Source organism: Procambarus clarkii, chromosome 4, assembly GCF_040958095.1.
Source record: "Procambarus clarkii isolate CNS0578487 chromosome 4, FALCON_Pclarkii_2.0, whole genome shotgun sequence".
Taxonomy (NCBI): domain Eukaryota; kingdom Metazoa; phylum Arthropoda; class Malacostraca; order Decapoda; family Cambaridae; genus Procambarus; species Procambarus clarkii.
Window position 1 is genome coordinate 26,165,491 of NC_091153.1, and position 72,089 is coordinate 26,237,579.

The 72,089-nt window shown below is 42.6% G+C and overlaps 1 protein-coding gene across 1 annotated transcript; it reads left to right on the top strand.

The window, feature by feature from the left end:
• The first annotated feature begins 34,873 nt into the window (after nucleotides 1–34,873).
• On the top strand, nucleotides 34,874–37,003 carry LOC138370877 (putative uncharacterized protein ENSP00000383309). The gene has a single exon (XM_069335503.1). It carries the CDS (start codon nucleotides 34,874–34,876, stop codon nucleotides 37,001–37,003), a length of 2,130 nt encoding a protein of 709 aa, XP_069191604.1.
• Nucleotides 37,004–72,089: the final 35,086 nt, after the last annotated feature.

Below are 72,089 nucleotides of genomic sequence, written 5' to 3' on the forward strand. Positions count from 1 at the left end.
AATGCATTCCATCTGTTAACCACTCTGACACAGAAAAAGTTCTTTCTAACGTCACTTTGGCTCATTTGGGTACTCAGTTTCCACCTGAGTCCCCTTGTTCGCGTACCGCCAGTGTTGAATTGTTTATCCTTGTCTACCCTGTAAATTCCGCTGAGGATTTTGTAGGTAGTGATCATGTCTCCCCTCTCTCTTTTGTCTTCCAGTGTCGTAAGGTGCATTTCCCACAGTCTTTCTTCGTAACTCATGCCTCTTAGTTCTGGGACCAATCTAGTGGCATACCTCTGAACTTTTTCCAGCTTCATCTTGTGTTTGACAATGTACGGGCTCCACGCTGGAGCCACATACTCCAGGATTGGTCTTACGTATTAGGTGTACAAGATTGTAAACGATTCCTTACACAGGTTCCTGAAGGCTGTTCTGATATTAGCCAGCCTTGCATATGCCGCAGACGTAATTCTTTTTATGTGGGCTTCAGGAGACAGGTTTGGTGTGATATCAATTCCTAGATCTTTCTCTCTTTCCGTTACATTAAGTACTTCTTCTCCAATTCTGTATCTTGTGTCTGGCCCCCTGTTTCCGCCGCCTAGTTTCATTACTTCGCATTTACTCTGGTTAAACTTTAACAGCCATTTGTTAGACCATTCATTCATCTGTCTAGGTCGTCCTGTAGCCTCCTACTATCATCCTGTTTCAATCCTCCTCATGTGTGTGTGTGTGTGTGCTCACCTATTTGTGCTTACGGGGGTTGAGCTCTGGCTCTTTGGTCCCGCCTCTCTACTCTCAATCAACTGGTGTAGAGGTTCCTGAGTCTATTGGTCTCGATCATATCTACACTTGAAACTGTGTATGGTGTCAGCCTCCACCACATTACTGCCTAATGCATTCCATTTGTCAACTACTTTGACACTAAAAAAAAATTCTAATATCTCGGTGGCTCATTTGGGCACTCAGTTTCCACCTGTGTCCCCTAGTGCGTGTGCCCCTTGTGTTAAATAGCCCGTCTTTATCTACCCTGTCATTTCCTCTGAGAATCTTGTACGTGGTGATCATATCCCCGTAATTCTTCTGTCTTCTAGCGACGTGAGGTTTAATTCCTGTAGTCTCTCCTTGTAGCTCATACCTCTCAGCCCGGGTACTTGTCTGGTGGCAAACCTTTGAACTTTTTCCGGTTTGGTCTTATGCTTGACTAGATATGGACTCCATGCTGGGGCTGCATACTCCAGGCTTGGTCTGACATAGGTGATATAAAAAGTTCTGAACGATTCCTTGCACAAGTGTCTAAAGGCCGTTCTTATGTTAGCCAACCTGGCATATGCTGCTGATGTTATCTCTTGATATGGGCTTCAGGGGACAGGTCTGGCGTGATTTCAACCCCCAGGTCTTTCTCTCTCTGACACATATGGAATTTCATCTCCCAAATGATACCTTGTAACTGGCCTCCTGCTCCGTACACCTAGTTTCTTTACATTACATTTGCTTGGGTTAAACTCTAACAATCATTTGTTCGACCATTCCTTTAGTTTGTCTAGGTCTTCTTGAAGTTTCAAGCAGTCCTCCTCTGTCTTAATCCTTCTCATAATTTTGGCATCGTAAGCAAACATAGAGAGGAATGAGTCTATACCCCCCGGGAGATCGTTCACGTATATCAGAAACAGGATAGGACCGAGTACAGAGCCCTGTGGGACTCCACTGGTGACTTCACGCCAATCTGAGGTCTCACCCCTCACTGTAACTCTTTGCTTCCTATTGCTTAGTTATTCCTTTATCCACTGGAGCACCTTACCAGCTACACCTGCCTGTCTCTCCAGCTTATGTACCAGCCTCTTATGCGGTACTGTGTCAAAGGCTTCCTTGAGGTTATCTTGAGATAATTTCGGGGCTTTAGTGTCCCCGCGGCCCGGGCCTCGATCAGGCCTCCACCCCCAGGAAGCAGCCCGTGACAGCTGACTAACACCCAGGTACCTGTTTTACTGCTAGGTAACAGGGGCATAGGGTGAATGAAACTCTGCCCATTGTTTCTCGCCGGCGCCCGGGATCGAACCCGGGACCACAGGATCACAAGTCCAACGTGCTGTCCACTCGGCCGACCGGCTTTCCGACAGTCCAAAAAAATGCAGTCTGCCCAGCCTTCTCTTTCTTGCTTAATCTTTAACACCTGATCGTAAAATTCTATCAAGCCAGTAAGGCAAGATTTACCCTCCCTGAACCCATGTTTGCGATTTGTCACGAAGTCTCTTCTCTCCAGATGTGTTACTAGATTTTTTCTCACGATCGTCTCCATCACTTTGCATGGTATACAAGTTAAGGACACTGGCCTGTAGTTCAGTGCCTCTTGTCTGTCACCCTTTTTGTATATTGGGACCACATTCGCCGCCTTCCATATTTCTGGTAGGTCTCCCGTCTCCAGTGACCTACTATACACTATGGAGAGTGGCAAGCAGAGTGCCTCTGCACACTCTTTCAATACCCATGGTGAGATCCCGTCTGGACCAACAGCCTTTCTCACATCTAGATCTAGATCCAGCAGGTGTCTCTTGACCTCGTCTCTCATAATTTCGAACCCTTCCAATGCCGCCTGGTTTACTGCCCCCTCTCCTAGCACAGTGACCTCATCATGTTCTATTGTGAAGACCTCCTGGAACCTCTTGTTGAGTTCCTCACACACCTCTATGTCATTCTCTGTATACCTGTCCTTGCCTCTTCTAAGTTTCATTACCTGTTCTTTCACTATTGTCTTCCTCTTGATGTGACTGTGAAGTAGGTTTGGATTGGTCTTGGCTTTGCTTGCTATATCATTTTCATAATTTTTCTCTGCTTCCCTTCTCACATTAACATACTCATTTCTGGTTCTCTGGTATCTCTAATGTGTGTGTGCACGCGCGGCAGCATGTACGTATGTGCATGGGTGCGTGTTATTCCGTGCACACACTTACCTCGCTTTGCCTACAAGAAACAGAAGCTAACTCTTGGGCCCCGCCTCACTGCTATAGCACCGAATGCATTTATACTTCCTTAGTTTCTAGTACTAACAAGTATATATATAGAAGTTCAAGCAGTAACAGATTATTCAGACGAAGAGTCACAATAACGGGGCTGAAGATATGAAGACCAACCCACACATCAGAAGATGAAGAGACGACGACGTTTCGGTCCGTCCTGGACCATTATCAAGTCGACCAAAGCGTCGTTGTCTCTTCATCTTCTGGTATGTGGTTTGGTCATCGTAAGATAGCTCTAAGCTTGTTATTTAAGATCTTATCTCCTAGCCCTTCTCTTGCTTCGTTAAAGCTTCTCCTGACACTTTTTTTAACAAGACATTTTTTCTCAATACTACCCTCCGTTTCCCGTTTCTGAGGTCTTCTTTAACCAGTCTAATAATCTTCACAAGTGCGTCAGCCGTTATCCCTCTTGTATATTGGTGTTTTATTAGGAACACCATGTTGTAAATGTGTGTTTTTGTTTTTTGCTTATTCAGAGACGCAATTCTACTACTGTGTCCTGTCTTAGTGACTGCCAGGGGAACATTATCCAGGCTCGTCAGGCGCGACTTGGTCCCTGTGAACCATGAATATAAGCTAAGGATTCTCAATATTAAAAAACGTCATAATTGGTAAGACGTGTGATGAGGATTATACAAGACTGTGCTTGTAGTAGTTATGTCCCACGTTGTATGTAAGTTTTACCTGTTTCTGTTTACGATGCTTGATCTCTTCTCGTCTTGTGCATGCATATATATATATATATATATATATATATATATATATATATATATATATATATATATATATATATATATATATATATATATATTATTATATTTTGGTAGCAGTCTTTCCTGTAGACATATATTATTAAATATGACCGAAAAAGTAAGATTAATAATTCTAACACGAATTTTCTCAATCTTTCGTACATTTCTTTTCACTGTTGGTGGTAATTCAAAAATCAATTCTCCAAAATTCATTTTTATTTCTAGTCTGACGCAACACTTGAGTGCGTTTCGTAAAACTTATTACATTTTCGAAGACTAGTTTAAACATGCACAACTGAATAGAACTTACACATCTCCGATTTGTTTATATCTACATTTGAGTGAGGTGGATGGGGTGAGGTGGTATTTAATAAGGTATTAATTTCATCAACACAAGACAGAACACGAAACAATGGGTATTGAATAGAAGTGATAGTAGAAAGCCTATTGGTCCATATTTCTTGATGCTTCTATATTGGAGCGGAGTCTTGAGGTGGGTAGAATATAGTTGTGCATTAATTGGCTGTTGATTGCTGGTGTTGACTTCTTGATGTGTAGTGCCTCGCAAACGTCAAGCCGCCTGCTATCGCTGTATCTATCGATGATTTCTGTGTTGTTTACTAGGATTTCTCTGGCGATGGTTTGGTTGTGGGAAGAGATTATATGTTCCTTAATGGGGCCCTGTTGCTTATGCATCGTTAAACGCCTAGAAAGAGATGTTGTTGTCTTGCCTATATACTGGTTATTTTGGAGCTTACAGTCCCCAAGAGGGCATTTGAAGGCATAGACGACGTTGGTCTCTTTTAAAGCGTTCTGTTTTGTGTCTGGAGAGTTTCTCATGAGTACGCTGGCCGTTTTTCTGGTTTTATACCTGGTTTTCAGAAACCCACACCCACGTACAGACTAGCGAAGCGACTCAACGGCCTGCTGACTCCTTATGTCCCTTGCACCTTCAGCCTGAAGTCGCCAAAGGAATTTGTTGACTTACTGCGGGGCACACGGGCCACAGGAATAAGAGCCTCGTTGGACGTAGAATCGCTGTTCACCAACGTACCAGTGGACGAGACAATCGGGATGATAGCCGACAGAGTGTATCGTGATCCAGCCTGTACTCCTCTTGACATACCAGAAAATATCCTAAGGAAACTACTCCAAGCTTGTACTAAAGAGGCACCCTTCTTGAGCCCGGATGGGCACATGTATAAGCAAGTAGATGGGGTCGCCATGGGTTCTCCCCTAGGTGTCCTGTTTGCAAACTTCTACATGGGTACCATCGAGCAAAAAGTCGTAGTCGACATGAACTTGATACCGGCCATATACTGCAGGTATGTTGACGACATTTTTACACAGGTCCAATTGGCTTTCTACAATCACTTCTATTCAATACTCATTGTTTCGTGTTCTGTCTTGTGTTGATGAAATTAATACCTTATTAAATACCACCTCACCCCATCCACCTCACTCAAATGTAGATATAAACAAATCAGAGATGTGTAAGTTCTATTCAGTTGTGTATGTTTAAACTAAAGTCTTTGAAAATGTAATAAGTTTTACGAAACGCGCTCAAGTGTCGCGTCAGACTAGAAATAAAAATGAATTTTGGAGAATTGATTTTTGAATTACCACCAACAGTGAAAAGAAATGTACGAAAGATTGAGAAAATTCGTGTTAGAATTATTAATCTTACTTTTTCGGTCATATTTAATAATATATATATATATACATATATATATATATATATATATATATATATATATATATATATATATATATATATATATATATATATATATATATATATATATATATATATATATATATATATATATATATATATATATATATATATATATATATGACAATGTCAGACCACGGAGGAAAAAAAGAAACAGGAAATTTCCTTAAGTACTTTCGTATATTAAATACATCTTCAGAAGGTCATTTTACAGATCAAGTGATGGGTATAAATAGGCAGGAGAGAGTGGTGAAGTAAGGTGAGGTACAATACTTGGACAACGCAGAAGGCCCATTGGCCCATCAGATGCACCCAATTGGCCCATCCGATGTAGCCCAATGGCCCATCAGATGCACCCAATTGGCCCATCCGATGTAGCCCAATGGCCCATCTGATACAGCAGACATACAAGCATAATGCATAGGTAATTATAACATAAAGAGGTAAATATATACAATAAATTAGTGAGACAAATGTTTTTCAATGATTCTACTTAAATCGCCCTTTAACTGATCTATTAGGAATGGATCTAAGTTATATAGACCACTGCTAATATTCAAATTACTTTCTTTGGTGATCTGTATCAAAGCGGATTCTATTATGTTTCTGTTATAGGTGCTTTTACAATTTGTTATTGAAGACGCACTCTCCCAATCAATTTGGTGAGCTTTTTCTGACAAATGCACAAACAAAGCATTAGATAATTGGCCATGTCTTACAGAGTATTTATGTTGCGATATTCTACATTTTAAATCTTTAGATGTTTGCCCGACATAGAACTTATTACATTCCTTACAAGGTATTTTATAAATGACGCAATTATCACTACGAGGGCTGTTCCTTACTAATAGCTTACCAATAGCAAAGCTTATCAATAGTAAGCTTAATAGCTTACCTAAGCAAACATTAGTTGTGGGAGATTCCCAGATAAGGTATTTGGATAGAACGTTTTGTGCTAGAGATAGGGGGAACAGGTTAAGGGTTTGCTATCCCGGAGCTGGCATTGGTGATATTATAAACAACATGAATGATATTATGGCTGGTAATGGGAACAATCCCATTATTTGCATTAGCGTGGGAGGAAATGATGTTGGTCGAGTCAGGAGTGAGGAACTGATTCAGAGGTATAAAACAGCCATAGAGTTAGTTAGGAGCAAGGGAGGAATCCCGATCATATGTGGCATTCTTCCAAGAAAGGGAGTGGGAAATGAATGGATATCGAGGGCACTTGGTGTCAATTGCCGGCTGGAAAGATATTGCAAATCAAATGCAATATCTTTCATAGACAACTGGGAACACTTCTATGGAAGAAATGAAATGTATGCCCGTGATGGGGTGCATCTATCGAGAGCTGGTGTTGTTGCTGTTGCGAACTCGCTAGAAGAAGTGGTTAGAGGTGTTTGTTTGGGTTTAAACTGTTAGTAGATAGAGGTATGGGAATTGATTTGGAGGAAGGAGGTAATAAAAGTATGTGTTTGTGGGAGAAAGGAATTGGCAAAACGATCAGGGAAAGAGAAGGTCCGCAAAATAACAATTCACTTAGGGTATATTACACTAACAGTAGAAGTCTAAGAAATAAAATTAACGAATTAAATGCTCTTGTCTGCACAGAAAAAATAGATATTATTGCACTTACCGAAACGTGGATGAATGTAGAAAATAGAGAACTATTAGCTGAATATCAAATATATGGATTTAAACTATTTCACACAGATAGATATATTAGACGAGGAGGTGGAGTAGCCATATATGTTAGGGACAATTTGAAATGTAGTCTCAAAGAGGGAATCAAAACAGAGCCACACACAGAAACTATTTGGATTGAATTAAACGAAAAAGCTAATAATATTATAATAGGAGTAATATATAGGCCACCAAATTTAGACAGAATGGAAGCAAAGCATCTATGGGATGAAATATCTAGAGCATCTAGATCTAACAGTATTTATGTCATGGGTGACTTTAATTTTAGCGGAATAAACTGGTTGAACAAAACAGGGAATAGTGAAGCAGAAGATTTTCTAGAATTAATTGACGATTGCTTTCTTACGCAACACATTAAGGAACCAACACGGGAAAATAATATTTTAGATTTAGTGTTAACTAACAGGGAAACGCAAATTAATGACATCGAAATAGGGAGTGAGCTAGGGAGCAGTGATCACAAAGAAATCAGATTTAGCATAGAATGGAATAGACCAGTAGGAGAAAATTCTGTTAAAGTGCCAGATTTTCGAAAAGCTGATTTTAATAGCCTAAGAAATTTTTTGGGTCAAATTGATTGGAAAGGCTTGGGTATGGGGTGTGGGCCGGTCTTGGAGCGAGACATGAACCCAGCGATAGGTGACTTAAATGGGGATTTCGATGTGGATTCAATATATAACTTATTTAAGAATATTCTAAACAAAGCACAGGAACGTAGTATACCATACAAATTGAATAGATCGTATACTAATGACCCAAAGTGGATAACAAAGAATTTGAAGAACCTTATAGGTAAAAAGAGAGCTTGGTACAAAAGGATTAAAAATGGGGAGGTCACTTTAGAACAGGAATTCGTACAACTGGTTAGAAATGTTAAAAAAGAGATAAGGAAAGCAAAAAGAAACTATGAAGTTCGCATAGCAGGGCAAGCAAAGACAAATCCTAAAGGGTTTTTTCAGTTATATCGTACTAAGACTAGGGAAAGGATAGGTCCATTAAAAACTGAGACAGGTCAAATAACAGATAGTGATGAAGAGATGAGTAGTATTTTTAATAAATATTTTGTATCTGTATTTACTAAAGAGGAACTTAACAATATGCCTTCAGCCGAACAAGTCTATGTGGGTGGGGACGAGGACAGGTTGACGAGTTTAGCAGTTACCAGGGAGGATGTTCTTAAACAAATAGTAAAACTCAAACCAAACAAATCCCCAGGGCCGGATGAAGTGTTTGCTAGGGTGCTTAAAGAATGCAAAGAGGAGCTTTGTGACCCACTGTCAACCATATTTAATAAATCAATAGAGTCAGGCAGAGTGCCAGAGTTTTGGAAAGTTGCTAATGTGATACCAGTTTTTAAGAAAGGAGATAGATCACTTGCGTCTAACTATCGACCAATTAGCCTAACGTCTATTGTGGGAAAGTTACTCGAATCTATAATAGCAAATAAAATTCGTCTTCATCTTGAAAAACATAAATTAATAATTGAGTCGCAACATGGTTTTATAAATGGCCGTTCATGTTTAACAAATTTGTTATCTTTTTATTCTAGCATTGTTGAGGCAGTTGATAGTGGTAAGGATTGCGATGTTGTATACCTTGACTTTAGCAAAGCTTTTGATACAGTGCCACATGAAAGACTGATTAAAAAAATAGAGTCTCATGGTATTGGGGGTGCTATATTAAGCTGGATTAGGGCATGGCTATACCAAAGGAAACAGAGAGTTAGTATAAATGGAATCAAGTCAGAGTGGGAAAATGTTGTAAGTGGAGTGCCTCAAGGCTCTGTCCTGGGACCTCTGTTGTTTATAATATATATAAATGATTTAGATTCAGGTTTGAGTAGCAACATTTGCAAATTTGCCGATGATACGAAAATCGGTAGGGAAATTAATTCGGAGGAGGACTCACTATCACTTCAAGTTGATCTAGATAGGGTTTTGAAATGGTCAAAGGATTGGCAGATGCAGTTTAATGCTGATAAATGTAAAGTTCTGAGGTTAGGTAATGATGATAGAGTTACAAGATACGAGCTAGATGGTGTTGTGATTGCGAAGTCGGATTGCGAAAGGGATCTGGGAGTTATGATTAGTAGGAATTTAAAACAAAAGGATCAATGCATAAATGTTCGTAATAAGGCAAATCGGACACTTGGATTTATTAATCGCAGCGTTAGTAACAAGACACCTGGTGTGGTTCTCAAGCTATATCTTGCTCTAGTTAGGCCCCATTTAGATTATGCAGTTCAGTTTTGGTCGCCATATTATAGAATGGATATAAATTCACTTGAACGTGTCCAGCGTAGGATGACTAAGTTAATTCCCCAAATTAGAAATCTTTCATATGAAGAAAGATTAACAAGGCTTAAGTTGCATTCACTGGAAAGGCGAAGAGTTAGGGGTGACATGATAGAGGTTTACAAGTGGATGAATGGACATAACCTGGGGGATATTAATAGGGTATTAAAAGTATCAACACAGGACAGAACACGAAACAATGGATATAAATTGGATAAGTTTAGATTTAGGAAAGACTTGGGTAAATACTGGTTCAGTAACAGGGTTGTTGATTTGTGGAACCAATTGCCGCGTAACATTGTGGAGGTGGGGTCCCTCGATTGTTTCAAGCACGGGTTGGACAAGTATATGAGTGGGATTGGGTGGTTATAGAATAGGAGCTGCCTCGTATGGGCCAATAGGCCTTCTGCAGTTACCTTTGTTCTTATGTTCTTATGTTCTTAACAGTGTTTTCGTAGCTAAACATTACATCTATATTAAAAAGTTTCAAGGCCTTGACAATATTCTCAAACCCAGAGAAATATGGTAAACATAACACATTCTTTGGGCGAATCCTTTCACTGCATACATTATTATAATATGTACGACGAGCTTTGTTACGACAAACTTCCAAAAAATTCAGTGGGTAACAAAGCTTAAGACCAATCGAATCAATATTCTTAAATTCTTCGTCTAAGAATTCTGGACTCACAACTCGAAGAGCTCTTAAATACATTGAAGAAAAAATTGACTTTTTTACATTGTATTTATGCCCTGAAAAATAATGAACATAAGATAAATTGTTCGTAGGTTTTCTGTAAACACTAATCTTTAATGAAGAGTTTTCCCTATGAATAAGCACATCTAAGAATGGCAAACATTTATCAATTTCAGTCTCCATAGTAAATTTTATGGAGGTGACTTGGTCATTAAGTTTGGCTACAAATTCGTCTGTGTTTACATCTGAAGGCCAAATACACAAGATATCATCAACATATCTAAACCAAGGAATGATTCCAGGAGTTATTTTTGAAACAAATTTCTTTTCAAAGAATTCCATGTACAGGTTTGAGAGCAATGGCGATAGAGGATTCCCCATTGCCATTCCAAAAGTCTGTAAATAATACTCATTATTAAAGGTAAATTTACATTCTTTAATGCACAACTTAACAAGACTGACAATAATATCAGCAGAAAGAGGTAAGACTTTTGGAATGGCAATGGGGAATCCTCTATCGCCATTGCTCTCAAACCTGTACATGGAATTCTTTGAAAAGAAATTTGTTTCAAAAATAACTCCTGGAATCATTCCTTGGTTTAGATATGTTGATGATATCTTGTGTATTTGGCCTTCAGATGTAAACACAGACGAATTTGTAGCCAAACTTAATGACCAAGTCACCTCCATAAAATTTACTATGGAGACTGAAATTGATAAATGTTTGCCATTCTTAGATGTGCTTATTCATAGGGAAAACTCTTCATTAAAGTTTAGTGTTTACAGAAAACCTACGAACAATTTATCTTATGTTCATTATTTTTCAGGGCATAAATACAATGTAAAAAAGTCAATTTTTTCTTCAATGTATTTAAGAGCTCTTCGAGTTGTGAGTCCAGAATTCTTAGACGAAGAATTTAAGAATATTGATTCGATTGGTCTTAAGCTTTGTTACCCACTGAATTTTTTGGAAGTTTGTCGTAACAAAGCTCGTCGTACATATTATAATAATGTATGCAGTGAAAGGATTCGCCCAAAGAATGTGTTATGTTTACCATATTTCTCTGGGTTTGAGAATATTGTCAAGGCCTTGAAACTTTTTAATATAGATGTAATGTTTAGCTACGAAAACACTGTTGGTAAGCTATTAGTAAGGAACAGCCCTCGTAGTGATAATTGCGTCATTTATAAAATACCTTGTAAGGAATGTAATAAGTTCTATGTCGGGCAAACATCTAAAGATTTAAAATGTAGAATATCGCAACATAAATACTCTGTAAGACATGGCCAATTATCTAATGCTTTGTTTGTGCATTTGTCAGAAAAAGCTCACCAAATTGATTGGGAGAGTGCGTCTTCAATAACAAATTGTAAAAGCACCTATAACAGAAACATAATAGAATCCGCTTTGATACAGATCACCAAAGAAAGTAATTTGAATATTAGCAGTGGTCTATATAACTTAGATCCATTCCTAATAGATCAGTTAAAGGGCGATTTAAGTAGAATCATTGAAAAACATTTGTCTCACTAATTTATTGTATATATTTACCTCTTTATGTTATAATTACCTATGCATTATGCTTGTATGTCTGCTGTATCAGATGGGCCATTGGGCTACATCGGATGGGCCAATTGGGTGCATCTGATGGGCCAATGGGCCTTCTGCGTTGTCCAAGTATTGTACCTCACCTTACTTCACCACTCTCTCCTGCCTATTTATACCCATCACTCGATCTGTAAAATGACCTTCTGAAGATGTATTTAATATACGAAAGTACTTAAGGAAATTTCCTGTTTCTTTTTTTCCTCCGTGGTCTGACATTGTCACATTCTTAATCACGTGTTTATTTTCGTGATATACACACATATATATATATATATATATATATATATATATATATATATATATATATATATATATATATATATATATATATATATATATATATATATATATATATGTCGTACCTAATAGCCAGAACGCACTTCTCAGCCAACTATGCATAGCCCAATTTGCCTAATAAGCCAAGTTTTCATGAATTAATGTTTTTTCGACTACCTAACCTACCTAACCTAACCTAACCTAACTTTTTTTGCTACCTAACCTAACCTAACTGATAGAGATAGGTTAGGTTAGGTTAGGTTGGGTTGGTTAGGTTCGGTCATATATCTACGTTAATTTTAACTCCAATAAAAAAAAATTGACCTCATACATAATGAAATGGGTAGCTTTATCATTTCATAAGAAAAAAATTAGAAAAAATATATTAATTCAGGAAAACTTGGCTTATTAGCCAAATCGGGCCTTGCATAGTAGGCTGAGAAGTGCATTCTGGCTATTAGGTACGACATATATATATATATATATATATATATATATATATATATATATATATATATATATATATATATATATATATATATATATATATATATATATATATATATATATATATATATATATATATATATATATGTCGTACCTAGTAGCCAGAACGCACTTCTCAGCCTACTATGCAAGGCCCGATTTGCCTAATAAACCAAGTTTTCATGAATTAATGTTTTTTCAACTACCTAACCTACCTAACCTAACTTTTTCTGCTACCTAACCTAACCTAACATATAAAGATAAGTTAGGTTAGGTTAGATAGGGTTGGTTAGGTTCGGTCATATATCTACGTTAATTTTATCTCCAATAAAAAAATTGACCTCATGCATAATGAAATGGGTAGCTTTATCATTTCATAAGAAAAAAATTAGAGAAAATATATTAATTCAAGAAAACTTGGCTTATTAGGCAAATCGGGCCTTGCATAGTAGGCTGAGAAGTGCGTTCTGGCTACTAGGTACGATATATATATATATATATATATATATATATATATATATATATATATATATATATATATATATATATATATATATATATATATATATATATATATATATATATATATATATATATATATATATATATATATATATATATATATACCTTTTTTACCTTCCTGTCTACAGTGTATTCCCAAAAAAATGTGTTAATACATTACACGAGAGAAACCACATCCTAGTAGTTGACAAAGAATAAGTTGAGAGTGCGCCTGGTCCTCAGAATCATGAAAAAAACGTTGTTCAATCATGTTAATAAAGATCTTAACATGTATGACGTGGAGAAACATTTGTCACAATTAAATATCCATTCTTCGACTTTGCCAAAAAAATAGTGAAGAGGAGTTTTGAGTTCTAAAGTCCCTTATGTGTGGGACCCATCACTGAAGGATAAAACAAAGGGCTGAGAGTGGAAAACATCTTACCCATGTATAGCAAATTGTAACTTCAGAAGACGCTGTTCCTCTGCACTTACCGATATGTATTTGCCCTGGAGCTTCAATCCAACAGCCATTCCGAAAGCACCCGACCTCTTATCTTCCCTGTTCATCCCATCTCCTCCTTGCCCCCTTTCGTCCCATCCCCTCTTTACCCTTCCCCTCTCTTCCTCTTCTCTCGGAAAATATATCACGAACACTATGAGAAAATATATGGACGACCCAGTGTACGCGGTGTATATGGACGTCCGATCTGTATGATATACTCGAGTATATCAATGTGCATGAACTTATCATAATGTAAATACATAATATGACTGCAAATAAATTTCATCAATCATAACAATACACCATATCAAAACATCCTTTAACATTGGAAACAAGGAAAAACTATATCTGAAAAGCTATTGAACGAGTCTTTGAAAAGGCCCCATTTGCTAATAGGTTCTCCTTTGAAGACTATTCACCATTTGTCGAGTGCATTATTGTTTTTATCTAGTGCGCTTTTCTGCGCCAGTGCACAAGCGGTCTTTCAAAACGCATCCTTTGACAGTCGCCAGGGAAATGCGTCTGAAGGCAGCGGCTATTGTTTCCCTCACGAGCAAAGAAACGTCTTAGATACGCACATATGAACGTGCTACCAAACATTGTTAATATTTTCAACACACTGCAACGGAAGCTTGAGAGAGTTTTTCTGTTCACACTGAGGGATCAAATATGCCCAAATTTACACACAATCGTAAAGGTTCTCCCAACTGTCGTAAATCTTGTAAATACGACGCAAACGGAATTCCAAAATGATCGTAAATAAGAAACTCGACATTACTGTAAACAACTGTGGCACTTTACTGCCGCGGGACCATATAAACACAAGTGTGTCTCCTGCAAGCCACACCCTCATGCACCTGTTTGCCACACCCATATGCACCTGTGTGCCACACCCACATGCACCTGTGTGCCACACCCACAAGCACCTCTGTGCCACATCCACATGCACCTGTGTGCCACACCCACATGTATCTGTGTGCCACACCCACATGCACCTGTATGCCACACCCACATGCACCTGCTTGCTGCTACGTACCTCTATAAGATACGTAATTGAATAAATTAATTTTTACTTATATACGCATTGCGTATAATATGATTATATATTTTATTACCTGTATGTGAGTTAGGTGTTTATATATTTCATTACTGGTATGAGTTATATATTATATGTTGGAATAGGCCCAACTTTACCCACCGTGGGAACGGTTATATTTTCTTTGTTTGCTCACGGCTGATTTCGCGGGAAAGTGGTTTATTAATGACCAACAGTAGGAAGCACTGTTGGGGAATCTGTAATTGTTTGAACATTAGGGGGCAACGCCCCGTGAGAGTTAGTCCTGGTTGCTGGTGGGCGCTGCCAACATTTCCCTCTGTTGTTTTATTTTAATTACTGCAGGTACTAATAATTACATTATCTCTGTTATGCATGATAATCTGAGCATTAATTAAGTTAGTTTAAGATTACTCTTCTCACATTATATTGCTCCACGTAAGTTAAATTAATACTCTTTAAGTTTGGCAATTTTCGCGGGGCGGAAGTAATGTTTTTGACTTCCGCCGCTGAAGTAGTCAGTAGCTATCACGGACCAGGAGAGATAACATCTTTGGAGATAAGTCTGTTAACATTTGTGTTTTGCCATTATATATTATATTAGAGGAGAGACAGTACTTTTGATTTTGCTTTATAAGTGGTCTTGTCCATCTGTAATTTATATAATATTGAGAATAATATTGTTAATATACTATTAAATTTTTATATGTATATTTCTTCAGTCCTAAGGGAAAAATACTTTAATTCTTTGCCTGTACCAATCATGTGTTTACACTAGTGACCTGCTCTAGAGAACAGCATTTTGTAGTTTGCCCTAGACTATTAATTCTTGCTGTTGTTCAGGTTCTCGAGCCGTGACGTACGATTGGTAACGCGTGCCACACCCACATGTACCTGTGTGCTACACCCACAGGCACCTGCCTGCCACACCCACATGCACCTGTGTGCTACACCCACAGGCACCTGCCTGCCACACCCACATGCACCTGTGTGCTACACCCACAGGCACCTGCCTGCCACACCCACATGCACCTGTGTGCTACACCCACATGCACCTGCTATTGTGGCTAAGTCGGTTAAGGAAGAGATCTGGAAACCACCAGAACGCGAGTTCAAGTAGCTCCATTGCCTCAAAATGATATATATATATATATATATATATATATATATATATATATATATATATATATATATATATATATATATATATATATATATGTGTGTGTGTGTGTGTGTGTGTGTGTGTGTGTGTGTGTGTGTGTGTGTGTGTGTGTGTGTGTGTGTGTGTGTGTGTGTGTGTGTGTGTGTGTGTGTGTGTGTGTGTGTGTGTGTGTGTGTGTGTGTGTGTGTGTGTGTGTGTGTGTGTGTGTGTGTGTGTGTGTGTGTGTGTGTGAGTGTGTGTGTGTGTGTGTGTACTCACCTAGTTGTGTCTGCATAATCGAGCATTGAATCTTGGATCCCGCCTTTCGAGCATCAGTTGTTTACAGCAATGACTCCTGTCCCATTTCCCTATCATACCTGGTTTTAAAATCATGAATAGTATTTGCTTCCACAACCTGTTCCTGAAGTGCATTCCATTTTCCCACTACTCTCACGCTAAAAGAAAACTTCCTAACATCTCTGTGACTCATCTGAGTTTCAAGCTTCCATCCATGTCCCCTCGTTCTGTTACTATTCCGTGTGAACATTTCGTCTATGTCCACTCTGTCAATCCCTCTAAGTATCTTATACGTTCCTATCATGTGCCCCCTCTCCCTACTTCTTTCTAGTGTCGTAAGGCACAGTTTCCTCAGGCGCTCCTCATACCCCATCCCTCGTAGCTCTGGGACGAGTCTCGTTGCAAACCTCTGAACCTTTTCCAGTTTCATTATATTCTTCTTCAGATGGGGACTCCATGATGAGGCGGCATACTCTAAGACTGGCCTCACGTAGGCAGTGTAAAGCGCCCTAAATGCCTCCTTACTTGTGTGAGTGTGTGTGTGTGTGTGTGTGTGTATGTGTGTGTGTGTGTGTGTGTGTGTGTGTGTGTGTGTGTGTGTGTGTGTGTGTGTGTGTGTGTGTGTGTGTGTGTGTGTGTGTGTGTGTGTGTGTGCGGAAAATCCACAGAGAAATGGGAAAGAGAGATGAACGTTCCGGCCGTTCTGGGCCTTTGTCAACACCTGACTGCACTATATATATTAACCCGACTAACTATATATATATATATATATATATCTGGAAGGAAGTAATTTTCTGATCTCTGGCACTCTTTTGGTAATCTTGGGAATAGTATTTCATAAAATCACCTCATTCTTTGGGGCAACACTTGCGAAACACAAATGCAAACAAGCTTGAATGGTTAACAGGCATACATGCAACCGAAAGCTCATCAAGGTTACCATCAGAGCGCCGTCGGGATGGTGGGGTAAATAGCTTCGGCTCCCATCATCTTTTGAACGGTCGTGATGGTCTAGTGGTGAAGATGTCCTGTAAGCCAGATGCATAGTGCTCCTGGCAGTATGAGTTCGAGTCACTTCTGGGGTGTGAGTTTTCGGTTTCATGTATGCCTGGGGACCATTCAGGCTTGTTTGCATATATATATATATATATATATATATATATATATATATATATATATATATATATATATATATATATATATATATATATATATATTGGTAGCAGTCTTTCCTGTAGACATATATTATTAAATATGACCGAAAAAGTAAGATTAATAATTCTAACACGAATTTTCTCAATCTTTCGTACATTACGCTTCACTGTTGGAGGTAAATCAAAAATCAATTCTCCAAAATTCATTTTTATTTCTAGTCTGACGCGACACGGGCGCGTTTCGTAAAACTTATTACATTTTCAAAGACTTTAGTTCACAAATACACAACTGAATAGAACTTACGTATCTCCGATTTTATATCTACATTTGAGTGAGGTGGAAGGGGTGATGTGGCATTAACACAAGACAGAACAAAATGTGGTATTAATAGGGTATTAATTTCATCAACACAAGACAGAACAAGAGTATTAATAGGGTATTAATTTCATCAACACAAGACAGAACACGAAGCAATGGATATTGAATAGAAGTGTTTGTAGAAAGCCTATTGGTCCATATTTCTTGATGCTTCTATATTGGAGCGGAGTCTTGAGGTGGGTAGAATATAGTTGTGCAATAATTGGCTGTTGATTGCTGGTGTTGACTTCTTGATGTGTAGTGCCTCGCAAACGTCAAGCCGCCTGCTATCGCTGTATCTATCGATGATTTCTGTGTTGTTTACTAGGATTTCTCTGGCGATGGTTTGGTTGTTGGAAGAGATTATATGTTCCTTAATGGAGCCCTGTTGCTTATGCATCGTTAAACGCCTAGAAAGAGATGTTGTTGTCTTGCCTATATACTGGGTTTTTTGGAGCTTACAGTCCCCAAGTGGGCATTTGAAGGCATAGACGACGTTAGTCTCTTTTAAAGCGTTCTGTTTTGTGTCTGGAGAGTTTCTCATGAGTAGGCTGGCCGTTTTTTCTGGTTTTATAGTAAATCGTCAGTTGTATCCTCAGATTTTTGTCTGTAGGGATAACGTTTCTATTAACAATATCTTTCAGGACCCTTTCCTCCGTTTTATGAGCTGTGGAAAAGAAGTTCCTGTAAAATAGTCTAATAGGGGGTATAGGTGTTGTGTTAGTTGTCTCTTCAGAGGTTGCATGGCTTTTCACTTTCCTTCTTATGATGTCTTCGACGAAACCATTGGAGAAGCCGTTATTGACTAGGACCTGCCTTACCCTACAGAGTTCTTCGTCGACTTGCTTCCATTCTGAGCTGTGGCTGAGAGCACGGTCGACATATGCGTTAACAACACTCCTCTTGTACCTGTCTGGGCAGTCGCTGTTGGCATTTAGGCACATTCCTATGTTTGTTTCCTTAGTGTAGACTGCAGTGTGGAAACCTCCGCCCTTTTCCATGACTGTTACATCTAGAAAGGGCAGCTTCGCATCCTTTTCCATCTCGTAAGTGAAACGCAGCACGGAACTCTGCTCAAATGCCTCCTTCAGCTCCTGCAGATGTCTGACATCAGGTACCTGTGTAAAAATGTCGTCAACATACCTGCAGTATATGGCCGGTTTCAAGCTCATGTCGATTAAGACTTTTTGCTCGAAGGTACCCATGTAGAAGTTTGCAAACAGGACACCTAGGGGAGAACCCATGGCGACCCCATCTACTTGCTTATACATGTGCATATCCGGGCTCAAGAAGGGTGCCTCTTTAGTACAAGCTTGGAGTAGTTTCCTCAGAATATTTTCTGGTATGTCAAGAGGAGTACAGGCTGGATCACGATACACTCTGTCGGCTATCATTCCGATTGTCTCGTCCACAGGTACGTTGGTAAACAGCGATTCTACGTCCAACGAGGCTCTTATCCCTGTGGCCCGTGTGCCCCGCAGTAAGTCAACAAATTCCTTTGGAGACTTCATGCTGAAGGCGCAAGGAACATAAGGAGTCAGCAGGCCGTTGAGTCGCTTCGCCAGTCTGTATGTGGGTGTGGGTATCTGGCTAATGATTGGCCGAAGTGGGTTTCCAGGCTTGTGCGTCTTGACATTTCCATACGCATATCCAGGTTTATACGCCAAGAAATCCGGACTCCACCTGCCAAAGATCAAACAATATATATATATATGTATGTATATATATATATATGCAAATATATATATATAATATATATAATATATATATATATATATATATATATATATATATATATATATATATATATATATATATATAATATATATATTATATATATATATATATATATATATATATATATATATATTATATGTATTATATATATATATATATATATATATATATATATATATATATATATATATATATATGTATATATATATATGTATATATATATACATATATATATGCATTATTATTTTTGTATCAACCCATGTATATCTTGTAACCATCAAATGCATAATAAAGCACAAAAAATAAAAAAGGAAGGGGGTGGTAGAAGAAAAGCACACAGAAACTGTATTGGAGGGGATCTAAACATTCCCTCTAATGCGTTATGTGTGGTTTCCTCCGAGGCTAAGGGTCCCCCTTCTTCCAGCTAGAGGTGGTACTCCCTTCCATATGTACATATATATATATATATATATATATATATATATATATATATATATATATATATATATATATATATATATATATATATATATATATATATATATAAATATATATATATATATATATATATATATATATATATATAATATATATATATATATATATATATATATATATATATATATATATATATATATATATATATATATATATATATATAGACATATGTCGTACCTAGTAGCCAGAACGCACTTCTCAGCCTACTATGCAAGGCCCGATTTGCCTAATAAGCCTAGTTTTCATGAATTAATTGATTTTCGACTACCTAACCTACCTAACCTAGCCTAACCTAACTTTTTCGGCTACCTAACCTAACCTAACCTATAAAGATAGGTTAGGTTAGGTTAGGTAGGGTTGGTTAGGTTCGGGCATATATCTACGTTAATTTTAACTCCAATAAAAAAAAATTGACCTTATACATAATGAAATGGGTAGCTTTATCATTTCATAAGAAAAAAATTTGAGAAAATATATTAATTCTTGAAAACTTGGCTTATTAGGCAAATCGGGCCTAGCATAGTAGGCTGAGAAGTGCGTTCTGGCTACTAGGTACGACATATATATATATATATATATATATATATATATATATATATATATATATATATATATATATATATATATATATATATATATATATATATACATGCCAAGAAATCCGGACTCCACCTGCCAAAGATTATTGGGGAATACAAGCCTGGGTATGAGTATGAAAATGTCATGACACACACACATGGAAAGCCACTTCGGCCAATCATCAGCCAGATACCCACACCCACGTACAGACTGGCAAAGCGACTCAACGGCTTGCTGACCCCTTTTGTCCCTTGCGCCTTCAGCCTGAAGTCTCTAAAGGAATTTGTTGACTTACTGCGGGGAACACAGGCCGCAGGGATAAGAGCCTCGTTGGACGTAGAATCACTGTTTACCAACGTACCTGTGGATGAAACAATCAGGATGATAGCGGACAGAGTGTATCGTGATCCAGCCTGTACTCCTCTTGACATACCAGAAAACATTCTAAGGAAACTACTCCAAGCTTCTACTAAAGAGGCACCCTTCTTGAGCCCGGATGTGCACATGTATAAGCAAGTAGGTGGGGTCGCAATGGGTTCTCCCCTAGGTGTTCTATTTGCGAACTTCTACATGGGTACCATCGAACAGAAGGTCTTAGTCGACATGAACTTGAAACCGGCCATATACTCCAGGTATGTTGACGACATTTTTACATAGGTACCTGATGTCAGACATCTGCAGGAGCTGAAAAGAGGCATTTGAGCGGAATTCTGTGTTGCGTTTCACTTACGAGATGGAGAATGATGTGAAGCTGCCCTTTCTAGATGTAAAAGTCATGGAAAGGAGCGGAGGTTTCCAGACTGCAGTCTACACTAAGGAAACAAACAGGAATGTGCCTCAATGCCAATAGTGACTGCCCAGACAGGTACAAGAGGAGTGTTGTTAACACTTATGTCGACCGTGCTCTGTGCCACAGCTCAGGATGGAAGCAAGTCGATGAAAAATTCTGTAGGGTAAGGCAGGTCCTAGTCAACAACGCCTTTTCCAATGGTTTCGTTGAAGACATCATAAGAAGGAAGGTAAGAGGCACCCTTCTTGAGCCCGGATGTGCACATGTATAAGCAAGTAGGTGGGGTCGCAATGGGTCTCCCCTAGGTGTTCTATTTGCGATGCCATGCAACCATGCCATGCAACCTCTGAAGAGACAACTAACACAACACCTTTACCCCTATTAGACTGTTTTACAGGAACTTCTTTTCCACAGCTCATAAAACGGAGGAAAGGGTCCTGAAAGATATTGTTGATAGGAACGTTGTTGATAAGATACAATTGACGATTTACAATAAAACTAAAAAAACGGCCAGCCTACTCATGAGAAACTCTCCAGACACAAAGCAGAACGCTTTAAAAGAGACCAATGTTGTCTATGCCTTCAAATGCCCACTTGGGGACTGTAAGCCTCAAAGAACTCAGTATATAGGCAAGACAACATCTCTTTCCAGGCGATTAACGATGCATAAGCAACAGGGCTCCATTAAGGAACATATAATCTCTTCCCACAAACGGACCATCACCAGAGAAATCTTAAAAACAACACAGAAATCGTCAATAGATACAGCGATACCAAGCGGCTTGACATCTGCGAGGCACTACACATCAAGAAGTCAACACCAGCAATCAACAGCCAATTAATGCACAACTATATTCTACCCACTTCAAGACTCCGCTCCAATATAGAAGCATCAAGAAATATGGGCCAATAGGCCCTTTGCAGTTACTTCCATCCTTCCCTTTAATTTACCCAATTTATACCCATTATTTCGTGTTCTGTCTTGTGTTGAAAGTTTGCTCTATCTTGTGTTGAAAGTTTTGTTCACCTCATCCAAAACTGTTGTAACATATCACCTCACCAAAATGCAGGTATATAAGATGAAAGCTGTTTAAATGATAGCATAGTAGAACTCTGTTTAGTGTTTGCAGGTTTTAGTTGTGTGTGTGTAAACTAAAGTCTTTGAATATGTAATAAGTTTTTACGAAATGCGTTCAAGTGTTGCGTCAGACTAGAAATAAAAATGAACTTTGGAGAATTGATTTTTCAATTACCATCGACTGTGAAAAGAAACATAAGAAATATTGAGAAAATTCGTGTTAGAATTATTGATCTAACTTTTTCAGTTATATATATATATATATATATATATATATATATATATATATATATATATATATATATATATATATATATATATATATATATATATATATATATATATATATATATATATATATAAATATATATGCGAACAAGCCTTAATGGTCCCCAGGACTATATGCGACTGAAAACTCACACCCCAGAAGTGACTCGAACCCATACTCCTAGGAGTAACGCAACTGGTAACTACAGCACGCCTTAATCCGCTTGACCATCACGACCGGACATAAGGAAGTATATATATATATATATATATATATATATATATATATATATATATATATATATATATATATATATATATATATATATATATATATATATATATATATATATATATATATATATATATATATATATATATATAGAAGTGTCGTACCTAGTAGCCAGAACGCACTTCTCAGCCTACTATGCATGGCCCGATTTGCCTAATAAGCCAATTTTTCATGAATTGTTTCTCGACTACCTAACCTACCTAACCTAACCTAACCTAACTTTTTCGGCTACCTAACCTAACCTAACCTATAAAGATAGGTTAAGTTAGGTTAGGTTAGGTAGGGTTGGTTAGGTTCGGGCATATATCTACGTTAATTTTAACTCCAATAAAAAAAATTGACCTCATACATAATGAAATGGGTAGCTTTATCATTTCATAAGAAAAAAATTAGAGAAAATGTATTAATTCAGGAAAACTTGGCTTATTAGGCAAATTGGGCCATGCATAGTAGGCTGAGAAGTGCGTTCTGGCTACTAGGTACGACAGAAGTATATATATATATATATATATATATATATATATATATATATATATATATATATATATATATATATATATATATATATATATATATATATATATATATATATAATCCTAGCAGTACCCGGCCTCGCTTAAATGCGTTGCTGAGCCACGGCAACCTTCCCTGTCCCACCATTCCCCCCCCCCCTCACCCGTCTCCTCGGCCTCCCCACCATTCCCCACTCCACCATCCCCTCTTCCTTCCCATTATGCCCCACTTCCCTGTCCCTTTGTCCTCCCCACTATTCTCCATTCCCCCATCCCTTCGTCGCCACCATCCCAAACTCCCCCGTCCCCTAGTCCTTCCCCACCATTACCCTTGCTCCCTTTTCCCCTCGTCCTCCTCACCATCTCTCACTTCCGTCCCCTTGTCATCCCCACCATTCCCCACTCCCTTGTCCAATGACTTCCCAAATGGTCTGATGTTCCCATCAGAAAATTGGGAACATCAAATGATCTGATGTTCCCATCACTGAAATATAAGATAAACAGTTAAAAAATGAAATGAAAATATGAATAAATAAATAAATATACTATATTCACGAAATGAACGGTATGGTAAATAACTCAGCTCAATTCCAATGCAATTCACACAAAATAATTAAATCAAAATGAAAATAAATCAAAATCTATGAAAATTCAATTTATCAATGCAATCAGAAACATTGAAATAGAATTGTAACATATTTAGTATAGCATTTAAGTTGCTCTTACATGCAACAGATGGTGCTTATACTTACGAAATGAACGGTATGGTAAACAACTCAGCTCAATTTCAACACAATGTCACAGAAAATTATACAATAAAAAATATAATCAATTGAATCCTATGAAAATAAAATTTATCAATGCAATCGGAAACATTGAAATGGAATTCGTCACATATATAGTATAGCGTGCATGTTGCTATTATGTGCAACAGATGGCGCTGTTTTTCAAAACGCATGTTTCACCTGTCACAGGGGTGGCATCTATATAGTAGGTATATAAAACGACGCGCCTATTCTAATGTAACGTTGTGTCAAAATTTCAAAGCAATCGGTAAAGAGGTTTCGAAGATTTTGATGTTTTTTTTATTGTCACAGAAGTGACATCTATATAGTGTGCATATAAAAACCTGGCCGGATGCGAATGGAACGTTTTGTGAAAATTTCAAAGCAATCGGTGAAGAACTTTCGGAGATTAGCGGTTATGCACACACGAAGATTTCCATTTTTATTTATATAGATATTTGTATACTTCGACAGCAGATGTTCCTTTAAGCATATTTGGTTAAATATGACCACATTGCAGGAGTTGTTGATCATATAGTATAAGCTTTCTATGCTACTATTTTCTTACTCTCGGGATTAAGAATAACAATCAAGTTACCGGAATGTACGGTAAAGAAACACTAATGATTATTGAAGGGTATATTTTCTCCAACGTTTCGTTCTACTCCAAAAGATCTTCAGATAAGGAATGAAAATACAAGGTTCAAATTTACCTTAAATACACATGTGAAAGAAGGGAAGTTGGGTAGGAGTAGGGGGGGGGGATTGTAAGGGTTGTTAGAAATAGGGGAATAATGGGGACGGATGACAATCAAAGTCACCAAACATACACGCACTCATCAGACCTGAACTCGCTCCCCAAACATGCAATCTCTTCCTCTTAGCACACAGCCACTCACCCAAGCAAACAGTGATCTAGCGAACAGGTAGAGCCCTTCACTCTCATAACCTGACCTCTGGCAAGGCTCCGAGACGCTACCCAAACAATGCTGCAGTTTGAGCATCTTACTGGTTGATACACGAACTTAAACGAGGCATATTAGATAAGAAAACTGAAGGCAAGACAAACTGGTCGATTGTTGACCAATTAAAACTACTTTTTTCCTGATTAAATGCAAGTAGCGACCAACCCGCACGGTGTAGCCACGATACATAGCAACATGTGAGACTGTGATATGGATTAATCGAACACACAACAGAATCGGTTAGCGGCACGTGTTATAGTCGTTGCCTACCCTTCTTAGGTTATTGCAGGTCGGCGCTTAATCCCCGACCGTCCAAAAGGTCGGGGGATTAAAAAAATTCATGAAATTCATGAAAGTCATGAAATTCTTTTCATTCATCCAATCCTAAATCCTGATCCTGATATCCAGGGATTATATAATTGTGATAGTTTTCTCCTGATAATTGCTTTACCATACCCTCATTTAATCTCTCTCTTCCCTCTTTCTCTCTTCCTAACCTTCCTCCCTCCTCCCCCTACCCCCTCTTCTCTCTCTCTCTCTCTCTCTCTCTCTCTCTCTCTCTCTCTCTCTCTCTCTCTCTCTCTCTCTCTCTCTCTCTCTCTCTCTCTCTCTCTCTCTCTCTCTCTCTCTCTCTCTCTCTCTCTCTCTCTCTCTCTCTCTCTCTCTCTCTCTCTCTCTCTCTCTCTCTCTCTCTCTCTCTCTCTCTCTCTCTCTCCTCTCTCTCTCTCTCTCTCTCTCTCTCTCTCTCTCTCTCTCTCTCTCTCTCTCTCTCTCTCTCTCTCTCTCTCTCTCTCTCTCTCTCTCTCTCTCTCTCTCTCTCTCTCTCTCTCTCTCTCTCTCTCTCTCTCTCTCTCTCTCTCTCTCTCTCTCTCTCTCTCTCTCTCTCTCTCTCTCTCTCTCTCTCTCTCTCTCTCTCTCTCTCTCTCTCTCTCTCTCTCTCTCTCTCTCTCTCTCTCTCTCTCTCTCTCTCTCTCTCTCTCTCTCTCTCTCTCTCTCTCTCTCTCTCTCTCTCTCTCTCTCTCTCTCTCTCTCTCTCTCTCTCTCTCTCTCTCTCTCTCTCTCTCTCTCTCTCTCTCTCTCTCTCTCTCTCTCTCTCTCTCTCTCTCTCTCTCTCTCTCTCTCTCTCTCTCTCTCTCTCTCTCTCTCTCTCTCTCTCTCTCTCTCTCTCTCTCTCTCTCTCTCTCTCTCTCTCTCTCTCTCTCTCTCTCTCTCCTCTCTCTCTCTCTCTCTCTCTCTCTCTCTCTCTCTCTCTCTCTCTCTCTCTCTCTCTCTCTCTCTCTCTCTCTCTCTCTCTCTCTCTCTCTCTCTCTCTCTCTCTCTCTCTCTCTCTCTCTCTCTCTCTCTCTCTCTCTCTCTCTCTCTCTCTCTCTCTCTCTCTCTCTCTCTCTCTCTCTCTCTCTCTCTCTCTCTCTCTCTCTCTCTCTCTCTCTCTCTCTCTCTCTCTCTCTCTCTCTCTCTCTCTCTCTCTCTCTCTCTCTCTCTCTCTCTCTCTCTCTCTCTCTCTCTCTCTCTCTCTCTCTCTCTCTCTCTCTCTCTCTCTCTCTCTCTCTCTCTCTCTCTCTCTCTCTCTCTCTCTCTCTCTCTCTCTCTCTCTCTCTCTCTCTCTCTCTCTCTCTCTCTCTCTCTCTCTCTCTCTCTCTCTCTCTCTCTCTCTCTCTCTCTCTCTCTCTCTCTCTCTCTCTCTCTCTCTCTCTCTCTCTCTCTCTCTCTCTCTCTCTCTCTCTCTCTCTCTCTCTCTCTCTCTCTCTCTCTCTCTCTCTCTCTCTCTCTCTCTCTCTCTCTCTCTCTCTCTCTCTCTCTCTCTCTCTCTCTCTCTCTCTCTCTCTCTCTCTCTCTCTCTCTCTCTCTCTCTCTCTCTCTCTCTCTCTCTCTCTCTCTCTCTCTCTCTCTCTCTCTCTCTCTCTCTCTCTCTCTCTCTCTCTCTCTCTCTCTCTCTCTCTCTCTCTCTCTCTCTCTCTCTCTCTCAGCCGTCTCTCCATCCTCCCTGGACTGCTAAAGGCCTATTTAGAGCATAAAACTCGTATATTTACGAGGGGGTTTTCTTCTACACTTTACTCTCCATATTTGAAAGTTAGAATTAGCTACTTTGTCTTCCTGGGAGGGGGGTGAGGGAGCTTTACGACTCTCTGAAAGCTCATAATAATATAAATCCTCTAAAGAGATACATGAGGCAGGAAAAATCACGTGGTATATATTTAAGGACGTGCGGTGGGGGAGTGGTGGTGGTCATGTAGCACGTCCCCTGAGAGGAGCTGATTGGGATAGGTTTTATGGAGGTGCCCAAGAGTATGGTGTGGGAGTAGAGGCTGGGGATATGTGTGTGGATATACGCACTCTAGCAGGTGTGGTGACACTCTCACTCTAGCAGGTGTGATGACACTCTCACTCTAGCAGGTGTGCTGACACTCTCACTCTAGCAGGTGCGGTGACACTCACACTCTAGCAGGTGCAGTGACACTCACACTCCAGCAGGTGCAGTGACACTCACACTCCAGCAGGTGTGCTGACACTCTCACTCTAGCAGGTGTGCTGACACTCACACTCTAGCAGGTGTGCTGACACTCATACTCTAGCAGGTGCGCTGACACTCACACTCTAGCAGGTGTGCTGACACTCACACTCTAGCAGGTGTGCTGATACTCACACTCCAGCAGGTGTGCTGACACTCACACTCTAGCAGGTGTGCTGACACTCACACTCTAGCAGGTGTGATGACACTCACACTCCAGCAGGTGCGCTGACACTCACACTCTAGCAGGTGTGCTGACACTCACACTCTAGCAGGTGTGCTGACACTCACACTCTAGCAGGTGTGCTGACACTCACACTCTAGCAGGTGTGCTGACACTCACACTCTAGCAGGTGTGCTGACACTCCCACTCTAGCAGGTGTGCTGACACTCACACTGCAGCAGGTGTGCTGACACTCCCACTCTAGCAGGTGTGATGATACTCACACTCCAGCAGGTGTGCTGACACTCACACTCTAGCAGGTGTGCTGACACTCACACTCTAGCAGGTGTGCTGACACTCACACTCTAGCAGGTGTGCTGACACTCCCACTCTAGCAGGTGTGCTGACACTCACACTGCAGCAGGTGTGCTGACACTCCCACTCTAGCAGGTGCACTGAACACAACACAACGATCACAACACAACGAACACAAGGAACGAACCACAAGGAACACAACACAAGGAACACAACACTAGGAACACAACACAACACATGGAACACAACACAAGGAACACAACACAAGGAACACAACACAACGAACACAACACAAGGAACACAACACAACGAACACAACACAAGGAACGCACCACAAGGAACACACCACAAGGAACACAACACAAGGAACACAACACAAAGAACACAACACATGGAACACAACACAACGAACACAACACAAGGAACACAACACAACGAACACAACACAAGGAACACAACACAACGAACACAACACAAGGAACACAACACAAGGAACACAACACAAGGAACACAACACATGGAACACAACACAAGGAACACACCACAAGGAACACAACACATGGAACACAACACAAGGAACACAACACATGGAACACAACACAACGATCAGAACACAACGATCACAACACAACGGTCACAACACAACGAACACAACACAAGGAACACAACACATGGAACACAACACAAGGAACACAACACAAGGAACGCACCACAAGGAACACAACACAAGGAACACAACACAAGGAACACAACACAAGGAACACAACACATGGAACACAACACAAGGAACACAACACAAGGAATACAACACAAGGAACACAACACAAGGAACACAACACATGGAACACAACACAAGGAACACAACACAAGGAACACAACACAAGGAACACAACACAACGTTCACAACACGACGATCACAACACAAGGAACACAACACAAGGAACACAACACATGGAACACAACACAAGGAACACAACACAACGTTACTACACAACGATCACAACACAACGAACGCACCACAAGGAACACAACACAAGGAACACAACACATGGAACACAACACAAGGAACACAACACAAGGAACACAACACAACGTTCACAACACAACGAACGCACCACAAGGAACACAACACAAGGAACACAACACAAGGAACACAACACAAGGAACACAACACAAGGAGCACAACACAAGGAACACACCACAAGGAACACAATACAACGAACACAACACAAGGAACACAACACAAGGAACACAACACAAGGAACACAACACAAGGAACACAACACAAGGAACACACCACAAGGAGCACAACACAAGGAACACAACACAAGGAACACAACACAAGGAACACAACACAAGGAACACAACACAAGGAACACAACACAAGGAACACAACACAAGGAACACAACACAACGTTCACAACACAAGGAACACAACACAAGGAACACAACACAAGGAACACAACACATGGAACACAACAGAAGGAACACAACACAACGATCACAACACAAGGAACACAACACAAGGAACACAACACAAGGAACACAACACAAGGAACACAACACATGGAACACAACACAAGGAACACAACACAAGGAACACAACACAAGGAACACAACACAAGGAACACAATACAACGAACACAACACAAGGAACACAACACAAGGAACACAACACAAGGAACACAACACAACGTTCACAACACAACGATCACAACACAAGGAACACAATACAACGAAACCAACACAACGAACACAACACAACGTTCACAACACAAGGAACACAACACAACGATCACAACACAAGGAACACAACACAACGAACACAACACAACGTTCACAACACAACGATAACAACACAAGGAACACAACACAAGGAACACAACACAACGATCACAACACAAGGAACACAACACAAGGAACACAACACAAGGAACACAACACAACGATCACAACACAAGGAACACAACACAACGATCACAACACAAGGAAGACAGAAAGAGAGAAAGAAATTAATACCGATGCAAATACAATTTTCTTAAAATATGTCCCACAGAAGCAGTATAACTTGGAAGGAGACTTGGGAGATTATTCAGGAGAAGGAAATTGGATCTGGTAAGACTCAAGAAGCCACAAATGTCGCAACGACACAAACATACACACACAGCTGCATGTGACAAAGGCTGTTGGGCCTGACAGAATCTCACCATGGATACTAAAGGAAGGTGCAGAAGCACTAAGTGTGCCACTCTCTATGGTGTATAACAGGTCACTGGAAACAGGAGACTTACCAGAAAGTTGGAAGACAGCTAACGTAGTCCCAATATACAAGAAGGGTGACAGGCAAGAGGCACTGAACTACAGGCCAGTTTCCCTAACTTGTTTACCATGCAAGGTGATGGAGAAGATTGTGAGGAAAAGGCTCGTAGAGCATCTGGAGGGAAACAACTTTGTAGCACCACCAACATGGGTTCAGGGATGGTAAATCGTGCCTCACAGGTTTAATAGAATTCTATGACCAGGCAACAAAAATTAGGCAGGAAAGAGAAGGGTAGGCCGACTGCATTTTCCTGGACTGTCAGAAAGCCTTTGACACAGTAATCCATAAAAGGCTGTTAAAAAAGTTGAAGCAACAGGCAGGAGTAAAAAGGAAGGTACTCTAGTGGATAAGGGAGTACTTAAGTAACAGAAAAGAGCGAGTAACTGTGAGGGGAGAGACATCAGAGTGGCGAGATGTCACCAGCGGAATCCCACAGGGCTCAGTACTTGGACCCATCCTGTTTCTAATATATGTAAACGATCTTCCGGAGAGTATAAACTCGTTTCTCTCAATGTTTGCTGATGATGCAAAAATTATGAGAAGAATCAAGACGGATGAAGATAGACAGGGACTACAAGATGACCTGGACAAACTGGGGGAATGGTCTAGAAAATGACTGCTAAAGTTCAACTCAGGAGAGTGTAAGGTGATGAAATTAGGCGAAGGGAGCAGGAGGCTGAACACAAGGTAACATCTGGGAGGTGAAATCCTGCAAGAGTCAAATAGAGAGAAAGATCTGGGGGTTGATATCACACCGAACCTGTCCCCAGAGGCCCACATCAAAAGAATATCATCAGCGGCATATGCTAGACTGGCCAACATAAGAACTGCCTTGAGAATCTTGTGTAAGGAATCGTTCAGGACCCTGTATACCACTTATGTAAGACCAATCCTGGAGTATGCAGCTCCAGCCTGGAGTCCATACCTAGTTAAACACAAGCAAAGTTAGAGAAGATTCAGTGGTATGCCACCAGGGTCGTCCCGGAACTGAGAGGACTGAGCTACGAGGAAAGGCTAAAGGAGCTGAACCTCACATCCCTGGAAAACAGAAGAGTAAGGGAGACATGATAACCACCTACAAAATTCTCAGGGGAACTGACAGGGTGGACAAAGACAAATTCTTCAGCACGGGTGGGACACGAACAAGGGGTCACAGGTGGAAACTTATTACCCAGATGAGCCACAGAGACGTTAGAAAGAATTTTTTCAGTGTCCGGGTAGTTAATAAATAGAATGCTTTAAGTAGTGATGTGGTGGAGGCTGACTCCATACACAGTTTCATATGTAGATATGATAGAGCCCAGTAGGCTCAGGAAACTGTACACCAGTTGATTGACTGTTGAGAGGCGGGACCAAAGAGCCAAAGCACAACTCCCGCAAGCACAATTAGGTGAGTACAGAAAACACAGAGATACAACAAAGATTAAAATAATAATGTCAGAATGAATAATTAACAAAAAAAACAGAAAGCCATCCACGAAACAGAGAAAAAAACATGAAATACTTCTTTACACAGGAATACAAAAAAACAAATACAAAACTACAAGCCTTTGCTTGCAACAGGTGAATCGTAAACTGATATATTTTTTTTTTCATTTTTACCAGAACCTAAAGTGTCTGTTATTCTTCAATACTGCCAAGTGAAGCCTTAACTGGGCCTAAGTTAGTAACTCATGCACTTAATGTAATTGTGATATTATGAAGGGGTGGACTAATTTCGTGACAAAAATGAAAATACGCAAAAAATACTTTTTGGCTGTTAGAGAAAATGGTCATTGCTTTCTAGGCCTAATAGTGCTGCTTTGTAGATGAGGTTTTTCAACAGTAATTGCCATGTGTGTGTGTGTGTATTCTGTACACTTTAACACAGTGTAATAAAATATATAAATCATAATATATAAAAGAACAAAATAAGGATTGTAGAAGAAAACACTGTGTGTGTGTGTGTGTGTGCGTGTGTGTGTGTGTGTGTGTGTGTGTGTGTGTGTGTGTGTGTGTGTGTGTGTGTGTGTGTGTGTGTGTGTGTGTGTGTATAATATTAACAATTGTGTACCTAGCTTCACAATACTGTCACTTGCTTAGCTAAACGAACTATGTTGATCAGTTCCTGAACCCATTATGTACCTCCGCCACACCCCTTTCCACCACCGCCCACGGGATGGGTAAGGGGTGCATAAGTAATGACTAACTCACTGGACCGGCGTTGATAATATTTCAGCCTTAGTCCACCATACAGGTAACGACATTGGAACAAATACAGGTGAAAACACCTACAAATTCCTGGGTGTTTGGCCAAAGCAAAAGGTTAAAGAAAATACCCAAAGAAAATGGGAGAATTAAAAACGACAAACAACCATTCGCTTTGTTTGGCGCTAATTATGATGTCCAATAAAAACGACAACGGCTAAAAATTTCGCGGATAGTTTTAAAAAACTTTGTATAATCACTGCCATTTACAGAAGGGAATTTTTATTTAAACGGTTTAGCTGTTGGTGGTAACTACAAAAAATGGTAAACTAATGTTTATATGTGTGTGTACTCACCTAGTTGTGCTTACGAGGGTTGAGCTTTGGTTCCTTGGTCCCGCCCCTCAACCGTCAATCAACTGATGTACAGATTCCCGAGCCGACTGGGCTCTATCATATCTACATTTGAAACTGTTTGGAGTCAGCCTCCACCAAATCACTGCCTAGTGCATTCCATTTACTAACTACTCTGACACTGAAAAAGTTCTTTCTAATGTCTCTGTGGCTCATTTGGGTACTCAGCCTACAACTGTGTCCCTTTGTGCGTGTGCCACCCGTGTTAAATAATCCATCCTTATCCACCCTGTCAATTCCCCCGAGAATTTTGTATGTGTTAAGCATGTCTCCCCTAGCTCTTCTGTCTTCCAGCGCGTGTGTGTGTGTACTCACCTAGTTGTACTCACCTAGTTGTCTCTGCAGGATCGAGCATTGACTCTTGGATCCCGCCTTTCGAGCATCGGTTGTTTACAGCAATGACTCCTGTCCCATTTCCCTATCATACCTGGTTTTAAAATTATGAATAGTATTTGCTTCCACAACCTGTTCCTGAAGTGCATTCCATTTTCCCACTACTCTCACGCTAAAAGAAAACTTCCTAACATCTCTGTGACTCATCTGAGTTTCAAGCTTCAATCCATGTCCCCTCGTTCTGTTACTATTCCGTGTGAACATTTCGTCTATGTCCACTCTGTCAATCCCTCTGAGTATCTTATACGTTCCTATCATGTCCCCCCTCTCCTTTCTTCTTTCTAGTGTCGTAAGGCACAGTTCCCTCAGGCGCTCCTCATACCCCATCCCTCGTAGCCCTGGGACGAGTCTCGTTGCAAACTTCTGAACCTTTTCCAGTTTCATTATATGCTTCTTCAGATGGGGACTCCATGATGAGGTGGCATACTCTAAAACTGGTCTCACGTAGGCAGTGTAGAGGGCCCTAAATGCCTCCTTACTTAGGTTTCTGAATGATGTTCTAACTTTTGCCAGTGTAGAGTACGCTGCTGTCGTTATCCTATTTATATGTGCCTCAGGAGATAGATTAGGTGTTACGTCCACCCCCAGGTCTCTTTCGCGCGTCGTCACAGGTAGGCTGTTCCCCTTCATTGTGTACTGTCCCTTTGGTCTCCTATCTCCTAGTCCCATTTCCATAACTTTACATTTGCTCGTGTTGAATTCCAATAGCCATTTCTCTGACCATCTCTGCAACCTGTGTGTGTGTGTGTGTGTGTGTGTGTGTGTGTGTGTGTGTGTGTGTGTGTGTGTGTGTGTGTGTGTGTGTGTGTGTGTGTGTGTGTGTGTGTGTAGGCATGCGTCCCACAGAGCCGCCACAATCGACGGATGTTTGCGTGTTAAGAAGCAAAAGACACTACGCTTCCCTTCCGTTATTTATTTAAACAAAATATTACATAACCACGGAATCTCGGGTCAAAATTACCTGATAAAATCACAGGTCAATCATACTAACTATTACTGGTAGTCATTGGGTCAAGTTACCAAATATTGCAGACAGTCCATGGATAAATTAAAATAAAGAGCAGCTCCATTTTTCAACTTCTGTTCTCTCTCTCTCTCTCTCTCTCTCTCTCTCTCTCTCTGTCTCTCTCTCTCTCTCTATCTCTCTCTATCTCTCTCTCTCTCTCTCTCTCTCTCTCTCTCTCTCTCTCCCTCTCCCTCTCTCTCTCTCTCTCTCTCTCTCTCTCTCTCTCTCTCTCTCTCTCTCTCTCTCTCTCTCTCTCTCTCTCTCTCTCTCTCTCTCTCTCTCTCTCTCTCTCTTTCTCTCTCTCTCTCTCATCTGAGACGCATAACAGTAACTACTAACAAATTGCCAATGAAAAACTAATTTCTCCTCTAACACTACAAGTTCGAATTCCTGAACGAAATTTGAGTCTGATCATCAATCTTCCTGCAGCCCCCGGGCCTAGGAGAGTTGGCTGGGTGAAGGACTTGTTGCTGGGATGGTTGATGGGGCTATGGTTGGAGGGATGGGGGAGGGGGGGAGAGCCGGGGCTGGGAAGACGCTGGTGACGTCTCCCCCGCGGCAGACGTTGGTGACGTCTCCCCCGCGGCAGACGCTGGTGACGTCTCCCCCGCGGCAGACGCTGGTGACGTCTCCCCCGCGGCAGACGTTGGTGACGTCTCCCCCGCGGCAGACATTGGTGACGTCTCCCCCGCGGCAGACGCTGGTGACGTCTCCCCCGCGGCAGACGTTGGTGACGTCTCCCCCGCGGCAGACGTTGGTGACGTCTCCCCCGCGGCAGACGCTGGTGACGTCTCCCCTGCGGCAGACGTTGGTGACGTCTCCCCCGCGGCAGACGTTGGTGACGTCTCCCCCGCGGCAGACGTTGGTGACGTCTCCCCCGCGGCAGACGCTGGTGACGTCTCCCCCGCGGCAGACGCTGGTGACGTCTCTCCCGCGGCAGACGCTGGTGACGTCTCCCCCGCGGCAGACGTTGGTGACGTCTCCCCCGCGGCAGACGCTGGTGACGTCTCCCCCGCGGCAGACGCAGGTGACGTCTCCCCCGCGGCAGACGTTGGTGACGTCTCCCCCGCGGCAGACGCTGGTGACGTCTCCCCCGCGGCAGACGCTGGTGACGTCTCCCCCGCGGCAGACGCTGGTGACGTCTCCCCCGCGGCAGACGCTGGTGACGTCTCCCCCGCGGCAGACGCTGGTGACGTCTCCCCCGCGGCAGACGCTGGTGACGTCTCCCCCGCGGCAGACGCTGGTGACGTCTCCCCCGCGGCAGACGCTGGTGACGTCTCCCCCGCGGCAGACGCTGGTGACGTCTCTCCCGCGGCAGACGCTGGTGACGTCTCCCCCGCGGCAGACGTTGGTGACGTCTCCCCCGCGGCAGACGCTGGTGACGTCTCCCCCGCGGCAGACGCAGGTGACGTCTCCCCCGCGGCAGACGTTGGTGACGTCTCCCCCGCGGCAGACGCTGGTGACGTCTCCCCCGCGGCAGACGCTGGTGACGTCTCCCCCGCGGCAGACGCTGGTGACGTCTCCCCCGCGGCAGACGCTGGTGACGTCTCCCCCGCGGCAGACGCTGGTGACGTCTCCCCCGCGGCAGACGCTGGTGACGTCTCCCCCGCGGCAGACGCTGGTGACGTCTCCCCCGCGGCAGACGCTGGTGACGTCTCCCCCGCGGCAGACGCTGGTGACGTCTCCCCCGCGGCAGACGCTGGTGACGTCTCCCCCGCGGCAGACGCTGGTGACGTCTCCCCCGCGGCAGACGCTGGTGACGTCTCCCCCGCGGCAGACGCTGGTGACGTCTCCCCCGCGGCAGACGCTGGTGACGTCTCCCCCGCGGCAGACGCTGGTGACGTCTCCCCCGCGGCAGACGCTGGTGACGTCTCCCCCGCGGCAGACGCTGGTGACGTCTCCCCCGCGGCAGACGCTGGTGACGTCTCCCCCGCGGCAGACGCTGGTGACGTCTCCCCCGCGGCAGACGCTGGTGACGTCTCCCCCGCGGCAGACGCTGGTGACGTCTCCCCCGCGGCAGACGCTGGTGACGTCTCTCCCGCGGCAGACGCTGGTGACGTCTCCCCCGCGGCAGACGCTGGTGACGTCTCCCCCGCGGCAGACGCTGGTGACGTCTCCCCCGCGGCAGACGCTGGTGACGTCTCCCCCGCGGCAGACGCTGGTGACGTCTCCCCCGCGGCAGACGCTGGTGACGTCTCCCCCGCGGCAGACGCTGGTGACGTCTCCCCCGCGGCAGACGCTGGTGACGTCTCTCCCGCGGCAGACGCTGGTGACGTCTCCCCCGCGGCAGACGTTGGTGACGTCTCCCCCGCGGCAGACGCTGGTGACGTCTCCCCCGCGGCAGACGCAGGTGACGTCTCCCCCGCGGCAGACGTTGGTGACGTCTCCCCCGCGGCAGACGCTGGTGACGTCTCCCCCGCGGCAGACGCTGGTGACGTCTCCCCCGCGGCAGACGCTGGTGACGTCTCCCCCGCGGCAGACGCTGGTGACGTCTCCCCCGCGGCAGACGCTGGTGACGTCTCCCCCGCGGCAGACGCTGGTGACGTCTCCCCCGCGGCAGACGCTGGTGACGTCTCCCCCGCGGCAGACGCTGGTGACGTCTCCCCCGCGGCAGACGCAGGTTGCGTGTTAAAAAAATACAATATTTTACTTGCACGTTATTAGTAAAAAAATTAATATCCAATATATCAACTAAGAAAAAAAAAAAATATATATATATATATCAGACCACGGAGGAAAATGAAATAGGAATTTCCTTAAGTACTTTCGTATATTAAATACATCTTCAAAAGGAATCCTTCTGAAGATGTATTTAATATACGAAAGTACTTAAGGAAATTCCTGTTTCATTTTCCTCCGTGATCTGACATTGTGACATTCTTAATCACTTTTTTATTTTCGTGATGTACACACACACATATATATATATATATATATATATATATATATATATATATATATATATATATATATATATATATATATATATATATATATATATGTGTGTGTGTGTGTGTGTGTGTATAGCAAAATTAAATGTCTATGATGAAAAACCTTCAGGCTGACTAAATACAGCAAATGCTGGCTCAAGCAGACACAACCTACATTCACAACTCAAGACGCTCAGCGCAGCAGACTGGGCCATTTTGGAGCTCACAATAGGAGTAAATATATTTTAAGGTTTAAACAGACGAGACTTAGACCATGCCGAATGGTTTCTAATTATTATCCCTTACTGTTGACCAGACCACACACTAGAAGGTGAAGGGACGACGACGTTTCGGTCCGTCCTGGACCATTCACAATCAACTTGAGAATGGTCGAGGAGGGACCGAAACGTCGTCGTCCCTTCACCTTCTAGTGTGTGGTCTGGTCAACATACTTCAGCCACGTTATCGTGACTCATAACCTGCATTCTCCCCTACTCCCTGAAAATGAGTTACTCTGCTTAGTTACTGGCTTAATGCGGGTTTTACTTTTTAGGTTTATATAAGCGGGAATGCACTCCGTTGAGAACAGGCGAGATTGTGTGTGTTTGACAACGTCATTTTTTTCTTGGGAAAAGTCAGTTGATGGATTTGGATGTTATTGGGTGTAAAAGAAACTCTCTAAAACAACACAATTTTAGTTCCAAACACCATAACGGCAGCTCCAAACATGACAATCACAGCTCTAAAGACAACAACCACAGCTTCAAACACCAGCTCTTCAATCCAAAGCACCACAGCCACAGAAATGAAAAAATTGAAAGCAGTTTCACTCTTACAGTGAAGTTTACTGTCAAAAAACCTCTTTGGTTGACTTTGCCATGCCCCCCCCCCACCACACACACACATTTCATGGCGATTTCAACCATGGAAAGATAGACTGGGAGAATGGGGACCCATATGGTGGTGCAGATATGTGGAGAGCTAAACCCTTGGAAGTGGCCACAAGGAACTTTCTGAACCAGCATGTAAAGGAACCCACAAGAGTGAGAGGCAATGATGAACCCGCTTGACTCGACTTGATATTCACCCTGAATGGGTCAGAAATAAGGGAAGTCAAAGCTGAAGCCCCCATAGGAACGAGTGACCACAGTGTACTGATTTTTGAGTACTTGGTAGAGGTAGGGATAACCTATCCAAGGATGGGATCGGAGGGAAAAAGATTAAATTACCGAAGAGGAAAATATGACTAGATAAGGAACTTCCTCAGGAGAATACCATGGGAAACAGAACTTAGAGACAAGAATGTGCAGGACATGATGGATTTTGTCACCGAGAGGTGCCAGGAAGCTGCAGACAGGTTTATCCCCGTCCAAAAGGAGAAAAACGAAAAATAACAGAAAAAACACATGGTTCAACCAGGAATGTAAGGTAGCGAAGCAACAGAGTAAAAGAACATGGAGAAACTACAGAAATAGCAGAACACCGGAGAGCAGGGAGTGAGAAGGGAAGCAGAGAGACAGTTTGAAAATGACACAGCGAGTAAAGCCAAGACCCAACCAAAGCTGCTCCACAACCACATGAGGAGGAAAACAGCAGTGAAGGAACAAGTGATGAACCTGAGAAAAGGGAGAAAAGATACGCAGAGAATGACAAGGAGGTGAGTGAAGAACTCAACAAGAGACTCCAGGAGGTCTTCACAATAGAACAAAGAGAAGCCCCTGCAATAAATGAGGAGGAGGCAAACCAAGCAACCTTGGATGAATTTGACCTCACCGGTGATGAGGTCAAAAGGTGTCTGCTGGAGCTGGATGTGACAAAGGCTGTTGGGCCTGAAAGAGTCTCACCATTGATACTAAAGGAAGGTGCAGAAGCACTAAGTGTGCCACTCTCTATGGTGTATAACAGGTCACTAGAAACAGGAGACTTACCAGAAAATTGGAAGACAGCTAACGTAGTCCAACTGTACAAGAAGGGTGACAGGCAAGAGGCACTGAACTAAAGGCCAGTTTCCCTAACTTGTATACCATGCAAGGTGATGGAGAAGATCGTGAGGAAAAGGCTTGTAGAACATCTGGAAGAAAATAACTTTGTAACACACCACCAACATGGGTTCAGGGATGGTAAATCGTGCCTCACAGGTTTAATAGAATTCTTTGACCAGGCAACAAAAATTAGGCAGGAAAGAGAAGGGTGAACCGACTGCATTTTTCTAGACTGCCAAAAAGCCTTTGACACAGTACCCCATAAAAGGCTGTAAAAAAAGTTGGAGCAACAGGCAGGAGTAAAAGGTTAGGTGCTCAAGTGGATAAGGGAGTACTTAAGCAACAGGAAACAGCGAGTAACGGTGAGGGGGGGACACGACAGAGTGGCGAGATGTCACCAGCGAAGTGCCACAGGGCTCAGTACTTGGACCCATCTTGTTTCTAATATATGTAAACGATCTTCCGGAGGGTATAGACTCGTTCCTCTCAATGTTTGCTGATGATGCAAAAATTATGAGAAGAATCAAGACGGATGAATGCAGACAGAGGCTATAGGATAACCTGGACAAACTGGTGGAATGGTCTAGAAAATGGCTGTTAAAGTTCAACTCAGGAAAGTGTATGGTAATGAAATTAGGCGAAGGGAGCATGAGGCTGAACACAAGGTATCATCTGGGAGGTGAAATCCTGCAAGAGTCAAATAGAGAGAAAGATCTGGGGGTTGATATCACACCGAACCTGTCCCCAGAGGCCCACATCAAATGAATATCATCAGCGACATATGCTAGACTGGCCAACATAAGAACTGCCTATAGAAACTTGTGTAAGGAATCGTTCAGGACCCTGTATACCACTTATGTAAGACCAATCCTGGAGTATGCAGCTCCAGCCTGGACTTCATACGTAATTAAACACTAGACAAAGTTAGAGAAGATCCAGCGGTATGCCATCAGGCTCGTCCGGGAACTGATAGGAATGAGCTACGAGGAAAGGCTAAAGGAGCTGAACCTCACATCCCTGGAAAACAGAAGAGTAAGGGGAAACATGATAACCACCTACAAAATTCTCAGGGGGATTGACAGGGTGGACCAAGACAAACTCTTCATCACGGGAGGGACACGAACAAGGGGACACAGGTGGAAACGTAGTACCCAGATGAGCCACAGGAACGTTAGAAAGATTTTTTCAGTATCAGAGTTGTTAATAAAAAGAATGCACTAGGCAGTGATGTGGTGGAGGCTGACTCCATACACAGTTTCAAATGTAGATATGATAGAGCCCAGTAGGCTCAGGAAACTGTACACCAGTTGATTGACAGTTGAGAGGCGGGACCAAAAAACAAAACTCAACCCCCGCAAGCACAAATAGGTGAGTACACACATACACACACACACACACACACACACACACACACACACACACACACACACACACACACACACACACACACACACACACACACACACACACACACACTCTCTCTCTCACACGCACACAAGGAAGGAGCGCAGGGAGAGAGAAGGAAATCAGAGTACCACAACCCAGAACCCTACAATCCCAGAGGGAAGTGGAGAACCTTCCTCAAACAGTGCAACAGCCACAGGGATTGGGGCAACACCCCCACATTCTACCCAACAGACACCCAACCCGCCCCATCCCCTGTCAGCCCCCCACTAAGTACCCACCTAGGGCACCCTCCCCCCACCCACCCCCCTCCCCCCACTCACCCCCCTTCTCCCCCTCACCCCTCTCCCCAGGACCTCCCTTCTTCCCCATCCCCCATGCCCTCCATTCTCCCACATGCCTTCCCGTCTCTCCCACCCCCATGCCCTCCCTTCCCCCCCTCCCCCCTAAGCCCCCACTCTCCCCCACCCCACCTAAGTCTTCCCCTCTCCCCCACTCCCCTAAACCCTCCCCTCTTCCTCACCCACCTCAGCCCTCCCTTTTCCCCCACGCCCCCCAAGCCCTCCACCCTTTCCTCTCCCCCCAAGCCCCTCCATCTCCCCTATCCCCCACAGCCTCTCCTCCCCCCATGCTTCCCCAACCCTCCCTCTCTTACCAACCCCCTGTACCCTCCCCCTCTTACCCACCCCCTGTACCCTCCCTCTCTTACCCACCCCCTGTACCCTCCCCCTCTTATCCACCCCAAGTACCCTCCCCCTCTTATCCACCCCCTGTACCCTCCCCCTCTCCCCCACCACCCCAAGCCCCCCCTCCTCCACCAATCTCCCCGTGCCAGGTCCCCCCAGCTCCCACTCACCCCAGATTCCAAAGGTCCCCCCCAGAAAAGAAGCAGAAGAGAGTCAGTTTCAGGGTGATGTACTCGAACATAGATGGGATCACAAGCAAGACAAGTGAACTAAGGGAAAGAGCACAAAAAGTTAACCCAGATGTAATCGGACTCACTGAAACAAAACTCTCTGGAATCATAACGAATGCCGTGTTTCCCCAGGAGTACACAGTAATAAGGAAAGAGAGGGAAGGTAGGAGAGGAGGCGGAGTGGCCCTACTCATGAGAAGGGAATGGAGTTTTAAGGAGATGGCCATCCCGGGCTGTGAGGAGTTCAGAGACTACATAGCAGGCACCATAACAATGGGAGGACCAAGAATAGTAGTAGCAGTAATATACAACCCTCCACCAAATGACAGGAGACCCAGTAAAGAGTATGAAAACAACAACAAGGCAGTTAACACTATAATTGAGAGGGCAGCCTCTGCTGCCTGTAGAAATAGATCCCACCTGCTCATCATGGGAGACTTCAATCACGGAAAGATTGACTGGGAGAACAAGGAACCGCATGGAGGCGAGAATACGTGAAGAGCCAAACTATTGGAGGTGGTGACAAGCAACTTTTTAACCCAGCATGTCGGAGAACCCACAAGGATTAGAGGCAATGACGAACCAGCGAGACTCGACCTAGTCTTCACTCTGAACGACTCCGACATAAGAGAAATCGGTTTTGAGGACCCAGTAGGAATGAGCGACCACAGTGTACTGGTGTTTGAGTACTTGATTGAAGAAGGGTTATTGAACTCGAGGAGGGATACCGAAACCAAAAGGTTAGCATACCGAAAGGGAAACTATGAGGGGATAAGAAATATCCTAACAGATATAGCATGGGAAACAGAGCTCAGGGGAAAGACGGCCCAAGATATGATGGATTACATCACGCAGAAGTGCAAGGACGCAGCAAACAAGTTTGTCCCAGTCCAAAAGGAAAACAGAGAAATGAAGATGAGAAACCCATGGTTTAATCAGAGATGTAGGCTAGCTAAGCAGCAAAGTAAAAGGGCATGGAGAAACTATAGGAATAACAGGACACTGGAGAGCAGAGAAAGATGCCAGAATGCCAGGAATGAATATGTCAGTATGAGAAGAGAGGCAGAAAGACAATACGAAAATGACATCGCAAGCAAGGCAAAGACTTAGCCTAAATTGTTGCATAGCAACATTAGGAGAAAAACAACAGTAAAGGAACAGGTTATGAGATTAAGGATAGGGGCGGAAGGATTCACTACAAATGACAAAGAAGTGTGTGAGGAATTGAATAAGAAATTCCAGGAGGTCTTCACCTTAGAGTAAGGAGAAATTCAAGAAGTGAGGGAATAGCTAACCAGGAACCACTGGAAGAGTTTGAGATTACCAGTGGGGAAGTAAGGAAGTGTTTACTAGAGTTGGACGTGACGAAGGCTATAGGCCCAGATGGAATCTCCCCTTGGGTTCTAAAGAGGGAGCAAGAGAACTGTGCCTACCACTCTCCATAGTGTATAACAAATCACTGGCAACAGGGGAACTGCCAGATATTTGGAAAGCAGCTAACGTAGTCCCGATATACAAGAAAGGGGATAGACAGGAGGCACTGAACTACAGGCCAGTGTCCTTAACCTGCATACCATGCAAGCTGATGGAGAAGATTGTGCGAAAAAAACTAGTGGAGCATCTGGAGCGAAGGAACTTTGTAACACAGCATCAACATGGGTTCAGGGATGGCAGGTCCTGTCTCACAGGGTTACTTGAATTCTACGACCAGGCAACAAAAATAAGGCAAGAAAGAGAAGGGTGGGCAGACTGCATATTTTTGGATTGTCAGAAAGCCTTTGATACAGTGCCACACAAGAGGCTAGTGCGAAAGTTGGAGATGCAGGCTGGAGTGAGAGGGAAGGTACTCCGGTGGATAGAGGAGTACCTAAGCAACAGGAGACAACGAGTCTGTGTGAGGGGTGAGGTCTCAGATTGGCGAGACGTCACAAGTGGAGTCCCGCAGGGGTCAGTCCTTGGACCTATACTGTTTCTGGTATATGTAAATGATCTCCCAGTGGGTATAGATTCGTTCCTCTCAATGTTTGCCGACGATGCAAAAATTATGAGGAGGATTGAAACAGAGGATAATGGTAGGAGGCTACAAGATGACCTGGATAGACTGAGTGAATGGTCCAACAAATGTCTGTTGAAGTTCAACCCGAGTAAATGCAAAGTAATGAAACTAGGCAGTGGAAACAGGAGGCCAGGCACAGGATACAGAATAGGAGACGAAGTACTTAATGAAACAGACAGAGAGAAAGATCTAGGAGTTGATATCACACCAAACCTGTCTCCTGAAGCCCACATAAAAAGAATTACGTCTGCGGCATATGCGAGGCTGGCTAACATCAGAACGGCGTTCAGGAACCTGTCTAAGGAATCATTCAGAATCTTGTACACCACATATGTAAGACCAATCCTGGAGTATGCGGCCCCAGCATGGAGCCCGTACCTTGTCAAGCACAAGACGAAGCTGGAAAAAGTCCAAAGGTATGCTACTAGACTAGTCCCAGAACTAAGAGGCATGAGTTATGAGGAAAGGCTGCGGGAAATGCACCTTACGACACTGGAAGACAGAAGAGTAAGGGGGGACATGATCACAACCTACAAAATCCTCAGGGGAATCAACCGGGTAAACAAGGATGAACTATTCAACACTGGTGGGACGCGAACAAGGGGACACAGGTGGAAGCTGAGTACCCAAATGAGCCACAGAGACGTTAGAAAGAACTTTTTCAGTGTCAGTGTAGTTAGTAAATGGAATGCATTAGGAAGTGATGTGGTGGAGGCTGACTCCATACACAGTTTCAAATGTAGATATGATAGAGCCCAATAGGCTCAGGAATCTGTACACCAGTTGACTGACGGTTGAGAGGCGGGACCAAAGAGCCAGAGCTCAACCCCCGCAAGCACAATTATGTGAGTACACACACTTGTAGATACACACCGACAGACTTGCGAGGGTGAAGGCAGAGCAGTTTGTTTCTCGCGAAATGAAACGGAATACCAGACGAGTCAAACAATGCTCCATCTCTCACGGAATCCATTCTCTTGTTTATTCTGCTCGCCTGAACTGTTGCAATCACCGTCCTCTTTAACACAGCGACGGTCTCGCTTCATGCAGGTCGGCGTTCAATCCCCGACCGTCCATAAGTGGTTGGGCACCATTTTTCCCCCCCGTCCCATTCCAAATCCTTATCCTGACCCCTTCCAAGTGCTATATACTGATAATGGCTTAGTGCTTTCTCCTCATAGGTCCCTTCCCCTTCCGCCTTCTCCCCTTCCACACACACATTCTCCCTCTTTATTCTATCACCTTTACATCTTCTTGATCTCTTATCTCCCTCTTCTAGCCTTACTATCTCCTCTCCATCCCTCTGGCAGCCATCCCTGTCCCATACTCTCCCGTTTAACACAATACATCACCAGACATTTGAAGTCATTTAACTCTTTGCCAAACAACAAACAAATAAATACTGAAAAAGTAAAACAAGCAGCAACAACAAAAAAGCCACCCCTGACATGTACAGTCAACAAAACCATTACACGCAGATATATACTCTCAGAGAGCCGCAAACAATGACACAACTTACAAATTGTTATTATTAATGTCGCTTGCAATAACAAAGACGGACTCAAATGCCGATTCCACAATAACACACATTTGTACCGTATTACTGTTTGATCTCGGAGTTATTTTTGTATCCGGATACACTAGGAGCCGGTCGGCCAAGCGGACAGCACGCTGGACTTGTGATCTTGTGGTCCTGGGTTCGATCCCAGACGCCGGTGAGAAACAATGAGTAGAGTTTCTTTCACCCTATGCCCCTGTTACCTAGCAGTAAAATAGGTACCTGGGTGTTAAGTCAACTGTCACGGGCTGCTTCCTGGGGGTGGAGGCCTGGTCGAGGACCGGGCCGCGAGGACACTAAAAAGCCCCGAAATCATCTCAAGATAACCTGAAGATAACTGTTCCACGCTGATTTGTTTCGCATTTCTATGAATACTAATGAGAGGCTCTAATGAACACCGTTGACTGTGGCGCGTCAACCGCTTTTTGCAACGTCATCTCTACTGCAAAGCTGCACAAAGGTTATCTGTACTTGCACCTTTTAGTTACAGTTTTTCTGTCTATTCCCCTTAAATTTATGATATATATATATATATATGTCGTACCTAGTAGCCAGAACGCACTTCTCAGCCTACTATGCAAGGCCCGATTTGCCTAATAAGCCAAGTTTTCCGGAATTAATATATTTTCTCTATTTTTTTTCTTATGAAATGATAAAGCCACCCATTTCATTATGTAAGAGATCATTTTTTTTTTATTGGCGTTAAAATTAACGTAGATATATGACCGAACCTAACCAACCCTACCTAACCTAACCTAACCTATGTTCATAAGTTAGACTAGGTTACTTAGCCGAAAAAGTTAGGTTAGGTTAGGTTGGGTAGGTTAAGTAGTCGAAAAAACATTAATTCGTGAAAACTTGGCTTATTAGGCAAATCGGGCCTTGCATAGTAGGTTGAGAAGTGCGTTCTGGCTACTAGGTACGACATATATATATATATATATATATATATATATATATATATATATATATATATATATATATATATATATATATATATATATATATATATATATATATATATATATAGTGCTTTCTATATTATAATTCTATATTTAACCCGCATTAAACCCACTCGACCACGATAGGACAAAGCTGACCAACCCGGAACTGCTGAATTTATGCTATTGTGACTTCCTAGTGAAGTGCAAGAGTAAGGGTGTGAACACCATTACCCGAAGGCCAGAGTGTAGATGGGCTGACTGTAAAAATCCTGGTTAGCCTCGAGTTCCTGGCCTCCAGAACCTCCTAGTGAATTCAGTAGAGTTCCAGTTTAGTCAGGCCTTACGAGTCAACACTTATTCACTCTCCAAGGCCCGTCAGTACTCCATGGTGACGCCGGACCTAGTCGCTCCATTTTTCCGAAAGATGGAGAGATTATTTGAGGTCCTCTGGTCTCTCCCAACAGTGGTACACCGTGTCTCTGCGTCCCACAGGGTGGGCTGGACGTGGTTACTGCATCACCTGCGTATGAGTGCGTCACGTGTACTCACCTAGTTGTACTCACCTAGTTGTGCTTGCGGGGGTTGAGCTCTGGCTCTTTGGTCCCGCCTCTCAACCGTCAATCAACAGACAATATGTGTGTGTGTGTGTGTGTGTGTGTGTGTGTGTGTGTGTGTGTGTGTGTGTGTGTGTGTGTGTGCGTGTGCGTGTGCGTGTGCGTGTGTGTGTGTGTGTGTGTGTGTGTGTGTGTGTGTGTGTGTGTGTGTGTGTGTGTGTGTGTGTGTGTGTGTGTGTGTGTGTGTGTGTGTGTGTATGTGTGTGTGTGCGCGTCAATCTCCTAAATGACGACGACGAGGCAAAAAAGTTTGGAAAATAAACACAAACAACAATAAACCCAGGACGGGGGAAACTTTAATCAAAACACATTCGGCCAAGTTGACGCCATAAGAGAGCCGAGTGCACGGAGGTTGTCATCCCCTGCTTCAAGTCGTCATATTTCCTTCATTACTTCAGTCCCCTAAGTAACAGATTAACCTGTTTTTTCCTCGCCTCATCGGTTTACAAATCAGGTCTACTGCTGGGTGAACAGGGGCGCGAAAAATTATGAATTGGCGCCCAGTCAATCCTACAAGGCCAGGATCCACGAACTGGAACAATCGTCCATTTTCTGGGAGAAGTCAACAGTGCCAGACTTCGGACACGGTGTTGAGCTTCCACTTTTGTTGAGGGGAGAATGTGGAAAACACATGAGCGACTTGGGCGTCATCCTTCATCTTCCATTTTCCATGTTAATCCACACCTTTCTACAGTAATCCCCACCTTTCAATAATAATCCCCACCTTTCTACAGTAATACCCACCTTTCGACAGTAATCCCCACGTTTCTACAGTAATCCCCACTTTTGTACAGTAATTCCCACTTTTCTATAGTAATCCCCACCTTTCTATAGTAATCCCCACCTTTCTACAATGATTCTCATCTTTCAACAGTAATCCCCATCTTTCTACAGTAATCCCCACCTTTTCTACAGTAATCCCCATCTTTCTACAGCAATCCCCATCTTTCCATAGTAATCCCCACATTTCTACAGTAATTCCTACCTCACGGCAGTAATCCCTGAACCTTCAGTCAGTACAGTCCCTCTACATTAATCCCCGCCCATCTACAGTAATACTTTCATCATTCACAGTAATCCCCGCGCACTCATCATAATGTCCCACCACAGTAATCTCCATGAATTGACAAAAATCCCCCGTCCCTAAATAGCAATTCTTATACAAATGAACCCTCATACTATGTCAAATTAATCTCAATCCCAATATGTCTTCCCCACTGCTTCTCCCGCGCCTTTCCTTCCTTTTCTTCCAGTTCCGGTTCCTTTGCTCCTATCCTTCACATTAATTTCCACTCCACGAACGCTGCCACCCTAAGATCTGACAAGGTAATTAGCGGATAATTAAGTGTGATTCAGATTAGGTGTAGCGGAGGTCTGTGTCGGGCGAGAGGCGGCGGTGTGGGAGGAACGACTCGTCTCACGCACCGACCTGGGGCCAGATTCACTAAGAAGTTACGCAAGCACTTACGAACGTGTACATCTTTCCTCAATCTTTGACGGATTTAGTTACATTTATTTAACAGTTTACAACCATGAAAACTTCCCAGTCAACTTTTGTTATTGTTATAAACAGCCTCCTGGTTCTTCGGAGCTCATTAACTGTTTAATAGTTGTAAACAAAGCCGCCAAAGATTGAGACAAGATGTACAGGTTCGTAAGTGCTTGCGTAATTGCTTCGTGAATCTGGGACCAGGAAGCGAAGGAAACGTTCTCCAGGCCAAGCGAACCCGGGTACCGGAGTGTGAGGTTATCCCGGTGTAGTGAACCGCTCACAGTGTCAGGTCCTCCCGTTCTGCTGAGCTGAAGCTGAGGAGAGGGAGGCTACTCCTGGCTTGCTCAAAGAGCAGTGGAATGTCCTCCTAACCTATTGAATCTTGGAAGAAAATGAAAGGTTCTATCAGCCAGATGAACCAAGTAGAGTAGGTTCTCCTTATCTGCTGAACCAAGAAAGCATAGTAAAAAAAAAAATTTAGTCCCCTGAAGGTAGGCGGCATGTTAGTCCCCTGAAGGTAGGCGGCATGTTAGTCCCCTGAAGGTAGGCGGCATGTTAGTCCCCTGAAGGTAGGCGGCATGTTAGTCCCCTGAAGGTAGCGGCATGTTAGTCCCCTGAAGGTAAGCGGCATGTTAGTCCCCTGAAGGTAGGCGGCATGTTAGTCCCCTGAAGGTAGGCGGCATGTTAGTCCCCTGAAGGTAGGCGGCATGTTAGTCCCCTGAAGGTAGGCGGCATGTTAGTCCCCTGAAGGTAGGCGGCATGGTGGAAGAGTTTCCTGGTCAATTGTACCAATGAATCACAGAGAAAAGTTCTCCTGGTCTTCCGACCGGAGGCGGACGGAGTCTAACCTCCCACACCCAGGAAGCAGGATGAAAAATCCTCTTTGCCTGAGCTGAGGAATGCCGGGCAGGAGAGGAAGGGCCTCCTGGTCTATTGATCCAAGGAAGGTGAGTGTTCGGTCCTTCTGGCCTACTGAACCGAGAAATTTTAATAGAAGGAACTAACGATTTATTGAAGCACTGAATCAGAGTGCACAGACCTGACCAGCAGAGTCGAGGACTTGCATTGAATGCAATAAATGAAAAACATTCAGTAACAGAAATTATTTATTTAGGGAAATTTAACACAATACTTCTAAAATATGGACTAGGCTTATACACTGGCTATATACACCCCTGGCTGCATACACCGGAGCTTCCCCCTCAGTAACAATACTCATACAACATGAGTGTATGAACAGTCAACCCGTTCTCACACAAGACAGCACATATATGACTTAATGCTTAAAGTCAATATGTTGAATATGAATTAGTAAATATGTGATATATTCCCAGTTACTTTTTTTCCAAGGCCCAAACTCTTCCTCACGTACCAATTTACGTCTCACAGTATCCATCCGTCAACCTAGATAGCAGAATAGTCGTGATTGGTTCAATTATAAGGAAAATTGTAGTTTTCAGATCCCACATGGGTTGTGAAATTGACCTACTATTGTCCATGCTCTTAGAATATTACAGATCAGCTACTTCCTATTGAAGGCTCGTAGTTTTGTTTTGAGAAATATTAGTTGTTCTTAGTAAATTATAATAAGCACTATACATTATTACATAGAATAACAGTGCTTCACCAATCAATATTATATACCATAGTCTGTGCTTTACAAATCTTTAAAGGATGTTTTGTAGGAACGCTAACAGAAAACGATGTTACGTTGGAATGTCTATGGGGTAAACAACTGCAAACAGGATATTATCGTGTCTACTATACCAACTATAGCTAGGATGGGTATATTGTCCACTACCACCTGTTAGGTGGGTAAGGGGTCCAATACCACCCACAGGATGGGTATGAGGGTCACATCCACCCACAGGATGAGTATGGGGACCACATCCACCCACAGGTAGGGTATGGGGTCCAATACTACCCACAGGATGAGTATGGCGTCCACTACAACCCACAGGATGGGTATGGGGCTCCAACCACCCATAGAATGAGTATGGGGCTCCAACCACCCATAGAATGGGTATGGGGTCCAATAACACCCACTGGATGTGTATGGCGTCCATTGTCGCGCGTCGAGCTCGAAAACCGCAGCATTCATATCAGAACCATGCCTATTTCACGCAGATTCCTTAATAAACGTAAGAATTTTATATGTCACAAGAAAGATAGAAATATAAGCTTCATTCTAAATACCTTACAATGGGTATATTTAAATTTAAAGCGAAGATACGTGTATTTTTATAATAGCCGAGCTCCGACCCCAGACAGATCTATCGACCGAGAAACTCTCAAGCAGAACAATGTTTATTTTACGTGAATTCGTTAATAAACATATGTGTTTTATATGTCTCAAGAAAGGCCGACATATAAGCTTCGCATTAAACACTTTACCATAGACATATTTAAAGTTCTAATGAAGATACATGTATTTTAAAAATTACGGAGCTCCCACCCCGTACAGACTGAACGACATAGCAACTCTCTCTCAGATCAATGTTTGTTTCACTTAAATTCGTTAATAAACACAAATGTTTTATATGTCTTAAGCAAGATAGAAATAAGAGCTTCATTTTAAATACATTACAATAGACATATTTATAGCTCAAGTGAAGATACATATGTTTTTATAGTAGCGCTCAGTAGCTTGTCGGGCATGGAGTGCAGACGCCTACGCACTTGCCGATATATTGTATAATTAACAAAGATACGCTAATAAAGCCTAAAATCTTATATGCCTCCAGAAAGACCGAGATATGAACATTATTATGATTGCACCAAATGAAATATATCATGTTCGAGAACAAAGATATATCAATTTTAAATTAAGTTTCGACTCTTGCTAGGGCGAGAGAGATGGGGCGACTCTCGCCCCATCTATTGGAGATTCTGTCCACTAAAGACCCAATGGTACTCAAATCCTCCTAGCATTATTTAGGTAATGAAGTAATATGGTATATATACTCACTATAATGTGGGTGTTGAATGTAGAACATGAGAAAACATATATTTACTCCAAACTAATATAATTTCATTATGAAATAAGTAAATAAGTAGCATCTAAGGAAGCCGACGGTCCAAGCGTCAATGTTGTGGAGCGACTTATCCAAGATATATCGTTGTTTGGAAAGTGTTTGTTGGCATATCTAGTTGTCGCACTTCTCTGCACAAATTATCACAAATTTAAATTATAATGTTAACAAGTAGAATACATATTTTTAATAAAATCTAACATAACTAGCCAGAAAACATATTACATTTATTAAAAATATATGTTTGGAAGTTAAATCAACTTCATAGGACAATAGTTTTGTTATAATACAAAAAAATAAAATAAATATATACTCGTTATTCGTTGACATGCGTTCGTTACCTAAACTACCATGTACTGTACTTATGTAAAATCTCCCATGTCTCTTCGCTCATCTCACCAAACCCTACAGGCTCTGTGATATATTGTTTAATTAATTGAGATTCACAAATAAAGCTTATAATTGTACATGTTATCAAAAAGGCAGAGCATAGTTTAGTTCATTTATTATGCACCCCATACCCATCCTATGGGCGATAGTGGAGTGTTACAGAGGCACATAATGGGCTCAGGGACTGAGCCCCACAATTCATATAGCCAAGCAAGTTATAATCTTGATAAGCTAGTTACAAAAGTCAATGCACATTGTCACATCAACAATGGGCTCGAGACCGACCACAAGTACAGTTTATAATTTAAGCAACTGACATATATGGAGGGCTAGTGTCACAATTGATATGTTTATCCTACACATAACCCCCTCTCCCCCATCAAATGGGCAGCGGTGGATAGGTTACAATCAAGTCGTTTTTTGCGTTTTATTCAGAGATTAGATCTTATTGGGTGAGGAAAGATATTCATATTTTAAAGAAGGCTTCTTGGCTGATGCTCTCCATTGATGGAAAATATACAACCTTTTGAAAATCAATGTTAGTTTGATCTAGATATTGTAATTAACGAAAGTATTTGTCATCAGAAAGGTAGAAATATAGGCTACATTTAAAATCCTTTGTCATAAATATAACTGAAGTGAAAACGAAGATATATGCGTTTTGATAGTTACTTGATGGCTAGCTCTGAGAGTGTGAACCCCTGCACACCAGCCAATAAATTGTATAATTAGTTTCCATATATTTTAATTAATCTTAAAAATCTATATGTCAGAAGAAAGGAAGATGTAGCCGTTAATGTGACAACATTTAAAAATATATATCTCTTAAGTTAAATAAATAATACCACCTTATCGCCTGTGTCCGGACACATGAAAACTACCTAGGTATCAGTATCCAGCCAGGCGGGGATCACAGGCTGCACAATACTGATAAATTATGTAATGCACTACTTGTGGTCCATCTCGAACCCATTTATGATGTGACGACTTATAGTGAATTTTGTAACTAGCTCATCAAGATTGTAACTTGCTTAGCTAAATGAATTGTGGGGTTCGGTCCATTCATTTTCTTTCTTTATTATGCACCCCATAATACCCATTCCGTGGGCGGTGATGTAAAGGATTACAGAGGCACATAATCGGTTCAGGAACTGAACCCTCTAGTTCGTTTAGCTAAGCAAATAACAATCTTTTGACGCTAGTTACAAAATTATTAATGTACACATACTTATGCATACATGTACATATACATATATACATACACATGCATATTTAATCACCCACACAAATACACACATCAGTAATCTTTTGTATCACAAGTGATTCAACAAGAGGCTCACAACAGTAACTATACAAGGCACTTTACATCTATGAAGAGTCGCACAGTTACTAGTCTTGCTCCACACCCACCCAACTGGGCGGCAGCTTTACAGTCATGTGCTCCACACCCACCCAACTGGGCGGCAGCTTTACAGTCATGTGCTCCACACCCACCCAACTGGGCGGCAGCTTTACAGTCATGTGCTCCACACCCACCCAACTGGGCGGCAGCTTTACAGTCATGTGCTCCACACCCACCCAACTGGGCGGCAGCTTTACAGTCATGTGCTCCACACCCACCCAACTGGGCGGCAGCTTTACAGTCATGTGCTCCACACCCACCCAACTGGGCGGCAGCTTTACAGTCATGTGCTCCACACCCACCCAACTGGGCTGCAGCTTTACAGTCATGTGCTCCACACCCACCCAACTGGGCGGCAGCTTTACAGTCATGTGCTCCACACCCACCCTACTGGGCGGCAGCTTTACAGTCATGTGCTCCACACCCACCCAACTGGGCGGCAGCTTTACAGTCATGTGCTCCACACCCACCCAACTGGGCGGCAGCTTTACAGTCATGTGCTCCACACCCACCCAACTGGGCGGCAGCTTTACAGTCTTGTGCTCCACACCCACCCAACTGGGCGGCAGCTTTACAGACATGTGCTCCACACCCACCCAACTATGCGGAAGCTTTACAGTTACCTGGTGTTATTCTTCACCTATATCTTTTTCTGGTTAATCCCTATTTACATTATGCAGTTCAGGTTTCGTCGCCATACTATAGTTTTTAGTTTAGTTAATTTATCACATAATGGGTTCAGGGACTGAACACACAATTTATTTATCTAAGCAAGTTACAATCTTGAGGAGCTAGCCACAAAATTCATAATACATCGTCACATCAACAACATGGGTTCGAGATCGACCACAAGTACAGTTTCAAGATTAAGAAAATGCCATATGTGGAGAGCTAGTGTCACAATTGATATGTTTGTCCTGCACATTTCCACAGTAGTTTGCTTGGGTTCTTTTAATTATCTTAGATATCATTGAAGAGAACCTCCTAGGTACTATACTGTATATATGCTGGTAAGAAGTATAATTATCCTGAGAAATCGTGTAAATTATCTTGTACGAGTGCTTCCAGTTAAGTAACATAGTTCATTTGTGTGCGCGTGCTTGAAGAGGAAATGTTATCCCCCCCCCCTCCCCATTGTAAATATTTGTGGGTTTCAGACCATACGGCCGCGGCTTACCCTCTCCGCGGTCGAGGGTAAGAACACCGGATGTATACCCAGTATTACAAGTAAACATTAGCAATAACAATTATGGAAAGTTCCTTCACCTATACATAGAGAAGAGACTGAACTTCAGCACCCACATACAACACACAAGGGGATGCTCTGAGAGAGAGAGTGAGAGTAAAAATGTCCACTGAGGTCTGATTAAGTCCTTTTGGGGACCTTAATCATTAGGACGTCCAATGATTAACGCAAAGTGAGGCGTATTCAGATGGTATATTGACAACATTCAGCATATCTCATACTGACCTAGTAGTACTGGTGCACAAATACCTTTTCCAAAGGAATCACAAAACATAATTAAACACAACTGTACCGTACAGTGTTATATGTTTATTTCAGTTTGAAAAATTTTTAACATTAAAGGTTAAATCCTTTAATTGGTTGAAATTGGTTTTAATATTCGAAATCTAATTTGTTGATGTTAAATAATATAAGGTTCAAATTTATTAAGATACATACTTTAAAAACTATTTCTATTTGAAATTTAAATAACATAAAAAGAGTACAGAATATAACAAATACCGACTACATAAAAGACCTGACACTTGCAGTACTTAATTATGCTATTGTAACACATTGAAAGTAATAACATTATTTGATTCAGCAAAGCATTTGGTAAAGTTATAATAATAATAATAATAATAATAATAATAATGTATTAATTATTTTAAATTATAATTCACAACTTGCTAGCGCACAAGAAACAAATCCACGAATCATCATTACATTCTGTAACACCTACACATGATCCATGGTGCCAAATATTGCAACGGTCACAGCATACCCTCAGCTTCAAATCATTTGGCTTTCTGCAAATGCAGTACACTTCCATCGAGCATGACCGGATGATTCGTTTTCTTCTCAGTGTCAGAGCTGCAGGGAATGAGATGAGACACTTTCCTTTAAAGTTCTCTTGTAGATGTTGTCTCATATTCTGCACATCATATACAAGGTTCACCGGATCTACACCACTTGCAAGTGATGCATCAAACGCCACAGCATATGCCCCACTCATACTTGAGTCCCTGTGTCTGCTGATATTCATTACATTGCATATCAGCTTATCATCCAAGACATTTTCAAGAGGAAACTAGATTTATTCCTCCAAGGAGTGCCGGACCAACCGGGCTGTGGTGGGTATGTGGGCCTGCGGGCCGCTCCAAGCAACAGCCTGGTGGACCAAACTCTCACAAGTCGAGCCTGGCCTCGGGCCGGGCTTGGGGAGTAGAAGAACTCCCAGAACCCCATCAACCAGGTATCAACCAGGTATCCTGGCAATTAGCAAGAGCATACAAGATAACTTCAGTAGATTTGGATGGTAATTTATGCCTGGTGTCGTATATGTTAATTTGTCCAGTTACTCCACTGTTGGAAACGGTGACCCAGTGACAACCATCAACTTGGATAAATTGAATAAATTCACCAATTGTAACTGGCCAGGAGAGGTCCCGCTACAACGCTGGGTCATGAAGGCCTTCTACGCTTGGCACAGTTTGTTTGATGAGGTCACATGCAGATTTTATGTGAAGGTCAGAGAGCTGTACATTTGTTCCAATGTTCATTATCTCGTCATCTGTTAAATAATTTAACATTGTCGAATGTGAAGCACTGTTATCACTCTCCTTATTGTTGCATTGGTGTGAGGAGTGGCAGTGATTGGTGCAGTTTATTTTTTCTTTAAATAGGGACATATATTTGTACTGCAGATACCAGTACAGTTACACCGTTTCTTTATATATTTTATACTTGGGTTAGCAAGGCGAGACGCTTCTCTTAACGTGATACTGTTGGTATCAAATAGAAATAGTTTTTAAAGTATGTATCTTAATAAATTTGAACCTTATATTATTTAACATCAACAAATTAGATTTCGAATGTTAAAACCAATTTCAACCAATTAAAGGATTTATCCTTTAATGTTAAAAATGGTTCAAACTGAAATAAATATATAACACTGTACAGTACAGTTGTGTTTGCATGCCACAGCTTGCCACAGCCTTGAGAGCACGGAGCCTTTCTCTACATTGGCGACCCAGTCTGTCTAAAACATTGCGGTACAGTAGAACCTCAAGACCAAGGTATTTGTATCTGGTAACATAGTCGAGCAGAGAGCCATCATCCAACTGCATTTTGCGAACGGCCCCACCTCGTCTGGGTGGGTGTCGGTTCAAGATCTTTGTTTTCTCTACTGAGATGACTAATCATAGTTCCTGACATGTGTACAATACAGAGTTCAGAACATTTTGGGTGTTGGTATACCCATTGGTGTGGATCAGTATATCATCCACATAGCTAATGATGTGTTCGCTGGACCTTCTAGTTACTAAGTATAAAAGTGCGTTGATTAACACATTGAACAGAGTACGACTGAGGACACCTCCCTGTGGAGTGCCAAGTTCAAATCTCTCGTTACACGCCTATGCCCTTGGAACAGTACAGATGACTTCCTGTTGGATAGATAGCCTCTTATCCACCGTAGAAGCCATCCTCCTACATTCATTTTAGCAAGTTCTCTCAGAATGACGTGTGGGTTAGCAATGTCAAAGGCTGACTTAAGATCTAGGAAAGTGGTATATGACCTATCAGTATGCAGGGTGAGGAATGTGGCAATACAGTGATGTACACTTTTTCCATGCGTAAAGCCATATATCTGGGGAGACAACATATTATTAATTTTGTAAAGGAGACGGTTGAGAACCATCCTCTCAAGACACTTACTCTCTAGACAACTAGTGAGGGAGATTGGGCGAAAAGCACTCGGCTGGTGAGGTTTAGGAATGGGAATAATAACACTGTTGGTCCATGACTTAGGAAGCTCCCCAGTAACATAGCTCATATTATACAATTGAAGCAAGGGATTCCCTGGAACTAACAGAAGCATATGCAGTATGCCGTAAGTAACTCCATCCTCCCCGGGCGATGTAGCTTTGCCTTTATGCAGAGCAGAATCTAGTTCGTATTCAGTAAAAAACATGTCACAGTCACCCTCTTGATGACGCATAAAGTCAAGGAGCCTTGCCCTATCAGTATATCTATTATTTAATTCATTCTGTGAGGGTAGAGGAAGACTGTCAAAGCTGGAAGTCGTGGCCCAAACATCAACAAGCTCATTTTCTCTGTGCAGAGGATTAGGGTACGAGATCTCTGCAGCATTTTTCCCTTTGATCTTGTTGATATCCTTCCATGCTCGACTTAGTGGCGTGTGAGAATTGAGACCACGGACAAAAGTTTCCCCAGTCTGTCTGCCTCAGCTCCACCATACGTTCCCTGGCCTTAGCCAGAGCCGCTTGAAAGAGCCGAAGCATTTCAGCAGTGCGGGTCCTTCTATAAGCTAGTCCAATTATTCTGGCAGTGCGTTTTAGTGCATGCAATTTAGAATCATTATAATAAGCATAAGTGCTATGACCAGTGTAATTTGGGTTACGTGGCCTGGACGATGGATCAAGTGTTTCTATAAACTGCTCGATAGTACCTGTGAGCTTATTGTTAAAATCTTCAACTGATGAAGGCTCAGATGAACTGCACCAATCTGACACATGGGCAACAAAATTGTCTCGTTGATCGATGGGCAGAGCCAGCCTCTTCCGCTTGAACACTCCACCAGGGAGGATAGAGCTGCCAATGCTTATAGTGGCTAATATGGCCAGATGATCAGACGCCATAACTGGCACTATTGACGAGGCGCACACGGTGTGGGAGACGTTGAAACCGAGACATAGATCAAGAATACCCCCGTAGATATTCGTCGGTTCAAGGTCACCCACAATCTGTGCATCATCGTGGCTACCTAATAGTGACAACAGTTGGTTGCCGTTACGATTATTGAACTGCGAATTACCAATATTCCTATGCCTAGCGTTATAATCACCTATAATGATGGTAGGCACAGTCTGAATGCAGATAGGAAGATCAGCATAATTAAAGTTACAAGGAGTTGATTATTTAGTACATAGTTGTTTTTCTTTTTAATTGGATGATAGAGGAGGAGTCTTTAACGTGATTGGGAATACATACACACATACATACATACATACATACATACATACATACATACATACATACATACATACATACATACATACATACATACATACATACATACATGCGTACATACATTCATACATTCATACATACATACATACATACACGTCCAGTCAGCATATAGCTATTTCGGGACAAAATCCAATACAGTTTATATTGGTGAGACGCCACTGTGATGAGTTTAATTATCACAGGAACTGTTGGTTAATGTGTGACATAGGTGAGGTTAGATGAGGCATCTACAAGCATCAGCTGGAGGCTGATGGAGTGTTGTGGAGGCTGCTGGTACTATACCCAGATGTTGGAGGGTGAATTTGACTCTCCCACCCTCCCTCGCCCCCCACATTGACCGCAGAACGTGTAAGGTTACTTTTCACTCTCGCTTACCAAGGGTATACCCCCCCCCCCAACACACACACATGCATCAGATTCTTAACTTACAATATTTATGATTTACCAATTTATGTTACAACACTGACTCTCAATTTCACAATATTGTATAAACTTTGATGAATCGCACGTCTACGGATCATCCAATAATGCTAGCAGACTTCTAGATGTTACCACTGCTAGGTTTAGGCTCGGCTACAAGTACCTCTGGGAATTTGTAACATCTGATGATGAAGATTTGACTAAATGTATACTCTGTCAGCAGAACTATTCGCATACTTTGCGTCATTATATAATGGAATGCGAAAAAATCGCGGAATTTAAAGATAACAACATCAATAGTGTCCATGAAATGTGTATAAGTATTTCATTCATAATGATGTGCTGCCCGAAATCTTAGCGAAGTATCCAAAATTTGCTTACTGTAGATAATGCATGCACATGACTAAAGCTGCCACCCAGTTGGGTATGTGTGCAGCACATGACTGTAAAGCTGCCGCCCAGTTGGGTGGGTGTGGAGCAAGACTAGTAACTGCGACTCCTCATAGACGTAAAGTGCCTTTTATAGTGACTGTTGTGAGCCTTTTGTTGAATTACTTGTGACAAAAGATTACTGATGTGTGTATTTGTTTGGTTGATTAAATATGTATGTGTATGTATATATGTATACGTATGTATATGTACATGTATGTGTACATTAATAATTTTGTAACTAGCGTCAAAAGATTGTTATTTGCTTAGCTAAACGAACTAGAGGGTTCAGTTCCTGAACCGATTATGTGCCTCTGTAATCCTTTACATCACCGCCCACGGAATGGGTATTATGGGGTGCATAATAAAGAAAGAAAATGAATGGACCGAACCCCACAATTCATTTAGCTAAGCAAGTTACAATCTTGATGAGCTAGTTACAAAATTCACTATAAGTCGTCACATCATAAATGGGTTCGAGATGGACCACAAGTAGTGCATTACATAATTTATCAGTATTGTGCAGCCTGTGATCCCCGCCTGGCTGGATACTGATACCTAGGTAGTTTTCATGTGTCCGGACACAGGCGATAAGGTGGTATTATTTATTTAACTTAAGAGATATATATTTTTAAATGTTGTCACATTAACGGCTACATCTTCCTTTCTTCTGACATATAGATTTTTAAGATTAATTAAAATATATGGAAACTAATTATACAATTTATTGGCTGGTGTGCAGGGCTTCACGCTCTCAGAGCTAGCCATCAAGTAACTATCAAAACGCATATATCTTCGTTTTCACTTCAGTTATATTTATGACAAAGGATTTTAAATGTAGCCTATATTTCTACCTTTCTGATGACAAATACTTTCGTTAATTACAATATCTAGATCAAACTAACATTGATTTTCAAAAGGTTGTATATTTTCCATCAATGGAGAGCATCAGCCAAGAAGCCTTCTTTAAAATATGAATATCTTTCCTCACCCAATAAGATCTAATCTCTGAATAAAACGCAAAAAACGACTTGATTGTAACCTATCCACCGCTGCCCATTTGATGGGGGAGAGGGGGTTATGTGTAGGATAAACATATCAATTGTGACACTAGCCCTCCATATATGTCAGTTGCTTAAATTATAAACTGTACTTGTGGTCGGTCTCGAGCCCATTGTTGATGTGACAATGTGCATTGACTTTTGTAACTAGCTTATCAAGATTATAACTTGCTTGGCTATATGAATTGTGGGGCTCAGTCCCTGAGCCCATTATGTGCCTCTGTAACACTCCACTATCGCCCATAGGATGGGTATGGGGTGCATAATAAATGAACTAAACTAAGCTCTGCCTTTTTGATAACATATACAATTATAAGCTTTATTTGTGAATCTCAATTAATTAAACAATATATCACAGAGCCTGTAGGGTTTGGTGAGATGAGCGAAGAGACATGGGAGATTTTACATAAGTACAGTACATGGTAGTTTAGGTAACGAACGCATGTCAACGAATAACGAGTATATATTTATTTATTTTTTTTTGTATTATAACAAAACTATTGTCCTATGAAGTCGATTTAACTTCCAAACATATATTTTTAATAAATGTTAAATGTTTTCTGGCTTGTTATGTTAGATTTTATTAAAAATATGTATTCTACTTGTTAACATTATAATTTAAATTTGTGATAATTTGTGCAGAGAAGTGCGACAACTGGATATGCCAACAAACACTTTCCAAACAACGATATATCTTGGATAAGTCGCTCCACAACATTGACGCTTGGACCGTCGACTTCCTTTGATGCTACTTATTTACTTATTTCATAATGAAATTATATTAGTTTGGAGTAAATATATGTTTTCTCATGTTCTGCATTCAACACCCACATTATAGTGAGTATATATACCATATTACTTCATTACCTAAATAATGCTAGGAGGGTTTGAGTACCATTGGGTCTTTAGTGGACAGAATCCCCAATAGATGGGGCGAGAGTCGCCCCATCTCTCTCGCCCGAGCAAGAGTCGAAACTTAATTTAAAATTGATATATCTTTGTTCTCGAACATGATATATTTCATTTGGTGCAATCATAATAATGTTCATATCTCGGTCTTTCTGGAGGCATATAAGATTTTAGGCTTTATTAGCGTATCTTTGTTAATTATACAATATATCGGCAAGTGCGTAGGCGTCTGCACTCCATGCCCGACAAGCTACTGAGCGCTACTATAAAAACATATGTATCTTCACTTGAGCTATAAATATGTCTATTGTAATGTATTTAAAATGAAGCTCTTATTTCTATCTTGCTTAAGACATATAAAACATTTGTGTTTATTAACGAATTTAAGTGAAACAAACATTGATCTGAGAGAGAGTTGCTATGTCGTTCAGTCTGTACGGGGTGGGAGCTCCGTAATTTTTAAAATACATGTATCTTCATTAGAACTTTAAATATGTCTATGGTAAAGTGTTTAAAGTGAAGCTTATATGTCTGCCTTTCTTGAGACATATAAAACATATTTGTTTATTAACGAATTCACGTGAAATAAACATTGTTCTGAGAGAAAGCAAATCATCAAATGCAATTCAGCTACAGATAGACAACATTAACATCAGTAATAAAAATGATGGCAAGTTTCTTGGCCTATTCCTAGACAACAGACTCAACTACAGCACCCACATTCAACACATAACTAAGAAAGTCTCTAAGACAGTTGGTATACTCTCCAAAATCAGATATTATGTTCCTAACTCTGCTCTCCTCTCACTATATTATGCACTAATTTACCCCTATCTTAATTATGGTATCTGTGCATGGGGGTCTACCACTGCAAACCACCTTAAGCCCATCACCACACAGCAAAAATCTGCTATCAGAATAATAATTAACTCTGCTTTCAGACAACACTCAGCTCCCTTGTTTAAATCCCTAAACTTGCGAAATATTAACTCCCTCCACACATTCTCTTGTGTCAACTACACTTACAAAACCCTGTTCTTAAATGCAGACCATGCTCTGAAACTCTCCCTGGACAGATGTAATAGGACCCATTATCACCACACCAGAAATAAATATCTCTTTGATATCCCCAGGGTCAAACTTAATCTGTGTAAACACTCTATGCAAATTAAGGGACCTAGTCTATGGAACTCACTCCCTAGTGAATTGAAAAACTGTAAAACTTTTGCCTTATTTAAAAGCAAAACCAAAAAGTACCTAATTTCATCTTCTTAGTTTCCTACACTGAGCTTTAAATTTGCTCTGTACCTAGTGTTACCCAATCTCCTAATTTTTATGTAGTATCAAACAACCTTATCATTGTGTTCATTGCTGTCTTCTTTTATGTGCTAGCCATATGCTGGATTGTGACTACCAATTTTTGTCAACTACCATTCAAGCTGTCATTGCAATCAATCTTATATTGTTTCTGCTGTATTGTGCCTACCAATTTTTGTCAACTACCATTCAAGCTGTCATTGCAATCAATCTTAGCTACCTATGTGCTTTAATATACTGTACCTACAATTTTCTCTCATCTTATTTTTTTCATTCCACGTAACTGTTATCATTTTTTTGTCGGTAAATTTTGCAAGCATTTACCTTCTTAAAATTTTCTTTGATTAAGGACCTGCCCGAAACGCTGCGCGTACTAGTGGCTTTACAATACTGTAATTACCATATTATGTATCCTCACATTCCCAATGTACATTCTTGTATATGCATAAATAAATAAATAAATAAATAAATAAATAGTTGCTCGGTCGATCGATCTGTCCGGGGTCGGAGCTCTGCTATTATAAAAATACACGTATCTTCGCTTTAAATTTAAATATACCCATGGTAAGGTATTTAGAATGAGGCTTATATTTCTATCTTTCTTGTGACATATAAAACTCTTACGTTTATTAAGAAATCTGCGTGAAATAGGCATGGTTCTGAGATGAATGCTGCGGTTTTCGAGCTCGACGCGCGACAATGGACGCCATGCACATCCAGTGGGTGTTATTGGACCCCATACCCATTCTATGGGTGGTTGGAGCCCCATACTCATTCTATGGGTTGTTGGAGCCCCATACCCATCCTGTGGGTTGTAGTGGACGCCATACTCATCCTGTGGGTGGTATTGGACCCCATACCCTTCCTGTGGATGGATGTGGTCCCCATACTTATCCTGTGGGTGGATGTGACCCTCATACCTATCCTGTGGGTGGTATTGGACCCCTTACCCACCTAACAGGTGGTAGTGGACAATATACCCATCCTAGCTATTGTTGGTATAGTAGACACAATAATATCCTGTTTGCAGTAGTTTACCCCATAGACATTCCAACGTAACATCGTTTTCTGTTAGCGTTCCTACAAAACATCCTTTAAAGATTTGTAAAGCACAAACTATGGTATATAATATTGATTGGTGAAGCACTGTTATTCTATGTAATAATTTTTAGTGCTTATTATAATTTACTAAGAACAACTAATATTTCTCAAAACAAAACTACGAGCCTTCAATAGGAAGTAGCTGATCTGTAATATTCTAAGAGCATGGACAATAGTAGGTCAATTTCACAACCCATGTGGGATCTGAAAACTACAATTTTCCTTATAATTGAACCAATCACGACTATTCTGCTATCTAGGTTGACGGATGGATACTGTGAGACGTAAATTGGTACGTGAGGAAGAGTTTGAGCCTTAGAAAAAAAGTAACTGGGAATATATCACATATTTACTAATTCATATTCAACATATTGACTTTAAGCATTAAGTCATATATGTGCTGTCTTGTGTGAGAACGGGTTGGAACAGTGGTCATACATATAGGTGAGCAGACACACAACCTTACCACACTGGAGGAGAGGAGAGATAGGGGGGCATATAATATTATATGATCCGAAGGGAAGCTGTAGAGGCAGATAAAGCACCATTGTTCAAAGGTAGGAACAGCAGAACAAGGCTCATACATGGAAACTGGAGATGAAAATGAGTCACAGAGCCGTCAGAAAGAAATTGTTTAGAATTAGATCTGTTAATAAATGGAACAGGTTAGCCTTTAGAAGTCGTTGAAGCTAATTCGATTCAAAGTTGTTAATGTAAATAGGATAAAAGTGTGAGAAATGAGTCATGGCAGTTATCTAAGAACGTTCAGAAGGTGGGGCTAGGAGCCTTGCTCGACCCTGCAAGGACATCTAGGTGCGTACACACACACACACACACACACACACACACACACACACACACTTTAGGGGTGTTGGCTAAAGCTCTAGACTCGTGGACCTAGGGACTTGGGTTCGATTCCCTGGGACCGCCGGAAAAGCAAATGGGCAGAGTTTCATTCACCCTGATGCCCCTGTTACCTAGCAGAAAACAGGTACTTAGGAGTTAGACAGCTGTTACGGACTGCTTCCTGGCTGTGTGTGTGTGTGTGGAAAAAAAATTGTTAATAACAGTTGATTGATTGACAGTTGAGAGGCGGGCCAAAAGAGCAAAGCTCAACACCCGCAAGCACAACTAGGAGAATACATACACACACACACACACACACACACAAACACACACACACACACACACACAAACACACACACACACACACACACACACACACACACACACACACACACACACAGGCGGGATCCAAGAGTCAATGCTCGATCCTGCAAGCACATATAGGTGAGTACACACACACACACACACACACACACATACACACACACACACACACACACACACACATACACACACACAAACACACACACACACACACACACACACAAACACACACACACACACACACACACACACACACACACACACACACACACACACACACACACACACACACACACACACACACACACACACACACACACACACACACACACACACACACACACACACACATATATATACACACACACACACCCTTGGGACGCGAACAAGGGGATACATGTGGAAGCTGAGTATCCACATGAGCCACAGAGACATTAGAAAGAACTTTTTCAGTGTCAGAGTAGTTAGTAAATGGAATGCACTAGGAAGTGGTGTGGTGGAGGCTGACTCCATACACAGTTTCAAATGTAGATATGACAGAGCCCAGTAGGCTCAGGAATCTGTACATCAGTTGATTGACGGTTGAGAGGCGGGACCAAAGAGCCAGAGCTCAACCCCCGCAAACACAACTAGGTGAGTACACACACACACACACACACACACACACACACACACACACACACACACGTCATGGGTGAATTCAACCATGGAAAGATAGACTGGGAGAATGGGGACCCACATGGTGGTGCAGATACGTGGCGAGCTAAACTCTTGGAAGTGGCAACAAGGAATTTTCTGAGCCAGCATGTCAAGGAACCCACAAGAATGAGAGGCAATGATGAACCAGCTAGACTCGACTTAATATTCACCCTGAATGAGTCAGAAATAAGGGAAGTCAAAGTTGAAGCCCCCATAGGAATGAGTGACCACAGTGTACTGACCTTTGAGTACTTGGTGGAGGTAGGGATAACCTATCCAAGGATGGGAGTGGAGGGGAAAAGACTGAATTACCGAAGAGGAAAATATGACGAGATGAGGAACTTCCTCAGGGGAATACCATGGGAAACAGAACTTAGAGACAAGAATGTGCAGGTCATGATGGATATTGTCACCCAAAAGTGCCAGGAAGCTGCAGACAGGTTTATCCCCGTCCAAAAGGAGAAAAACGAAAAACAACAGAAAAACCCATAGTTCAACCAGGAATGTAAGGTAGCGAAACAACTGAGTAAAAGAACATGGAGAAACTACAGAAATAACAGAACACCAGAGAGCAGGGAGAGGTACCAGAGGGCCAGAAATGAGTACATCAGAGTGAGGAGGGAAGCAGAGAGACAGTTTGAAAATGACATCGCGAGTAAAGCCAAGACCCAACCAAAGCTGCTCCACAGCCATATCAGGAGGAAAACAGCAGTGAAGGAACAAGTGATGAAGCTGCGGAAAGGGGAGAACAGATACACAGAGAATGACAAGAAGGTGTGTGAAGAACTCAACAAGAGATTCCAAGAGGTCTTCACAATAGAACAAGGAGAAGCCCCTGCACTAAATGAGGAGGCGGGAACCTTGGAAACCTTGGAGGAATTTGACCTCACCAGTGATGAGGTCAAAAGGTGTCTGCTGGAGCTAGATGTGACAAAGGCTGTTGGGCCTGATAGAATCTCACCATGGATACTAAAGGAAGGTGCAGAAGCACTAAGTGTGCCACTCTCTATGGTGTATAACAGGTCACTGGAAACAGGAGCCTTACCAGAAAGTTGGAAGACAGCTAACGTGGTCCCAATATACAAAAAGGGTGACAGGCAAGAGGCACTGAATTACAGGCCAGTTTCCTTAACTTGTATACCATGCAAGGTGCTGGAGAAGATCGTGAGGAAAAGGCTCGTAGAGCATCTGGAGGGAAATAACTTTGTAACGCACCACCAACATGGGTTCAGAGATGGTAAATCGTGCCTCACAGGTTTAATAGAATTTTATGACCAGGCAACGAAAATTAGGCAGGAAAGAGAAGGGTGGGCCGACTGCATTTTCCTGGATTGCCAAAAAGCCTTTGACACAGTACCCCATAAAAGGCTGTTAAAAAAGTTGGAGCAACAGGCAGGAGTAAAAGGGAAGGTGCTCCAGTGGATAAGGGAGTACTTAAGCAACAGGAAACAGCGAGTAACGGTGAAGGGGAAGACATCAGAGTGGCGAGATGTCACCAGCGGAGTCCCACAGGGCTCAGTACTTGGACCCATCTTGTTTCTAATATATGTGAACGATCTTCCAGAGGGTATAGACTCATTCCTCTCGATGTTTGCTGATGATGCAAAAATTATGAGAAGAATCAAGACGGATGAAGATAGACAGAGACTACAGGATGACCTGGATAAACTGGAGGAATGGTCTAGAAAATGGCTGCTGAAGTTCAACTCTGGAAAGTGTAAGGTGATGAAATTAGGCGAAGGGAGCAGGAGGCTGAACACAAGGTATCATCTGGGAGGGGAAATCCTGCAAGAATCAAATAGAGAGAAGGATCTGGGGGTTGATATCACACCGAACCTGTCCCCAGAGGCCCACATCAAAAGAATATCATCAGCGGCATATGCTAGACTGGCCAACATAAGAACTGCCTTCAGAAACTTGTGTAAGGAATCTTTCAGAACCCTGTATACCACTTATGTAAGACCAATCCTGGAGTATGCAGCTCCAGCCTGGAGTCCATACCTAGTTAAACACAAGACAAAGTTAAAGAAGATTCAGCGATATGCCACCAGGCTCGTCCCGGAACTGAGAGGATTGAGCTACGAGGAAAGGCTAAAGGAGCTGAACCTCACATCCCTGGAAAACAGAAGAGTAAGGGGAAATATGATAACCACCTACAAAATTCTCAGGGGAATTGACAGGGTGGACAAAGACAAACTCTTCAGCACGGGTGGGACACGAACAAGGGGACACAGGTGGAAACTTAGTACCCAGATGAGCCACAGAGACGTTAGAAAGAATTTTTTCAGTGTCAGAGTAGTTAATAAATGGAATGCACTAGGAAGTGATGTGGTGGAGGCTGACTCCATACACAGTTTCAAATGTAGATATGATAGAGCCCAGTAGGCTCAGGAATCTGTACACCAGTTGATTGACAGTTGAGAGGCGGGACCAAAGAGCCAAAGCTCAACCCCCGCAAGCACAATTAGGTGAGTACAATTAGGTGAGTACACACGGAGCAGAAGGAGCAGAAGCTCTGTGCCTACCACTCTCCATGGTGTACAACAAATCACTGGTAACAGGTGAACTGCCAAAAATTTGGAAGACGGCCAATATAGTCCCAATATACAAGATGGGTGATAGACAGGAGGCACTGAACTTCAGGCCAGTGTCCCGAACTTGCATTCCATGCAAGATGATGGAAAAGATTGTGCGAAAAAAGCTAGTGGAACATCTGGAGCAAAAGAACCTTGTAACACAACATCAGCATGGGTTCAGAGATGGCAAATCATGCCTAACAGGATTAATTGAGTTCTATGACCAGGCAACAAAAATCAGGCAAGAGAGAGAGGGCTGGGCAGACTGCATAGTCATGGACTGCCAGAAAGCTTTTGACACAGTACCACATAAGAGACTAGTGCATAAACTGGAGATGCAGGCAGGAGTGAAAGGGATGGTACTCCACTGGATAAGAGAGTAACTAAGCAACAGGACACAGTGAGTCACCATGAGAGGTGAGGTCTCAAGGTGGAGCTGAGTCACCAGTGGAGTCCCACAGGGATCAGTCCTTGGACCTATACTGTTTCTGATATACGTAAATGATCTCCCAGAAGGAATTGACTCGTTCCTCTCGATGTTTGCTGATGATGCAAAAAATATGTGGAGAACCAAGACAGAGGAGGATAGTATGAGGCTACAAGATGAGAAACTGAAGGAATGGTCCGACAAATGGCTACTAAGGTTCAACCTTAGTAAATGTAAGGTAATAAAACTAGGAGGCAAGTTACTGGATACCGAATGGAAGATGAAGTCCTTCACGAAACGGACAGAGAGAAAGATCTAGGAGTTGATATCACACCAACCCTGTCTCCCAAAGCCCACATCAAAAGAATAACATGAGCGGCCTATGTAAGGCTGGCCAACATCAGAACTGCTTTCAGAAACCTGTGTAAGGAATCATTCAGATCCTTGAATACCACAAATGTAAGACCAGTCCTGGAGTATGCAGCCCCAGCATGGAGCCCGTATCTAGTCAAGCACAAGACGAAGCTGCAAAAAGTTCAGAGGTATGCCACTAGCCTAGTCCCAAAATTAAGAGGCATGAACTATGAGGACAGACTACGCGAACTGCACCTCACGTCGCTGGAAGATAGAAGAGCTAGAGGAAACATGATCACCACATACAAAATTCTCAGGGGAATTGACAGGGTGTACAAGAATGGATTATTTAACACGGGTGGCACAAGAACAAGGGGGCACAGGTAGAAGCTGAGTACCCAAATAAGCCACAGAGACATTAGAAAGAACTTTTTCAGTGTCAGAGTAGTTAGTAAATAGAATACACTAGGAAGTGATGTGGTGGAGGCTGACTCCATACACAGTTTCAAATGTAGATATGACAGAGCCCAGTAGGCTCAGGAATCTGTACATCAGTTGATTGACGGTTGAGAGGCGGGACCAAAGAGCCAAAGCTCAACCCTGGTAACCACAACTAGGTGAGTACAACTAGGTGAGTACACGGGATTATCCATGCCAGCAGTGCAATATATTTTCATCGAGAGTCTAACTAATGGATTACATCCTGTCAGAGGCCCCAGACTGCAAGTGTGACGGGCACGACCAGCCTGGCACGACCAGTCTGGCACGACCAGTCTGGTAGGACCAGTCTGGCACGAACAGCCTGGCACGACCAGTCTGGCAAGATCAGCCTGGCAGGATCAGCCTGGCAGGATCAGCCTAGCAGGACCAGCCTGGCAGGACCAGCCTGGCAGGATCAGCCTGGCAGGATCAGCCTGGCAGGACCAGCCTGGCAGGACCAGCCTAGCAGGACCAGCCTGGCAGGACCAGCCTGGCAGGATCAGCCTGGCAGGATCAGCCTAGCAGGACCAGCCTGTCAGGACCAGTCTGGCACGACCAGCCTGGCCCGACCAGCCTGGCACGACCAGCCTGGCAGGATCAGCCTGGCAGGATCAGCCTGGCAGCATCAGCCTGGCAGGACAAGCCTGGCAGGACCAGCCTGGCAGGACCAGCCGGGCAGGATCAGCCTGGCAGGATCAGCCTAGCAGGACCAGCCTGGCAGGACCAGTCGGGCACGACCAGCCTGGCCCGACCAGCCTGGCACGACCAGCCTGGCACGACCAGCCTGGCAGGACCAGCCTGGCAGGACCAGCCGGGCAGGACCAGCCGGGCAGGACCAGCCTGGCAGGATCAGCCTGGCAGGATCAGCTTGGCAAGATCAGCCTGGCAGGACCAGCCTGGCAGGATCAGCCTGGCAAGACCAGCCTGGCAGGACAGCATCCACCAGACTCAACCTGCTCTCCCAGATCTACCAGGGAGTGAACAACACTATACGAAGCTCGTCCCACTGAACCCTGGAGGCTCATACAGCGCGAAGAACGCTCCCCTGCAACCAGCCCCTCACCTCATAGAGGTGAGGGGTTGCAGGGGGTTGCAGATTCCCGTCAACCAGGGTGCAGCTGGGGTGAGGGAAGCACACCCTAGCTACCCTACACACCCCTCCTGGCAGGGGGCGATGCAAACCCCAGTTACACCACTACTCTGACAGATTTATATACCAGGAACTTCATGCTAAATTTAAATTTGTTGAACAAGGAAAATTTATTGTGCATCGCCACTGACTTGATGTACGTGTTATTCTCTTAGCTAGCAACCAACATATATCTATCTATATCTGTCAGGGAGTTTCTGCGTGTCTGCACAATGTCGGAGGACCGACGCTAGGGGCTAGCCTCACCCAACTTTCAACCATGAAACAAGAGGCGATGGTATACGAGTCTCAGAGACCAGTCGGGTCTGCCCAAGTGCCATGCGTTAAGATTTATTTGCATCTTAAGCATTCCCCTTCCAAGCGAATTTTTAGAAGTCTGAACTAAAATCAAGCATGTTTTTGTTTATGAAATTTTGCTGCTTAATCCGGCCGTACTTTCATAGTTTTCTCGAAAACGATGAAGTGAGTTCATTGTAGAACTGACAAGAGGGATTAAGGAGCCAGGGGAGAGAGGGGGAGGAGTGGGGAGAGAGGGGAAGGAGTGAGGAGAGAGGAGGAGAGGTGAGAGAGGCGCGAGGAAAGGTGAGAGAAGGGGATAGGGAAGGAGAGCGGAGAAAAGGTGGAGAGGGGAGGAAATGCGGAGAAAGTAAAAAAAAAAAAAAGGTGGTGAATATGGGAGGATAGATAATAGGGGATAGAGGAGGGTAGGAGAGACCCGGGAGCAGCTGGGTACCCCATCTAGAGCGCGCTCGGGAATCGCAGTTAACGAGCCCGGGTTCGACTTCCGGTCGAGGCAGAAAGAAATGGGCAGTTTGGTTCGCCTGTTTCCTCGGGTCCCCCTAGCAGTAAATAGGTACCTGGGAGTGAGACTGCTGGCAATGTGTGTGTGTGTGTATTTACCTAGTTGTGATTACGGGGCTTGAGCTCTGCTCTTTCGGTCCGACTCTCAACTGTCAATCAATCAACTGTTACTAACTACTAACTAATTTATTTATTTTTTCCCCAAACACATCCAGGAAGCAGCCCGCAATAGCTGTCTAACTCCCAGGTACCTATTTACTGCTAGGTAACACGGGCATCACGGTGAAAGAAACTCTGCCTATTTTGTTTTTGCCATCACCGGGGATCGAACCCGGACCCTAGGATTACGAGTCCAGAGCGCTGTCCACTCGGTTATTAGGCCCCCTATTATGTGCATGTGTGTGTGCGTGTTTGTGAACTCACCTATTTGTGTCTGCAGGATCGAGCATTGACTCTTGGATCCCGCCTTTCGAGCATCGGTTGTTTACAGCAATGACTCCGGTTCTATCCCTATCATACCAAGTTTTAAAATTACGAATAAAATTTGCTTCCACAACCTGCTCCTTAAGTGCGTTCCATTTTTCCACTACTCTCACGCTAAAAGAAAACTTCCTAACATCTATGTGACTCATCTAAGTTTCCAGCTTCCACCCATGTCCCCTCGTTCTGTTTCTATTCCGTGTGAACATTTCGTCTATGTCCACTCTGTCAATCCCCCAGAGTATGTTATACGGTCCTACCATATCCACCTCCTTCCTTCTTTTTTTCTAGTGTCGTAAGGCTCAGTTCCTTCAGGCGCTCTTCATACCCCATCCCTTGTAACGCT

Bases quoted from the DNA above. Each gene is read 5' to 3' on its own strand.
- LOC138370877 (XM_069335503.1), top strand. From the start codon at position 34,874: ATGGGGGAGGGGGGGAGAGCCGGGGCTGGGAAGACGCTGGTGACGTCT.